Below are 72,089 nucleotides of genomic sequence, written 5' to 3' on the forward strand. Positions count from 1 at the left end.
CGAATGGTTCTCCATGGTCTGATTGTTTAAAGAAAACATTCTGAATCACAGAAATAATGAGAGCTTGTCATACACTTAATAGGACCTTATTTATAAATCAGATGAAAAATACCATGTCTTTTGACCACATGAAATTTACCCCTAACCTTTTGTGTCTGCCCCTGTAAATGCAAAGATATTCACCTGCTTTTCAATGGCATGCTGGTTGGTGCAGTTAGCCCCTTCTTTGTAAGGGACTAGTGATGGGCGAATTTGCTGTGTTTCGCCGAAAAATTCGCAAAACGGTGCCAGCGTCTTGTTTTTGACACCGGTGTCTGTTTTTGATGCCACATCTGTTTTTTTTACATCGGTGCCCGTTTTTGACGCCGGAGTCCATTTTTTTTGACGCAGGCAAATTTTCGCCAGCCAATTTTCATGCAATTTTCGCGCAAATTCGCCGCAAATTCGAGCCTGGCGAATGAATTCGCCCATCACTATAAGGGACATTTCTGCACTCCTTGGGGCAAATTCACTAAAGATTAGAATGACCTAACATGTCTAAGGGTAGGAGTACATCTGTAATGGATGCCTGTTTGTTGTTTTCATCACCCCAATAAAGCTGTATATTTGATTTTACTCCATACGTGTGGAATTGTTTTCTCAACCACTATATCCCCTACAAATTCACCAAAGGGCAAATTTTCGCTTGTGAAGGCTCCACTACACTTTATCCCACTTTGTCAGAGGTTAATTCGCATTGCATACGCTAATTCACTAAAATGAGAAGTTCCGTCTCTGCAGCCGAATGCTGGCGAAGTTTCGCTAGTGTTAATTCGTCAACGCGAGCATTTCATATCAAACTTTCGCTAATTTTTATTTCTGCCTTGTTTCGTTAGTACAATAATAATACGTTTTGGTCAATTTCAATAGGGCGGGTACATATAGGTCATATATATGTCTTTATTAGTGATGTTGGTGAAATAGCTTGAAGGGGCCACTTATTATTAAAAATGTTCAAGGAAGCAAAATAAAGACAAAAGCGATCCTATAATACTCTAGACATGAGCCCACCCTAAAACAAATGCATCATGCCCCTCAAATGGTAAAAAAAAAAGGTTAAAACAAACATTTTTAATAGTTACAACTTTTAAAGGCAATCCCGCTTTAAATATTTTAAAAAACGCCAGGGTTTTATATAACTTTTATGACTTTCCGGCATACAGGATTTGATGTCACTGACATACGATTGAGGAGGATGTAGCTTCATTTTATCAGTTGCCAAGTCTAAGATGGTGTAGGAAACTCTGGCGAAAGAGGTAACATTCTGTAAAATTCGCACTTGCTGGCGAAAGGGCTCTGTTAGTAAATAGGAGATGTCCCTGCAGATGGTATTTCTGGCAAATTTTTGCTAACAATGTCCACTTTGCCCTTTAGTAAATCTGTCCCCTTGCCTTATATAGACATTATAGACAGTGGCTCTTGTTGCATAAAGAGAGAAAAGAGAGTTGACCATAAGGGTCCTATTTACAAAGCTGTGTCAAATCTTTTAGAAAATCTTTTTATAAATTGGGCAGCCTGATTTAGAAATTGATTTAAGTCATGCCATTTGAACCACTGATTGCAAGAGCTGTGCAATAACTGCAGTATGCGTCTGTTTTTTGTTGTTGCCAGGTACAGATCTGGAATAATTTCTCCAAAAACCACAACTGTGAGACAAGCCATGGATGCGTACATATTCATTTTGAGTTTACTCATAGCAACATTAGCATGTCTGTTAGAAACCTGTTGTGCACAACGACAGGCAGGGACACCACAAATCCAGTTACGATTGGTTGGGTCGTCAAGAGTTCCGAATGAAGGTCGTCTGGAGGTGTTCTACAATGGCATCTGGGGAACAGTGTGTGATGATGACTTCAACATAGAAGTGGCACATGTTGTCTGTAAACAACTTGGTTTTGAGATTGCAATGAATTGGGCTCACAGTGCCAAGTATGGACAAGGCAAAGGTAAAAAAAAAAAAAAAAAAAAAAGTTAAATCACTTAAAAAACACTCTAGGATGGTCATTATCCTGGCTTATTGTGGGATATTATACCTGCACACACACAGACAGGCAGTTATAGGACTATCGATGCTGCTCTGAGCTCTACAATAACTACTTCTAGATTTATACCAATACAGTATGTAAGCTGAATTAAGCTGATTCTGTTTTTTGGTCCTTACAACCACAATAAAAAAACTAAAACAAAAATTCAGCATTTCACTAAGAAGCATCTGTAAAAACTAGGGATGCACCGAATCCAGGATTCGGTTCGGGATTCGGCCAGGATTTGGCCTTTTTCAGCAGGATTCGTATTTGGCCGAATCCTTCTGCCCAGCCGAACCAAATCCGAATCTTAATTTGCATATGCAAATTAGGGTTCGGATTCAGTTCGGTATTCGTCCGAATCTTTCGCAAAGGATTCGGGGGTACGGCCGAATCCAAAATAGTGGATTCGGAGCATCCCTAGTAAAAAGAACCCCCATCCCTTACCCAAGCAGCAGCCTGATGGGCTGTGAGCTAAAGAGCAGCACATTATACAGAAGACTTCTCAGTGGACTGCTGAGTGATTTCATGTGATTGTGAAATCACATGAAATCACTCAGCAGTGATTTCATGTGATTGTGTTCATATAAAACCAAAACAGACAATAGCTTTACTTTCAACCTCAGTTATGTTACCAAAAGGCATAACAATATGATGTCCATTCAACTTATGGGGCCATCCAGCTTATACATATCTTTGCAGCAGATATTTGAGATCAGGGTCTTCATCTACTTTTAAAGCTGTATGCAGGTATAGATGATATTATTGACGGTGTTCTTGGTATGATGTCATGCCCTGTACAGTCCTTTATTACTTTCATCTTATTTATTTGTAGATCCAGAACAACTTATTTTTTTGCCATTTCCTTTTTGTCTGGTGCTTTTACTAAATGTATGTACCCAGCCTTGCTTGGAATTCTAATCCTATGATGTTAAATTACTGTAATAGAGTGCCTTACATCCCTTCCTTCATTAATCCATCCATTGCAATTAGCTTTTTACTCTTTCAGAGCAGAACCTAGGGTTATAAAGCAGAAAGGTTTCCTGTATAAAAGGGGAACACAAACAATACTGGCCACAATACATTGTCCCTACAGAAGCAGAATTCCTTCCCTGTTGTTGTTGATCTTCCATTATCTCACAAACAAACACGTTTTATTTCTTTTTGTACTTTTATAGTAAGCAATTCATCAGGCTGCCCTTGGCACCCACTTGAAAATGTGTTTATTGCACTGCATTATTGTTTAAATCTCCCCCTCATGTTATTTATCTGAAGGTTATTTATTGTATTTAGCAGATTGTGGTTAAAATGACATTTATATATGACATACACATAAAAAACATAAGGGGAACTTCAGACCATGATATATGTGTCAACAGTTCAAATGTTTTTTTTTTTTTTCATTACTAATGTGTCTCACTGTTTGATTTCTCTATGGTACGTTCTGCTGTATTCCATCAATCCATTCCCTTTTCTTAAAGGGGATTGTTCCTTCTTTAGAAATAATTATTCTGTTTATCCCAAACATATACACAGATAGAAGAGTATTCTGCGATGAGAATCGTCCTTACCAATGCTACATAAGTCATCTTCTAGTTCTTTGTTCATTCATCTAATTTCAGTCTCACTTCTGATTTACTTCATTACATATCACTTCCACTTTTTAGTAGTAGTTTACTCTGTATTGTGCTTCTTTCTGATATACCCTTCACTTCTGCTCCTCTCATAATTATGTCTCTTGGACAAAAGTTACCAGCATCATGCAATACACATGATGGGAGCTCTAGTCCAGCAACCAGAGATAGATAATGAAAAAAGCAACAGCAACACTTCACAATTAAAACTGTTAAAAGTCCTTCTGGTTCAGCATCTCAAATGTTACAAAAGTATTCTCCAATGAGCCTGGCTGTTTACCAGAGGCGTAACTACAGAGGACTGCAGGGGGGCCCAGGAGATATAGGGGCCTCATGAGACCCATTTCAACATATATTGGAAATAAAAGAACAACCTTTGGTTATGTTGGGGGCCCCAAAATTAATTTGCTGTGGGGCCCAGTAATATCTAGTTATGCCACTGCTGTGTACATTTGATGCTCTTTTTTTTATTTGTTTTATATGATCATTGCTGGATCAGATTTTCTTCTAGCTTTGGAACTCAACTCTATTGGCAAATTACAATGCAATAAGCAAAAGTGTCAGTCTCAATTTGTTAGACAACAAAGAGACAACATAAAACTCACTGGAAAATCCTCTTGCATCTGTAATTTAAGTTTAGGATGTCAATTGGCAATCTATGGAACTCCAAAAAGTCCACATTAATGCTCTCTCTAATATGTTCTATACACTACTCCACTGCTTTCATAATACCCCCTTCTTCCACTTCCTCCCTTTCCCTCCTTTTATTCCCTCATCTCTCCATTTTTCTTCCATTCCATCACTCCATTCTAAACCATATTATTATACTCAGTTATTTTCATTCTTTATGCTGTAATTACTTACCCTCTTCCTCTTCCAGATTTTCCAGATTAGTCGGTTCTCTTTGCACATCACAATGTAGCTATTACATATAAATAGCTCTGTGACACCATCTTTACCCCACAATCCATAATTGTCACTGTAACTACATCAACTTCCTTATATTCCACAATATTCCTTCATCCCTTGTGAGAAAAGTGTGAGAATTTCAAAGGTGGAATCACACAATACCATTTCACTGTTTTATCAAATTAAGAAGGATAAATTGTTTAAACACACATAAGCTACAAATTTGCCCTTTTTAAACCAAGTGAAATTTTCAGACACAAGTTCCTATAATTTTACCACAATGCAGTGTTTTTTTTCTCAGAATTACACTGCAGTTGTGCGGCACCTTCTAAGTGGCACAGTGTTTTAGAATACTTCAGGTCTGCCAAACTGCCCAGCATTAAAAAATGCAGAAGCACATCATAAGTGTGCCATTGCTTCTAGATGGCTCTAGTGTCCATGTAATTTTGCATCTATTCTAGTTCTTTCACTTGTGATTGGGTTCATAATAGGGATGCACCAAATCGAGGATTCGGTTCGGGATTCGGCCTTTTTTATCAGGATTCGGATTCGGCCGAATCCTTGTGTCTGGCCGAACTGAATCCGAATACTTATTTCCATATGTAAATTAGGGGTGGGGAGGGAAATCACTTGACTTTTCATCACAAAACAAGGAAGTGAAAAAAAAGTTCACATTTTTTCCTTTTCCGCCCCTAATTTGCAAATGCAAATTTGGATTGGCATTCGGTTCGGTATTCGGCTGAATCTTTCACAAAGGATTCAGGAATTCGGCAGAATCCCAAATAGTGGATTTGGTGCTTACCTAGTTCATTAATGAGCCCTATCTAAAACAAACCTTGCATAACTGATCCAGTCCATGGTTGTTTTGTTTCAGCTTCTCACACACCTTAATCCCACCCATCTGGTCTTCCTACCCTGTCTGTTCCCCATCCTTGACAGCATATTATTTACTGCCATCCTATTTACTTGTGCCTACATCATACCCCTATACCTGTGTTAGCACCCTTCTTTCAGGGGCGCCGCTGCCATGAGGCGAGTTAAGAAACTTCTCTCAGGTGGCAGTAGCCCGAGGGTTACCAGAGGCGGCAATTGCACTCTCTGCACTAGCAATGCGGTCCCCCCTTGACCCACTTCGGTGCTTAGAAAGGTAAGCGCCGGATGAAAGGCCGCCTCAGGCTACAAAAAGCCCAGAAATGCCCCTGCCTCTCTTTATTAGCCATTAACAGAATTGTAGAGCAATAAAGATAGGGGTAGTTCGGCGCTTGTTTGGATAAAAAGTTCCAAGTGGAAACAAACACATTACCACTCACATCGATCTAAGATCTCTAATGCTGGAATTCTATTCACCTGCCTTGTACATGATTTATTTTCCAGGCACCATCTGGCTAGATAATGTTCGCTGCTCGGGTACAGAGAGTTCAATAGCTGAATGTGAATCCAATGGATGGGGTATCAGTGATTGCAAGCACTCAGAGGATGTTGGCATACTTTGTTCTGCAAGTCGTGCATCAGAGCAGACACAATCAATCACTGAGCAGGTAATAGTCTGACTGTATCCAAGATGCACACAAATAAGCTTAGCATGTCAGTTAGTGATGGGCGAATTGGTGGAGTTTCGTTTTCCCACGAAATGGCAAAAAATTCGCAAAATGGTGCCGGCGTCTCGTTTTTGACGAAGGCGTCCATTTTTTTTTTAGATGCCGGCGAATTTTTGCGGTGGTTTCGCGAATTTATTCGACGGCGGTGAATCGCAGGAATTCGCCGCAAATACGCGCCTGCCGAATAAATTCGCCCATCACTAATGTCTATGTAACCATATTGAAAAGTATATCTTTAAGTATAATTCTACTAAATACAGGTTACGTTTAATGGCAGGGCTTGTCAGATGTAAAATGAGTACATCCCTCTACAGCCGTGATTTTCAGATTGAATCTGTGCAGCAGTTAGTGAACTACAATTAACAGCATGCACTAACAGCCTTAATCTGTACTACTGGTGGTGGTCAGCTATACATTTAACTACTTAGACCAGTCACAGTCCAGCATTTTATTAGTGTTAAAGCATTTAGAGAGCAGTAAACCAGAACATTCCCAATGAGTTCTTAAAAGGGACTGAAACTACATGAAGGCAACTGAAATATAGCTAAAAATAAAGAGTATTCTGTAATAAGAATCATGCCTTACTTTTTAGGTAACTACACAAAATGGTGCGAAAACTTCAGTTTTTCTGCTGTTCAGGTCCTGCCAAAAGTGCACTTTAAAATCATAACACAAATGCATTTAAGGGGGTTATTCCAACCTTAGCCTGCCTCCAACAAAGACACAATTATTATTTCTGGTGAAGTGATAAAATTTTTATTTCACCTGATAAACATATTGCCATCATTAATTCATTCATGTGCCAACTGCATTCCTTTAAAATTATTGACAGTCCTCTTATTAGCTAGCAAACTGAAATTACCATGAAATTATTGGAAACCAGTATTATACTATGTTCTTCAGAAGAGAAGCTATAGTGTAGTTTGGGCTAGACAATAATCGTGTATTACCTTTTAGTGATGATCTTCTTAATGGTTCATCTCTATGTTTTAACTATTTATTATAGACCAAAATGGGGATGGGAGCCAAACTGCAGTGGGAATTTATGTCCCCTTTCATCGCAGATACAAAAGAAAAATCCAGTAAGAATCACGCCAAACAAATTACTCCAGATAAAGTAAGAGCTCACAGAGGTCCAAAGTGTAGAGGCAACTGCCCTGAACCCTCAGCATAGGGAGCAGCGAATCATAAACACTAGCAGCATGGGCAATCGGGCACTCCAAAGGATTCCACAAAAGTTTAGAAAAACATCAGACCAGATTAGTCACCTGAGAGCAGGCCAGGATTTGTGGAAAGGCCACCTAGGCCCGGGCCTAGGGCGGCAGGATTTTAGGGGGGGGCATGCTGCTCAACCACACCCACATTGGTTCAAAAACACTGGGGATGCACAGGAGATACAATCTCCATGAAGATTTGCACGAATAAAGGGAATGGGACAGGGGCGACTAACGCCAGGGGGCCTAGGGGCGCCCGCTTTGTAAATCCGGCCCTGCCTGAGAGAGACTTACTGTACAGTTTTGGCTTGTTGATGTTACTGTCTGTGACCAAATGGTGCTATACATTGTGGTGGCCTACATTTAGGGCCTACAATCTAACATACTTAATGCTGATAAGCATCTAACATTTGTGTTAAACGGCAACGGCAGCGAAAATTCGCCGGCGTAAAAAAAAAAAAAAAAGTAAAAATGTCAAAAACGAGATGCTGGCACCGTTTCATGGAGTTTTCGCAGTTTTGCAAATTTCGCTGGAAATTCGCAAATTTTTCGGCGAAGTGAAACGGCGCAAATTCGCCCATCGCTATTTGTGTTTTCATTCTGTCTCATATTTTATTTCTTTGTTATATTTTGAGATCTGTTTTAGCAAACAGTACTCTCATTTACTAATGAGAAATAAGTACCAGCACTGTAACCCATACCAACCAATACGTTGATTTATTTGTAGCTAATTACTCTTTGTTCAGGTTCTCCCCACATAGCTCGTAATAAGGTTACAGATATAGGAAAGCATGATATCAGTCATTCAGCCCTAGTTCCATTCTTTTATAGGTTTTCAGTATGATTCATTTTACAAGAGACTGGCACTGTTACACACTCTTTCTGCCCTAATTCTCATAAGTGCCTTTGTTATCAGGGGGGCTACTACTAAAAATAATATAAAGTTTGTAAATATATGCTCAAGGAACTTCTAGATGGCAATATGTTGTTGTGTTTTGTGTTTCTAAGCACCAATTATGACTAATGACATCACCAAGCACTGCTTATAACAATATAATTTACAGGATATTTTATGTGTTATATGGCAATTAAGGGGCAGATTTACCTAGGGTCGAATATCGAGGGTTAATTAACCCTCGATATTCGACTGCCGAATTGAAATCCTTCGACTTCGAATATCGAAGTCGAAAAGATTTAGCACTATTCCTACGATCGTTCGATTCGAAGGATTTAATCGTTTGATCGAACGATTATTCCTTCGATCGTTCGATTTTAATCCATCAATCGAAGGATATTCCTTCGATCAGAAAATTGTTAGGAAGCCTATGGGGACCTTCCCCATAGGCTAACATTGGTCTCGGTAGGTTTTAGGGGACGAACTAGGGGGTCGAAGAATTTTTTAAAGAGACAGTACTTCGACTATCGAATGGTCGAATAGTCAAATGATTTTTAGTTCGAATCGTTCGAATCGAAGTCGAAGGTCGAAGTCGAAGTAGCCCATTCGATGGTCGAAGTAGCCAAAAAAAACATTCGAAATTCGAACTATTTTTCCTCTATTCCTTCACTCGAGCTAAGTAAATGGGCCCCCACTAGTCAGCAGAGAATGGAGTTCCACTGGGTGCAGATAATTCTGGTTTTGTAGCCACTGGGGCTTGATTGAGGCTGTAGGACAGTAAAGCTGTAAATCAATAACTGCACATTACAGAGACTAGTGTGACCCACATGCCCACTCATTTGAGTTTCTAAAATCCAGGATGTTTGTGTCATAAATAATATCTACCCTGGGTCTATATGAAACGTATCTCGGCAAGTACTTGGCACTGGTATTTTTAGTTAGAGATCTTTAAGCCTTTTCCAACAATACTCTAAATGAATGACATGAATTCATAGTGGTTAAATGTAACCTCAAAATGTCTTATTATATATTGCAAATCACTGTAAACTGAACTTGGCTCAGAAGTCGGTATGATGTGTTTTATATCATTTGTTATGTATTCTAGCTTGTGGCAGTCTTTAGTGATTCCTGTAATTCCTGCCATCTGTTCTGCGGGTTTCTACCTACTGCAATAAACTCTCCGCCGCTCCGCAGTAGTATCACCCTCGGTTCTTCTTCATGTTCAAAACTAAGTCCTTATTATTCATCTTGTGTGAGGCTCAGCATTACCTCAATTAGATGGGGACAGAGCAACAACTCAGCAAGATATAGAATTCACAGAAATCTAGAGTTTAGGAATTTACAAATCCCTTTGCAAATGCAGAGTTGAAAATTATTTCAATTTGACAGTTTCAGTTCCTTTCACACTATTTCCTTGCTAATTCTTTTCCTGTATTTTGTTCTGTGGGGATATCCTATAAAACCATGGTGCAGCAACACTTAGAGGCATATTTATCAAGGGTTGAATTTCGAATTTGAAAAACTTTGAAATTCGAATTCAAAAAGACCAACTGAAATTAACTCAAACTTTTTTTTTTGGCCGAATAGGTCCGTTTTTGATAAAATAGGTCCATATTCGGCTAAATTCGAATTGTACAAATCGGAGTAATAGTGCACTCGATCAAATTCGAATCAAAGCTTTTCCCAAAAAAAAATTCGATTTTTCAAAGTCCACTAATTGACTCCAGTTCTAGGAGGTCCCCCATAGGCTAAAACAGCAATTCCGAAGGTTTTAGCTGGCGAATGGTCGAAGTTGAATTTTTAAATATACATTACATGATAAATTTCAATATTCACATTTTTTCAATTTTGGAAAAAATTTGGACTATTCCCTAGTCGAAGTACACAAAAAATAGCTCGAAATTCGAATTTTTTTAATTTGAAAATTCACCTTGACCTTTAAGGTCAATACTGAACTGCCATGTTTTTCAGGAATGTGCCTGATGTGCTTAAAGAGGTACTGCCACCAGAAATTAAAACTTCATTTACATCTATCTTAACATTGTCTTTGCATGCTATTTACAATTTTGCCATAAAAGTATTTGCCTACTACTTTTACATTACTTATCTGTTTCCCCATGTTCCTCTATGAGGGGCAGCGATATTTGTAACTGTTATTTGTTACATACAGTATGTTGTTACTTTGTGACCACTGCTCCAAACATTTGGGTAATGAGGGAAGAATGCTGCTGTGCTCTTGGTTCTCCACCTGCTCGAAACCAACTGACAGGTAGCTTTCAGGCTTACCCTTAAGCCCCTCACTTGGGGTTTCTAACAGCCAATCACTACCCAGGAAAAGGTGGACAAGCTCATATAAGTCATAGCCTACTTCTCTACTCAACTCTCTTGGTCACTGGGCTCCATGATTGGGTCCTGTGGAATCCTGGGGCATTAGTACAGGACATGTCACGCCCCTGGCAAGATAAATTGAATTGGCGTGCAGCTCACAGTATTGCACTGCACCCTGCTATTCAGCATATAACCCATTAATTCCACTAGCACAGAGGGGCTTGAACACCACCATATGTACAACACTATGGAATATTGATAGAATGTATATATAATTACAGTATATCATTAGTGATGGGCGGATATATTCGCCAGGCGCGAATTCGCAGCGAATTTGCGTGATTTGCCGCCAGCGAATAAATTCGTTAAAGCCCGCAAATTTTTTTTGGACATTTTGCGAATTTTTCGCCGTTTTGCGAATTTTGCGCGAAATTCGGGAATTTTTCAGCGAAGCGAAACGGCGCAAATTCGCCCATCACTATATATCATAAAAGGGGCAATTAGACTGTTATATAATGTAAGCTTCTTGTAAATATATTATAAGCACCTCACTGCAAGTGTTCCTGCAAGTTCCTACCTGAAGGTTGTATAACTAGGAAACACATTTCTATTGCTGCATAAAGATGTTTTAGTTTAATTGCAGTTTTATGTTATTTTTATTAATATATCCAAACCCAAAACAGAAACTTCTCATTTCAGTCACTACGGTCATAGGGGGAAATATAATAAAATTCACAAAGAGAACAAATTTGTGGAAAAAAAATTGCATGTCGCAATGTAATATTCTTCATTCGGCATTGTGAACCTTTAACACCTGCTTGAAGGTGGCGTAAGCGTTTGGAGCAAATGTAACAACATTTTCATTAAGAAGTTTTATCACGTACACTGCAGCCTATTGCAAACTATAAAATTCTCAATCGCTATCCTCTTGTCGTGTAGGGGCAAAGTGTTCACAAAGGAAAAATGTTTCACTTTGTGAACATTTATTTGCATTGTGAATAAATTGGGAATGGTTTTGCATTAACGGACAATATTACATTCCCCCATTAGGGGGAAATGTAAGAAAATTCACATAGAGTGAAACTTTGCAAATACAAATATGCCTGTGACAATGTAATACTATTTGTTAGACTTTTATGGTATTGCAAATCTTGTGAAAACTATACCCCCAAACAATGTAGGTCTCTATAAAAACAGCTCAAATGTAAAATCCTGCTTCATGTAAATAAACCATTTTCATAATAATATACTTTGTAGTATGTAGTATGTGCCATTGGGTAATCATAAATAGAAAATTGCCATTTTAAAAAATAAGGGCCGTCCCCTGGGATCGTACAATTCACTGTGCACACAAACATACCAACCAAACTATACTTCTTAGGTCACATGAGTAGGCTTGGGCGAATTTGATTCGTTTCGCTTTGCCCAAAATTAGCCGCCAGCAAAATGTCGCCGACGCTAATTAAAGTCTACGCACATTGAAATTTTTTTGGCGCACGTCATTTTTTTTTTGACGCGCGATGCCATACATGTCTATGGGCGTAATTTTTGCAGCAAAACAAGGTGAAAAAATTCACCCCGCCCTACACATGAGCCAATTAACAGACAGAGTTCTGTCTTTTGCTTCCTCACTTCTTCCTGTTACAGTTAGAGTTGCAGTATTTCTGGTCAGGTGATCTCTGAGGCAGTACAGATAGAGTCACGAAATGGGGGCTCAAGGCAAGAGATGCTCAAGAAGTGAGGAAGTGTAAAAGGGCAAGATTTACTTAAATATATTGACCAGTTTGGTAAGATTCCTTAATATGCCACTTAATATGATATAAACTATCTGTTGCTTAAGTGTTTTTTGGGGGTATAGTTTTCCTTTAATTGTGAACCTTTAACACCTGCTCTGCAGTTTCATGAAATATTTTGTTGCAAAAATGGTTTGCGATAGTGAAATTTTATTACATACACTGCAAACATTCGCAATAGCAATTTGGTCACAAACTTTGCAAGGAAGTTGTTGTGGGCTTTAATCAGACAAAAAATGGAGCAGCGTTTCTTTATAAGGAGCCGTTTGAGGTGACTCTTGCAATGCCGTCCCCCACCACTTACTTCGGAGGGGCTTATCATGTCCTGCTCCCTAAATCCAGAACAAGTGCTAGGCTCCCGGTCACAGCTCTGCCTCCACCTGCAGCAGCCACTTTTGGCCTCGGGAGGAGACCTCAGCTACTCAGATGCTTAAAAAGAGAGGGGCCAAGCAAGTGTTCTGGACAGGCAAAGGGGCACGGCCGTAATTGAGGTTTTGGACGGAAGGCAGCAGTTCAAGGAGGAGACAGAAAGTGTAGTCAGGCAGGCTGGGGTCGGTACAGGCAGAGTTCAAGCAAGGTCAGACAGGCAGTGGTTGATTCAGGCAGAGTTCAAGCAAGTTCAGGCCGGGGTCGGTACAGGCAGCATTCAGAGAATAGTCAGGCAGGCAAGGGTAAATACCGGTAGAATGCAGAATCGTCAGGCAGGAAAGTGTCAGAATTGGCAGAATTCAGAATAGTCAGGCAGGCATGGATCAAAACTGGAATCAAAACAGACAGGAATAGTACCCAGATACTAAACAAGTTGGACTTACAACAGGCAATGAGTTTGAAAGCCCCTTTAAATATTCAACATTTTGGGCCGGAGGCACGGCTGGCAACCCTGCCGACCCACTAGACCACCAGGGTAGAGTCCTGTAGTGGGTCGGTACCCACAAAAACCTGCGGTACCTTGCGGGTTGAAGTTCTGGGTGCGGGTAAAGACACAGGTCGGCGGTTCTGCGGGTCGGGCCGCGGGTCTAATCAATAGCGATGTTTACTTCTTTTCTCTGGTCACGGCTACTTCCGATGATGTCACTTCCGGTTTACAATAAAAGCACTTCCTGTTTTACTCCTTTTTTTCTGATTGTGGCTACTTCCGATGATGTCACTTCCGGTTTACAATGACAGCACTTCCTGATTCTTGATGTGCAGCGGGTCCAGGTTATGGATAAGGTACTTGCGGGTGGTTCCAAGCGGGTAAGAATGCGTGTTGATGGTCCGGGTTGCAGATTGCAGGTTGCGGGTATGGGTCCCAAAAAATGGACCCGCGCAGGACTCTACACCAGGGTGAGCATTCGTTACAGGGCTCATCACCAGTGCAGAGAGTGCAATTGCCAAACCTTACTCCCCCCTTAAATCAGGAAACCTAACTCCAAATCATTTTTGCATTAAAGTGCAATTTTGTTCTTTCTGCATCCAATACTTTTATAATATTCTCAAACCTTCATCGGTATATTTGTCTAGAGATGATGACTATACAGTATGTATTTTTAATAGACATGTATTATACTTATGCAATTGCAATACATAAAAAGCAATGCATATGCTGCAAACTATGTATGTATAAATAGTGCTAAATGATATCCATTTAGATTTTTATCATAAGAAATAGTATTCTCACTTCTATAGAATAGAAAATTCGAAGTCAACTAGTATAAAAGAACTTGGCATGTGCTTTTATATAATCATTGAATTTCAAGGGAAAAAAAATATTCTCTTACATTTAAATTTTTCTGATGATTTTTGTTATTCCTTACTTATCCTTTGGAGCCCTATTCTGCAGGCTTGAGTAGAAACAACTACAATCCTAAGCGTTGCCAAACTTGCCATTGTATATGTAGATGCAGATTATTCTTTTGGGATAAGTTAAATTACTTTGACATACTTGGTTATCATTTGTGCATGGGCATTTATTTATACAAGGTCTCCAGCCTCAGAGTAGACCCGTTGGCCACCAAATATAGTCCACGAAAGTAAATCAGATATTATCATGTGCCAATACATGTTAATCCTCTTAGAAATTTACAATTAGGGAACCCATGACTTACTAATTATTTTTCAGCATGTTTTGAGCTTTCCCTCATTCAAATAATAACAGGGCCAAATTTTGCTCCAGTTCTAGTAACCTATAGCAACCAGTTGATCTGAGACTGCAGACCAGTAAATGATAGGTGCTCATTGATTGCATACACCAATAATTATATTTCCCATTTTACACTCATTTTCACCACTCTGGTTATAAAATTATACATCAGTAGTACAGGTATGGGACCTGTTATCCAGAATGTTAAGGACCTGGGGTTTTCCAGATAATGGATCTTTCCATAATTTGAATCTTCATACCTTAAGCCTGCTATAAAATAATTTAAACATGAAATAAATCCAATGGGCTGGTTTTGCTTCCAATAAGGATAAATGATATCTTAAATTGGATCAAGTACAAGCTACTGTTTTATTAAAACAGAGAAAAAGGAAATAATCCAAATTTAAAAATGTTTAGGATAAAACGGAGTCTATGGGAGATGGCCATCCCGCAATTCGGAACTTTCTATATAATGGGTTTCCGGATAACGGATTGCATACCTGTACAATGCAATGCATGATTTTGTGCCTGGCTACAGAACCACAATGTGGATGAAGTAATTTTAAAATTATTTTCCAGTACACAAAGATAATTGAGGAAGTGCGAATAAAACCCATTTCAGCCCGTGCCAAAGCAAGCATTCCCGTCACAGAAGGTATAGTTGAAGTCAAACATAAAGGCAGATGGAGGCAGGTGTGTGACCATGGCTGGACTCTCCAAAACAGCCGAGTCCTGTGTGGCATGCTGGGATTTCCTGGAGAGACAAAACCCAATGAACAGTTTTACAGGTAACATTACATTTATAATGTATTAATTCAAAACCTTTAAAAGTTATTGTTTGGTAAATAAAAAACAAGGCCACTGCTTTAGTATTTCACAAAGTTGAACCTGCCACAGTTCTGTCTGAAGTGTCAAAATGTACATAATTGTTTATGCAAATATGGCTAACATTTTCGGATTTGGGATTAGGGCTGCCATCACTAGTTTTAGCAGGACCCTCCCCCAGGGGCCCCATTTAATACTGCTGGGATTTACTTATAAGATGTATTTGTATTGCTCTTAGAATATTGCCATCAAAGGTGTTTGCACATGTGTATTCAATATGTATAAACAGGTATGGGACCTGTTATTCAGAATGCTCTGGACCTGGGGTTTTCCGGATAATGGATCTTTCCGCAATTTGGATCTTCATACCTCAAGTCTACTAAAAAATCATGTAAACATTTAAAAAACCCAATAGGCTGGTTTTGCTTCCAATGAGGATTAATAATATCTTAGTTGGGATAGAGTACAGGCTACTGTTTTATTATTATAAAGAAAAAGAAGAATTTTTAAAAATTTGGATTATTTGATTAAGAGATAGTCTATGGGAGACAACCTTTTAATAATTCGGAGCTTTCTGGATAATTGGTTTCCGGATAACGGATCCCATAGATATGTGTCTATTTACTTCTGTTAACCTAAAAGGTAAATTATTGATTATTAGTGAAGATGGCATGGAACTAGATGGAGTTCAGCTTGCACTTTAAAAGTCTCAATGGGCTTTGCTATATCACACAGAATTACACAGGGTGAGAGAGACAGGACATTTAGGGCCATTCAGTAATTTTGTGTGTGTGTGACTGGAAATCACATGCTTATTACTAGTTTAAAATAACACACAGAATAGCATAGTTCAGACTTCAAGCCACGTTTGTTGTCCACAGTTGTGGAAACCCATTATCAGAGGCTAGGCCTAATTACATGTAGTGAATACACAAGAAAATGATGTGGTCTGGAAGATGTTATAGTTCTTCTATAGTATAGTTTAAAGAAACCACATTTTTTTAGCACTAAGGGGGAAATGTAATAAAATTTGCAAAGAGAACAAATTTGCAAAAAAAAAAAAAAAATTGCATGTCGCAATGTAATATTCTTCTGTAGGCTATTATTGCATTGCGAATCCTTATTAAGCAGTGGGAACCTTTAATACCTGCTTGAAGGTGACAAACGTTAAGCAAACATCATTTTTTCATTAAAGGGCACCTGTTGGGCAAAAATGTTATCCCCAACCAAAGGTTCAGGCTAATCGAGCCTGCACTCCGGTTAGGGGTAACAGTAGTTTTTGTTTTAAAAAAAAATTGTCCCTCACCAGTGCTACGACACTCACACCAGGAGGAAGCTCTATGTTGGGGCGCACGCATTCGCATAATGAGCAAGTAATAATAATGAGCATTATGTGCATGTGCGTGACATCAGAAGTGCATTTGCACGTGACATCAGAAGCACATTTGCGTGTCATGTCAGAATTGCATGGACTTTGACTGGGCTCCCTCCCAGTTCGGGTGTCCTACCACTAGCGGGGGGGCAATTTTTTTAATAAAAACTACTGTTGCCCCCAACCAGAGTGCAGGCTCTTATTAGCCCACACCTTTGGTTGGGGATAACATTTTAGCCCAACAGGTGCCCTTTAAGAAGTTTTATTACATACAATGTGCACTATCGCAAATGATAAACATTGTTTTTTACTTTACACGTATGGTCCTGTGGATTTCCTGGAGGCTGCCTCTGAGAATATTGTAGAAGAAGTACAGTTTGCACTCAATGCTTCCCTTCCATTGCAACCTAGGTACATGATTCTTCTACCCACCCCTAGTTTAACCCTGGTCTAGGCTATAACATGTGTAATAAAAACCAGTAGTATTTATTTGTAGACAAAAACACAGGAAACAATTGTCTTGTATAGTACAATGCAAGATGTACATAAACAGGTTGATTATATGACAAAAAAAAAAAAAAAAAAAATATATATATATATATATATATATATATATATATATATTTTTTTTTTTTTTTTTTTTCTGTCCATGGATCACAGTGTGATCCATGGACAGAAAATACCCCTGTACATTAAAGTTTCAAAATGGATTCAGGTTTTTGTGACACAAACCGAGTCATTTCAAGGTAAAGTCTGTTTTGTGTCTGAAAATAGCCATATTTTTTTTTCTAAGAAAAACATATTGATGTGATTTCCCTTTGCTACTGACACCAGCATTCTGCCAAAATGTAAATTGTCAGTCATTAGCCTTTCATAAGGAAACCTTATGGCAGCTCTTGTCAGTGATCTGCCCCCTTTTGCCACCTTACAATCATTTTATCTTCCTGTTGTGCACATTATTTTTTCATTCACAGGTATTAGATTTACCGTGCACAATAACCGGTGAGACAAAAGATAATATGATATCAGAGGGTAAGCTGATGGGATAGCAAGGAAAGTGAGCAAGTGTGCAATTTATACTATTTTCTTCCGTGAAGGTGAAGCAGGTAATGGCCAGCAGGGGGCATGCCCTAGAGAAAATTACAATTGCCAGGAAAAGACTGAATTGACTAGGGAGTAGTCACTTCAGTTAAAGAGGTTTAAGTCCTATCAGTATTGCAATTCATTGGGGAGCAAAACTACATGTTGTCAAATATACTATACTATATGCTCAAGCAGAATCCAAGCTGTCTTGCCTCCATGGAGGATCAGTACAGGGTGTCCTTACATTTATAGCACTGGCTGTCACATGGAAAAAAAAGAAGAGCATAGCTAAGGCAAACAAATCAACAGGCCTGTATTTCAGCCTTGGGTGACCCAAGACCTGCAGGAGTATGCATTCCAAGTACTCCTTAGATTACGGCTGGGTGGCATGCCTCCCCTAAATCTTGCTGCCCTATGTCTGGGCCTTTGTGGCCTTACCACAAATCCAGGCCTGCGAATGAACTGAAATTTTAAAATTAGGGTTGCCACTTTACCTCCCAACTAATTCAGGATGGGGAGGCGGGGCCATGATGTAGCTGGGGTGGGACATGACAGTGTATCAATCACAGGGAATGCATCCGGGTTTTCCTAATACGGAAAACCGGGCAGGCAGCTTTGACCCGAACAGCCAAGGGTGTCCACTGAGGCAAGTAGCTAAAAGCATCACAAGCAAAATTTCTACAAATATTTTCATGGCAAAGACACAAATCTAGGTGCAGAGGAAATAATATGTGTCATAACTCTGAGCCAATGTGGCCATCTTTATCCACTTTACAAGCAAATCATGTCTTGAGCACACACATATTAGCAGGTGAGTCAGTGCATCAGATGCAATGGTCAGTAACCATAGTTTTTCCTACTTACACACTTGCATTGACTCACACACTTGTACTTACAGTCTCAGACTAGTGAGAAACAACTGATCTGCTGGAACCCACTCACTTTTGCCTCTTCATTGACCGCACAGTGTTGGCCTGGGTGCATACACACACACACAGCAGATGTTGGAAACATGGATTTGTGCTGAAAACCATTCTGTGTATATTTATCCAGGCTAAAACAGTGCCCTCTCATTGCAGAGACATAAGTAAGTGGGTTGAAGCCAATAAACATCACGTGTGGCACTAGCCTGAGATGGAGACACATGTGAAAGAAAAAACCTGCATTATTCAGAGAAGACATTCATTTGATCCTTTACACACTAGTGGTGCTGGGAGCTCCAGTAGTGGTTCAGACACAGGCAGAGGGGGATGTTTTGGTTTGGGAAGTTTAATTACAGCTATAAACTCAATTAGTTGTTTCATAGTCAAATGGCACTTCATGTAGCACATACAGTGCAGTGACAATCGGATATGTGATGCTCCAGAATAGAGTTTCAGTGCCAATGTCATGTACATTGTCTCCATGTTGTAATAGGGCCAGCTCTGTTTATAAAAGACCTAAATACCTCAGTGTAAAAACAGGGTCTCAATTCAATAAAGAATCCCCCAGAACACAGTGCAGAATAATTTTTATAACAAATCCTAAAACACACCAGAATTAATAAAGTGCCAATAACAATGGTACCAGTTCCATTAATAATGCCCCTAGAAGACAAGGCTGGATAGATACACAGTGGCAGTTGTAAAGCTGATACATGTGATCAAATCACATGGGAGAATAAATAGGGTGTGGGTCCTGCCAGCAATGTACATGGGCTTTACTCAATCAGGGACTCAGGCAAATGCACAAACACACTCATATACACACACACACATATACACACTCATACACATACACGCATATACACACACACATAAAGGCTTATAATACACAAGAGCCATGAATATCTTGTAAATTATATCCTTATACATGGTGAATATGTACTATTGTAAAATATATATGTACTATTGTAAAATATTGTGTTTATAACTGTCATCAGTTATAAACACAATATTTTACAATAGGGGGTACTTTATTCACTATATAAAGGCACTGCAACAAAAGCACATGTAACAGGCACAGTTGTAGAGTAGAGAGATTGTGACAATACTTGGCAAACACACTCAATAATACACAATTCATTAGGCAGCAGCACAAATATATCTGGGTCAGGTCCAAACACACAAATGTATAATCAGATACACTAAAACACACACATGTACATGGCAGACCAAATCCAGGATTCGGTTTGGGATTCGGCCTTTTTCAGCAGGATTTGGATTCAGCCAAATCCTTCTGTCCGGCCGAACTGAATTTGCATTTGCAAATTAGGGGCGGGGAGGGAAATCGCGTGACTTATAGTAACAAAACAAGGAGGTTCAGATTCTGTATTTGGCCAAATCTTTCGCAAAGGATTCCAGGGTTCAGCTGAATCCAAAATGGTGGATTCAGTGCTTACCTGGTGCTATTACCTTATTCCAAGCCTACTGCTGCCTGCTCAAACTGCTTATCTTTCCCTCAGTCTAAGTCCTGATACAGCTGCACAGGGATTGGCTAGGATGCAGAGTGAATCCTTCCAGTCTATCCAATCGTGTACAGCTGTAAAGTGATTGGCTATACTGCTGGGTCAATCCCTCTAGCCTACCCAATCGGTGTACACTTGTACCAGGACTTAAACACTGAGATCGTATCTACAGGCAGTGGCTTGAAACAGCTTCAGTTCAGGTCAGAGACTCCAAGGGGGGCAAGTAACCTCCCTTGCCCCTATTTGTGGACGCCCATGCGAACAGCCTTTCAAAAAACCGGGCTGTCCAGGTGAAAACCAGACAGGTGGCAACCTATGTGATTTAAATCACATTCACCCATGAGAATCATCAGTGCTAGTGCAACACCTACAGTAGTTGCTTCCCAAAAGCAGGTTTAAATATGGACAGCTGGGAAAAAAAAGTAATTTGATATAATTGTCTTATTTTTTCCCTAATTAACATGACCTTAATAAATTCCCCCAGAATAATTTTTTCTCAGTTGGTAGTACTATTTTAGGGCATGGAATATACACTTCCAGCACCAATTATTTTCATTGCTATTGTCGTACAATGCACCATGCCAGGCAAAATAATACATTTAATAAGAGAAGGCCCTGGCATATAAAGCAGTCTGGATCTTGTAAGGTTCTATATAATTACTGTAGTCCATCAAGGGCTGATAACATGCTATTGATTGGGTCATTGACCTTCTAACATCTATTAATAACATAACTCTTACTGCACACTCTAGTGCTGTATAGGATTATTATATCAACATTCATTTTCTGCCATTTAGGTTGATTTTTCTGCTATAATGTAAAAAGAGAGAGGTAATGAGAACATTTTTACTTTCAGTACACAACATGGTATTGTATTGCAATACAATAAGGTATCATTCAGTTTGATGACAGCTCTGTACCAGCCCGTTGCTTTCAGTCGATACTTGACCTTTTTTGTTGAGTGGCATTTAATAAATATGAAATATATCAGTTCTGGATTAGAAATCTATGATTAAAAGGAAAGCAGCAGCAAGCCTGTCATTTACAGGAGGTAGTTACATGCACCCTATATGTTTTCCTATAATCACATGTATTTCTTTGCACTTAAACTGTAGGCTAGCATTTCCTGGCTTAAAGGAATTGTTCAGTATAAAAATAAAAACTGGGTAAATAGATAGGCCAGGGGTCAGCAACCTTTACTATCAAAAGAACCATTTTGCCCGCTCTTCCACTAAAGAAAAATATTCTGGAGCCGCAAAACATAACACAGCTTATAAACTTTTAAAGGTTTCAACCTTTTTTTAATTTTAACTGTTACAACAACAGAATACAAGAAACAAAAATGCAGTGTGTATGTGTAGGCCTACATTGAAATAAATGAAACACTGAATAGCCCTATTAAATGCTAGTGTTCTCATCTGTTTAATGTGACTTCTGTTTCTGAAGCTCCATGCTGATTTTCCCTATGTCAGATTTGACTTTGATCTTCACACAGGACTGTAGGCTCTCATTTCTTAAGTGGGACTGATATTTGGATTTTATGAAGTTCATGTTCGAGAAAACTTGCTCGCATATGTTGAGCCAAAGATGGACAGCTTAGCTTACAGCGATCGCACACTCAAGAAGCCGCTAGCAGATGTGAGGGCTTTATAGATGACAAAGCCATAAGACGGCAAAGCCACAAGACCGAGCCGCAGCAAGGAGGATAAAGAGCCACATGAGGCTCCGGAGCCGCAGGTTGCAGACCCCTGAGATAGGCTGTACAAAATAAAAAATGTTTCTAATATAGTTAGTTAGACAAAAATGTAATGTATAAAGGCTGAAGTGTTCTTCAAATGTGCCACATAAACTAAAATGGTCATCACTGCAAAAGTTTAATCATAATCATAGTTCCTAAGGCTTCATAGGATAAAGCACAATTTAAGTAGAAAAATAAAGTGCCTGCTGTGTTTTAATAGGTGCAAGGTGTTTACAGCACGAGAAATGATGCAATTTGCATCTACACTGTTGCAAAAAACTATGCTCCTGCAAGGCCGCAACTTATGTATGATTCACCAATGCAGAAGCAAATTTGCATCTGCATTGGTAACTTACAAGAAATTTGTTTTGCATACTACTTATTAGTGATGAGCAGATCTGTCCTGTTCTCACTTCGCAGAAAAATTAGCGAAACTGCTAAAAAATTCCGAAATTCATTGAAGTCAATAGGCAACAAAATTGTTTTACTCTGGCAACTTTTTTTTCTCACTCCAAAATCTGCAGATGGCAAAATGCGGAATTTCGCAGTGAATCCATGCCTGTCAAAAAATTCGCTCATCACTAAAAAAAAAAAAGAGTGCTACCCATTCTCGTTATTCTCTCTACATAATGCACGTCTTTCTATTCTCCTACCCATTCAGCATTCTGTAGTTTAAGTTTTGGACACTAGACCACCAGACTTTGTGGTGTAAGCTCTGCTGTGTATGGAGCTTGCCAAATGTAAAATGCCAACAAAGGAATAAACAATAATAAATACAAAGGCCTTTTGACAGTCAGCAATACAGTAGGAGATATATAATAGCATTTCCCTTTCTATTTGCCTTAGGCTTCAGATATTACTGCGTCAGCCAAAGTTGTGATCATATGTGTTGCTAAGAAGGTAAACTGTTTTAGTACCATTGATTGTTATTCATATCGTCTATATGATATACAGTTAAACAATGATCCTTTGTGCATTTGTAAGAGGTTCCTGGAATTATCATTATGCAATTATGTCTGTCTAATATTATTAATATCCTTTATTTATAAAGCTCTGACATATTTTGCAGCGCATTATAAACTTTATACATTATTCACAGAAGTCCTGCCCCAGTGGAGCTTACAATTTAAGATCCCTGTGACATTTACAGGTGCAATTTCACAGGTGCAAATTATCTTGCCTATGTGTTCTACATGTATCTATTTATTTTTAATAGCTGACTGTGCCAATATCCTTTATTATATAAGAACAACATGCTTTTAAAGAGTTAAAGGGATACTGTCATGGGAAAAATCATTTTTTTCAAAATGAATCAGTTAATAGTGCTGCTCCAGCAGAATTCTGCACTGAAATCCATTTCTCAAATGAGCAAACAGATTTTTTTATATTCAATTTTGAAATCTGACATGGGGCTAGACATATTGTCAATTTCCCAGCTGCCCCAAGTCATGTGACTTGTGCTCTGATAAACTTCAATCACTCTTTACTGCTGTACTGCAAGTTGGAGTGATATCACCCCCTCCCTTTCCCCCCCCCCCAGCAGCCAAACAAAATAACAATGGGAAGGTAACCAGATAACAGCTCCGTAACACAAGATGACAGCTGCCTGGTAGATCTAAGAACAACACTCAATAATAAAAACCCATGTCCCACTGAGACACATTCAGTTACATTGAGAAGGAAAAACAGCAGCCTGCCAGAAAGCATTTCTCTCCTAAAGTGCAGGCACAAGTCACATGACCAGGGGCAGCTGGGAAATTGACAAAATGTCTAGCCCCATGTCAGATTTCAAAATTGAATATAAAAAAATCTGTTTGCTCTTTTGAGAAATTAATTTCAGTGCACAATTCTGCTGGAGTAGCACTATTAACAGATTAATTTTGAAAAAAATTTTTTTTCCCATGACAGTATCCCTTTAATCCCCTTTAGCTCATCTGTGGATTTACAAAAGCAATGTTACTTTAATCCATGACTTCAGTGCCTGTCAAGAAACTGCCACCCAAAAACAATTAACATCTTGCATGCCCATCAATGCAAACATTTAAATATCAAGAGTATTAACTATTAATACATATTTGATTAAAAATGTTAAGGCCAACAAATGCTTATTGATGATTTTAATTAACTAAAGGCTTCCTTGCCCCATCTAATATTCCTTAATTATAAAGAAACTGGTTTTGGCACACGAATGATGTATTTCTGCTCTGCCTGTGTCTAAACAGTTTTCAAGTCTTGATGTTGTGTGACAGCAAATGAGGCACTTATGGTTTCAAGAACACGGTGCTTGACTTTGTAATAAGTCAAGTCAACGTAAGGAACAGGGGAACCAGAAAGATTACTGTAGAAGGGATTAAAAACAAAAATGCTGTCATTTTCTTATTGTGCTTTTGTGAAAAATGTGTTGAGAAAGCTTTCTCAAGGTTCTAAGCAACTCTATGAACACGTGCAAATTATCAAATCCCCCCCTTAGAGATTGACTAAAGTCAGCTGAATTTCCTCACCGGTAGTAACCCTGCAAATGAAATATTTGCCCTCCCCAGTGATTATCCCAGTTTTAATGCCGAATTCAACAGCTCAACATTCAGATTAAACACAATAAACTGGGCCTCATTTATAAACATTGGGCAAATTTGCTCCTTGGCAGCAACCTATAGCAACCAATCAGTGAATAACATTTTTCAGCCAGCTACAGGTACAACCATGAAAGAAACATCTGATTGGTTAGTTGCCAAAGGTTACTGCCCGTGAGCAAATGTGCCCAGTGATTATAAATACTCCCTTGAAATGTGTACAAATCCTGAATTTCCTCTGGCTCTGTGTTATATATAAGTGAGTGGGTTCGGGCCATATATATATATATATATATATATATATATATATATATATATATATATATATATATATATATATATATATATATATATATATATATATATATATATATATTTAATTTCCAGGATAATGGATTACATACAGGTATGGGACCTGTTCAGAATTCTCTTCATACCTTAAATCTACTAGAAAATAATGTAAACATTAAATACACCCAAAAGGCTGGCTTTGCTTCCAATAAGGATTGATTATATCTTAGTTTGGATCAAGTACAAGGTTCTGTTTTATTATTACAGAGAAAAAGGAAAACGTTTTTAAAGATTTGGATTATTTATAATGGAGTCTATGGGAGACAGCCGTTCCGTAATTTGGAACTTTCTGGATAATGGGTTTCTGGATAACGGATCCCATACCTGTATTTATACTTAATTATTTATATGGTAATGCTCAGACAAAATCAATAGGTTGAAATATCATATTAGTTTGGGCATGTGTGTCTTTAATTGACTTCCCTTACAAGTATTCCTTTGTTTGTTAAAGACATGATTGGTATGATCTGGTCTGATTTACTTCATTCTAATGGTAATGTTTGCTCTTTTATTTATAGGAAACTTTGGAATCTGAAACTGAAAGTTCCCAAATCTAGGTAAACAAATATAATAATATTTCTGTTGTACTAATACATATGTAAAGGCTCATTTATCAACACTGGGCAAATTTGCCCATGGGCAGTTACCTATAGCAACCAATCAGTGAGTAGCTTTTTGAAGCCAGCTGCAAGTAGAATAATGAATGCAGCAATTTGATTGGTTGCCATGGGTTACTGCCCATGGGCAAATTTGCCCAGTGTTGATAAATGACCTCCAGTAACGTGTCTTACTAACTAACCTGGAATCAGAATACTGGGCATTATTTTATAAGTTACTACGAGGTTTCTATAGACCTATATTGTTGTGTTTCTTTGTTTCCTAGGCTAAAAGCCCTAAGCACAAGGAACATATTCTGGATCCACAAAGTCAGTTGTACAGGAAATGAGCCCCACCTATCCAACTGCAAAGTACAAATCTCCCCCCAAAATCGAAAGCCCGCCTGCAAGAATGGAATGCACTCCATAATAAAGTGTGTTGCATCACCTTCCGTTGGCAATGGCCAGGGAAATAATTACAAAAAGGCATTTAGAACGATGGTATGATGGCTGTACAGAACTCTACTATTATATTTTATAGTATTTATACATTTAAATGTTTTCTTGGATGGAAAGTAAACAGTAAGAAGCACATTTATTACATTTTGAGATCACTTTTTTGCATTTTGAGAACATCGCAGCAACAAAACAATGTCTTTGGGATTTAACAAAAGTCATAAAATTTGAATGATAAACTTTGGCAACTAATAAGTTTGGTAACTATACTAAAGTATAAATTCTTATATAAAATTAAAATATAATAATAATATTATTCAACATTCAAGCTAATTTGATTCTTTTTTATTTTGTCTTGTGAAATTGTAAAAACAGATGGAACACAGTGACTGGATTTTATACAAGGTTTTTGTAAATATGCTATCATTCAGATAGAAAAATAGAGTCATAAACACTGATAGGCGATGGTTTGCAGTAGTATTCTTAGGTCTCAAAGTAAAGACTCAACAATTTAGAGAAGGGGTCCAGGTGAACCGCCCTGAACCTTCAGCTGAGGGAGTGGATAACCGTATAGAAAAAATGAGCAGGCACTTCCAAAGACTAATCTTCCAGGCAGACTTGTCAGTTAAAAAGTGTTTTTATTTCAGTGCACTAGACTACAGCCTTACGCGTTTCGTATCAATAGGATACTTAATCATAACCCTATAAGTGCCTGCTCATTTTTTCTATACGGTTATCATTGAGATAGAGTTTTGAAAATTATAAGAATCAGCCCCTTACTGTGGTGTGTTTTTTGTATTTAGTCATCTATAAATTGAGCTGCAGGTTTTACTATTTCACACACAGCTGAATAGAGCTTTGTTATTAGAGTTATTGTGGAACCCCTTCATAAAAAATGGATTAAGGTGCTCTTTAGAGTTGTTGTGAGGTGCATTTGTGCTTAACAAGGACTTCACAATGAAGATTAATCTAAACATTACATAGTTTTTTCTATAAGAAAGGGGAAATGCAGATCAAGACAGGATACCAAATGGTATGGACTTAGTACTAGTTAAGCAAATCAGTCCTATTTCACTTCAGCAAAAAATTCACGAAACAGTGAAAAATATTGTGAAATGCATTGAAGTCAATAAGCTACAAAACTTTTTTATGTGCAACAATTTTTTTTCTCACTCCAAATGCTTTAAAGTCAGTGGGTGTTTTCTCTTGTGACAACTTTTTTTGTCTCTGAGCCTTTTTGTCCAAATGAATTAAAGTCAATTGGTGTTTTTTCTTATGGTGACTCTGCGACAAAATTGTCTTGACAACTTTTTTTGTAGCACTCATCACTACTTAGTACCCTGTTCAAAGAAAATGGGGATACGGCTGGACAGTTTGGCAGATTTACAGACAATGGTTTTTACTTGTATCAGTCTTTGTACTTATATGTAAAGCCAAAAAAAATTACGTTAGTCAAATGGTTTTAAAATATTACAGTTTTCCCCATTGATTTACCCATTTTACTAACACTATCCTTAAAGGGACACTGTCATGGGAAAAAAATTTTTTTTCAAAATGAATCAGTTAAAAGTGATGCTCCAGCAGAATTCTGCACTGAAATCCGTTTCTTAAAAGACCAAACAGATTTTTTTATATTCAATTTTGAAATCTGACATGGGGCTAGACATTTTGTCATTTTCCCAGCTGCCCCAAGTCATGTGTCTGCTGGAGTAGCACTATTAACTGATGCGTTTTGAAAAAAACATGTTTTCCAATGACAGGATCCCTTTAATAACTAAATATATGTATTGTTCAGCAGCTACACTAGACAAAGGAACTTTGGTACCAGAGATTGGTGAAATGGATAGCTACCCTAAAGATGCAAGTTGTTTACCAAGTCTGGTTCAGTTTTATATAGTATTATGAATGTATCTTGTGTGAATATTTTGCCAGACTGATTCTGTCTTTAAGCATATACAATAGCAAAAATACAGTCAGAAACAGCTGTTGCCCCGTGTGCTATTAAAGGCAATTGTTTTGGTCCTCTTAGAACTTTTCTAACAGAAGTTTATCATCTTTATTCTTATGATCTATGTCACCTGTAGCTTCTTCCAGTTTCTATTAGCCTGAAATTTCTGCCATGTGATTAGGAATGAGGGTGCCATGTTTTGATATCTACACTTCTGTGTTCCTAGGAACCTTCGGTGAGACTAAGATCAGGTCGTCATCCAGGAGAGGGTAGGGTAGAAGTGCTAAAGAATGGCAAATGGGGGACAGTTTGTGATGACAAGTGGAACCTTATTTCAGCCAGTGTCGTATGCCGGGAGCTGGGATATGGATCTGCCAAGGAAGCCATTACTGGAGGCCAGCTTGGACAAGGTAGGTCTTTTTTTGTATTGAATTTTCATTTCCATTTTACATGCAGATATAATCGCTGTGTATTAAATGAACATACTATTGTGCAATGCATTGCCAATTAGTAATTTGGGATATAGGGTAAAACATTAACAATGAACAATATAAATATGAAATCATACAGCTTTTGGCAAACATTAAAAAAGCTGCTAGTAATATTAATACTTGAAGAGGTATTGTTTATTCCTTTATAACTAGAACAAGCCCAATGAATGAATATCACTTGCATGCACTTTAAAATTATCATCATGCATAAAAGTTTCATTTTATTAATTAATAGATACTTTATAATAGATGCTGCTGTATTAGTCATTCTCTTAATAGCGACATCACTTAGATTCTAGGGGTTTTTAAACCTGCCCAATCAACATTTGGCCTTTTTATCGGCCAGATATTAATCAGGGAAACCCCATACACTGGCCAATAAGCTGCTGACTTGGTCTGCTGACGGCTTTTGTCTGCCCTATATGGCCACCTTGATTTCTCCAAAGTGGTTCTCTCAAGTACTGTGTACTGTTTTTTTGTTTTATTGCTGTGGAGCCCTATATGTATGCAACCCCCCCCCCCCCGGTACCTCCCAGTAAGTTCCCAAGGCTCTGCTTGTGCTCCTCCAGTCCCTCTTTTCTCCCTTTTTGCATAGATTTGGGATGATGTGCTTGTGTAAAAGGGTATAAGAAAAACTGCCAAACCATTTGTTCTGCATTCACACTCCTGAGAGTACATAATCCATTAAGCTCATGTCAATTAACTTAAATTTGCTACCTCAAGTAATCTCCGGTTCCTAAATTTCCACAATAGTAGGATATGTGGAAATGTTCTACATGGGGACTGAGTCACAAGGGACCTAGTTTTATTTGGCCCAAAAGATGCAACTTATGCTGTGTTAATAATGTCTCTTTGTCATTCGGCTCATTGTGCTATCCCCATATGTGATCTACAAAATAGAATACAACTGGATGGGCAGGTGTGCACTTTGGTTACAGCACATGAAACAAATATTTTGACATCACAGACTACTGTCTATTTCAGGTCTTGGCCCTATACACATGAATGAAGTTCTGTGCACAGGGCAAGAAGAGTCTATCACTGAATGCAAGTTTAAAGAAGCCCGTCTGGCAGGTTGTCAGCATGAAGAAGATGCAGCTGTGAGGTGTAACATGCCTAATATGGGGTATCGAGAGCAGGTAAGTGAAGTGTGATTAAAGAAAAAAGCCTATAGTAAATCATATTTTAGTTTTTGTCCAACCTGTAGTTTAACATGGCTAGACTTCCCTACCTAACTCAGTTTGACGTATATGGAGCACAAGCTAATTCAGATGGTCTCTGTAAAGATACGAATATGACATGCAGTATCTGGTACTTCATACAGTACTTGCAATGTTCATGTTTTTTCATATGAAAAAGGTAGAGATAATGAATAAATGCATGCATAAGACATTTCAAAAGGGTAATGACTTAGGATAGTGACATTTACAGTAAAATAATAAAATGTTGAGGTAGACTAAACTGCCTTTAGTTGTGAACTAGATACATACATTATATATATATATATATATATATATAGATATATATATATATATATATATATATATATATAGATATAGATATAGATATAGATATATATATATATATATATAGATATATATATATAGATATATATATATATATATATATATATATATATACATAAACTTCGAAAAGAAAATAGACGGCACTCCGAATGTACTGGAATATACTTTTATTCCAGGTTAAAACAAGGATCCAACGCCCTACGTGTTTCGGGAATCACTCCCTTAATCATAGGCTATATATATATACAGTATAGTGAGCTTCCGGTACTGAAACCCGATGCCGCGGCACAGATTTCAGAAATTGAGCCTTTCACATTTAAACTTTAAGTTTGCTGGCTTTTATTTGGCACAAACACGAATCTTCAGCCCACTGGCTTCACATAGGCAATAACAGTTACAACTCACACCCTCACTGGTGTTCACTTTACTCATACTTTTAGCCCTCACTGGCTTCCAGTGGACATAGATCCCAGAATCCTCTCTGGGGCACACTCAAGACATTCTTGTCTCCTAGTAGGGGTTTCTGTTTTCCTCTCCAGTCCTTTGGAGCTCTCTCCACACACTCTCTTCCCAGCTGCACACAGGCATCTTCCTTCTCTCCACTCAAGGAGGTTTACACATGGTCCCTCACTAGGGGGAAGCTCTGAGGTGTAGCTCCACACCTCCTTTTAACTACAAATTAATTAGCTAACTACTTCTAATTAGGCAGCTGCAAACCCTTACATGGAGCAAGGAATGGAAGCTCACCCTGCTCTCTTCCATTCACCCCAGGGACCCGTAATCCAGTTTTTACTGAGCCGGAACAGAATTTGCACAGCTTTACTAGCTGCAGCAACACACTTTTCCCTGGAGTTTTGATTTCAACAGCTTAATGCTGGTGAAATATACACATATAATACACAATATTGGGCCCTTTATACACCCATATCTTAATATATATATATATATATATATATATATATATATATATATATATATATATATATATATATATATATATATATATATATATATATATATATATATATATATTGTGATATGGTAAAAGGAAAATGCATGTTAGTTCAGGGGTTAAGGGCCCTGGATGAAGGATATGGCAGTTAAGAAACTGCATTGTTATTCTTCTTTAGGGTATCCAGGGCTGGAATGGAGGGAAGGATCTGGGCGGGCCTTCCATTCCACTCCAGACTGACCTGGGTGTGGTGTTAGCTACCTGCTCATAAATTAATCAGGTGTCTAATTTCAGTGTGTGTGAGGGGCTGAGGAGCCTGCTGTGAACTCAAACTGAGAGTGACACAGAGAGATCATTACAGATTTGCCTGTTTAAAACTACAAGCCTGGAGCAATTGCTTTGCACACCAGACACTGAGGAAACTGAGCTGAATCAGTAAGTGCTGGACTGTGATACGTTTTATTTGTTTTATTTCAATCTGCTGAAAGCTTTTCTTTATGCTGTCTGTGTGAACGGCTTCAAATAAAGCAGCCCAGGCTGAATTGGACTGAACTAAGGCTCTGTGTGCTGATTCTGTGCTACAAAAGTGCCGTGGTCAAGATTCCTGCTACCTGAAATCTCACAATTGGTGGAGTTTGCGCTGGCACAAAAAAACAGTTAAGCACAGAATCTTAAAGGGCCAGTAATATTGGACTGTGTTTTGAAAGGTTTCTCGCTACAACATGGAGAAAGTTTTGGAGCAGCTTATTGTTGCTAATGCAGCACAGCAGCAAGCCAATGCTGCCCAGCGAGAAACAAATTCTTATTTGCAACAAGCTGTTGTGCAGATCTGTGAGGATCAGAAGCGTGCAAACAAGTTGCTGGCTGAACAGCTACAAGCAGAGAGGGAGTCTACTGTTACACAGGTGTCGGCCTTGAGAGATTCCCTGATGGCCCAGCAGGAGTTGGTGCAACAGCTCACACTGAGGGCCCAAGCTGTTCCGGTAGTATCCCAGCATAATTTGAGTGGTACTATCAGAGCCAGTCATTTTCTACAAAAATTGACACCGCAAGATGATGTGGAAGCGTTCTTACACACATTTGAACGTACAGCTGCGAGAGAAGCTTGGCCCAAGGAGCAGTGGGCGGGGCTGTTGGCTCCATTCCTCTCAGGGGAACCCCAAAAAGCATATTTTGATCTGGCCAGCCGAGGATGCCGAGGACTATGAGAAGTTGAAGCTGGAAATTGTTACAAGGCTGGGGGTTACCACGTCTGTACGGGCTCAGCGGGTACAGAGTTGGATTTACGTTGCTGACAAGTCGCCCCGGTCTCAAATGCATGACTTAATATACCTGGCGAAAAAGTGGCTGCAGCCGGACACCCTGACTAGTCCCCAAATCGTGGAAAGGGTTGTCATGGATCGTTTCCTGAGGTCCCTCCCGGTGAAAGTGCAAAAGTGGGTAAGTCATGCAGACCCCAGGTCAGCTGACCACCTAGTGGAAATGGTGGAGAGGTACCTGGCAGCTCAGGATTTGGCTGACCCTAAATCTTCGCAGCAACATTCACCCATTAAACCGAGATCTCCCATGGCACTCGGTAGGAACATTCCAAGAGAGAAGGTCGGTACTGGGGTCAAAGATTGGCAGGCCAAGTCAGGAGGGCCTCTCCCTAATAAAAGACTTGGTCAAGAGGCAATTAAGTGCTTTCGCTGCCATAAAATGGGACATATGGTTGCAGACTGTCCTCTTATAGATGAACCAATGCAGTGTGATTTTTCTGTCATGAATAAGAACCAATCATTATTTGCTTATGTTGCATGTTCGGATAAGCCTGTGGTTTATAAGGAAAAGCAAATGTGTGTGGTAACTGTGGGAGGTAAACAAGTACATGCCTTGCTGGACTCTGGTAGTTCAGTTACTTTGATAAAGTCAGGTCTAATACCTCCGGTAATTTGTCAAGGGAAAAAGCTTGCTGTAGTCTGCATACATGGAGACATTAGGGAGTATCCCATAGCAACTATTCAGGTTGATACCTCATTTGGGTCTGTGGCCTGTTCAGCTGGAATAGTTCCACAACTCTTACATGATTTCATAATTGGGAGAGATTTTCCTTATTTCTGGGAACTTTGGGAAAACCAAACTCAGAATAAACCCCAGTCTGTAGATAGTGAGGATAAATCCTCAGAGAACATTACTACCCAGGACCCCTTGTTTTTCCCTTTTCTGTGTTAGCGGGAGATCAGGAGAGTGACTCTGAGGACAATTCTGCTCCTATGCAGGATAACCTGAGCCCCACAGACACAGAGGGTCCTCTAGGACTACCTAACCTAGAGGTTCATAAAGGAAATTTTGGTACTGAGCAGTTAAAAGATTCCACACTGGCCAAGGCTAGAGAGAATGTAAAAATGGTGGATGGAAAGCCTACAGAACCTGAGATGAGGCTGTCCTATCCTTATATGGCTATGAATGGAGGGTTGTTATACCAGATGTACAAAAAAGGGGAGGAGGTTATTGAACAGTTGGTAGTTCCCCAACCCTATAGGAGGATGGTAATGGACCTGGCACATGGGCATGTCATGGGTGGTCACTTGGGGGTGGAAAAAACTATTGAGAGGGTTCTACAAAGATTTTTTTGGCCAGGAGTGTACAGAATATTCGAGATTATTGTGCTTCCTGTCCTGAATGCCAAATTTCTTCACCCCTGCCCCACTTTCGTAGTCCCCTGGTGCCCTTACCAATAATTGAAACTCCCTTTGAAAGAATTGCTATGGATCTGGTGGGTCCCTTAGTAAAATCTGCTCGGGGACATCAACATATCCTAGTGATTATGGACTATGCTACCCGCTATCCTGAAGCAGTTCCATTGCGCAATACATGTGCTAAAACGATTGCAAAAGAGCTAGTTCAGGTATTTAGCCGGGTAGGTATTCCCAAGGAGATCCTGACAGACCAGGGGACGCCATTCATGTCTAGAGTGACTAAGGAGTTATGTAAATTGTTCCAAATCTCACACCTCAGGACCTCAGTATATCATCCACAGACAGATGGGCTTGTGGAACGGTTTAATAAAACCCTTAAAGGCATGTTAAAGAAGGTAATAGATAAGGATGGGAGAAACTGGGATCAACTCTTGCCTTATCTGATGTTTGCCATTAGGGAGGTTCCCCAGTCATCTACAGGATACTCGCCTTTTCACTTACTTTACGGGAGACATCCAGAGGGCTTTTAGATATAGCCAAAGAGACATGGGAGGGAGAAGTGACACCTTATAAAAGTGTGATTGAACACATCTCCCAAATGCAGGATCGAATTGCAGCAGTAATGCCAATTGTTAAAGAACACATGGTGCGTGCTCAGGCCATGCAGCAACAGGTATATAACAGGGGTTCTCGGGTACGTACTTTTGCCCCTGGTGATAGGGTCCTGGTGTTAGTCCCCACGGCAGAAAGCAAATTCCTTGCGAAGTGGCAAGGTCCTTTTGAAGTAATGGAAAAAAGTGGGGAAGTGAATTATAAAATTCATCAGCCAGGAAAAAGGAAGCCTGTGCAAATCTACCATGTTAATTTGTTGAAACCATGGAAAGACAGAGAGTCCCTAACTGCTGAATCTGCTATACTATATGCAAAAACATTCAGTAAACAACCTTTAATTCCAGAGGTGAAGATTGCAGAGACCCTTTCGGGTGTTCAGAAACAAGAGGTAAAAGAATTTCTCATGAGAAATAGAGAAGTTTTTTCAGAACATCCAGGTCATACCTCTATTGTTGAACATGACATTGTTACTAACCCTGGGGATCATGTAAAGCTAAAACCCTATAGAATACCAGAAGCTAGACGACAGGTAGTAGCAGAAGAAGTAAAAAAAAATGCTAGATCTGGGTGTTATTGAAGAGTCATGTAGTGATTGGTCTTCTCCTATTGTACTGGTTCCAAAACCAGATGGAAGTTGGAGGTTCTGCAATGATTTTCGTAAGCTCAATGCAATATCCAAATTTGATACATACCCTATGCCACGTGTGGATGAGCTTATTGACAGGTTAGGTACTGCCCGTTACCTAACAACCCTAGATCTTACAAAAGGTTATTGGCAGATCCCTCTTTCCCAAACGGCTAAAGAGAAAACAGCTTTTGTAACACCAGAGGGAGCATTCCAGTATAGAATGATGCCTTTTGGATTACAAAACGCGCCTGCAACATTTCAAAGGGCAATGGACAAAATTTTAAAACCCCATAGACAGTGGGCGGCTGCATACCTAGATGATGTTATCATACACAGCCCTGATTGGGATTCACATTTGCCGAGGGTCCAGGCTGTGTTAGATGCTCTCCAGATGGCAGGTTTTACAGCCAACCCAAAAAAATGTGCTATTGGGTTAGAAGAGGCTAAGTATCTGGGGTACATCATTGGTAGGGGGGTTATAAAACCCAAGTTAATAAAACTGAGGCCATTCATGCCTGGCCACGCCCTCTAAATAAAAAGCAGGTCCGAGCTTTTTTGGGGATTACAGGATACTATAGGAGGTTTATCCCAAACTTTGCTACCCTTGCAGCGCCTTTAACAGATTTGACAAAAGGGAAAGAATCTGTAATGGTAAAGTGGACACCGGAGACAGAGAAGTCTTTTCAGGCTTTAAAGGATGCATTATGTTCCAAGCCAGTATTGTTTTCACCAGACTTCTCTAAAACTTTTATTGTGCAAACAGATGCATCCGATGTAGGGCTAGGGGCAATTTTGTCTCAGGTTCATAATGGAGAGGAACATCCAGTAGTCTACATTAGCCGAAAATTAAATGAACACGAGAGGAAGTACGCAGTAGTTGAAAAAGAGTGTCTGGCCATAAAGTGGGCACTGGAGGCACTACGGTATTACCTCTTAGGAAGGGAATTTGAGTTAGTGACAGATCACGCACCGCTGAGATGGATGTGTGATAAGAAGGAGACTAATAGGAGAGTTACCCGCTGGTTCCTGGCTATGCAAGAGTTTAAGTTTACGGTAACACATAGGCCAGGAGTTCAGATGAGCAATGTTGATGGCCTCTCCAGAATCCATTCCCTCTTTGGTGCATCTATCCCAACAGTGGGGATGGTACAAGAAAGTAATGTACATAGTAAAGAGTTAAACAGGATATCTGGGAAAGTGCTTGATGGAATATATGTTTCTCCCAGGTTTTTGTCTGAAAAATGTTGGTCATTAGCATAAGGTGGCTTTAAAGTATGGGACTTCACCAGTGTCTCGTCCTCTTGTAGATCACTCTACTAGTGATCTAGGGGGGGGGATATGTGATATGGTAAAAGGAAAATGCATGTTAGTTCAGGGGTTAAGGGCCCTGGATGAAGGATATGGCAGTTAAGAAACTGCATTGTTATTCTTCTTTAGGGTATCCAGGGCTGGAATGGAGGGAAGGATCTGGGCGGGCCTTCCATTCCACTCCAGACTGACCTGGGTGTGGTGTTAGCTACCTGCTCATAAATTAATCAGGTGTCTAATTTCAGTGTGTGTGAGGGGCTGAGGAGCCTGCTGTGAACTCAAACTGAGAGTGACACAGAGAGATCATTACAGATTTGCCTGTTTAAAACTACAAGCCTGGAGCCATTGCTTTGCACACCAGACACTGAGGAAACTGAGCTGAATCAGTAAGTGCTGGACTGTGATACGTTTTATTTGTTTTATTTCAATCTGCTGAAACCTTTTCTTTATGCTGTCTGTGTGAACGGCTTCAAATAAAGCAGCCCAGGCTGAATTGGACTGAACTAAGGCTCTGTGTGCTGATTCTGTGCTACAAAAGTGCCGTGGTCAAGATTCCTGCTACCTGAAATCTCACAATATATATATATATAATATATATATATATATATATATATATATATATATTATATATATATATATATATATATATATATATATATATATCCTAGATGTTATAATCTATTCAAACATAGATATAATAAGTAACATATTTTGCATCAACTGTTACAATAGCTTGTTTTTCCTTTTAGGTGCACCTCAGTGGTGGCAGGTCAAATGAAGAGGGCATTGTGGAGGTACTGATTGAAAATAAAGGAGTTAAAAAGTGGGGAACCATATGTGGAGACAAGTGGGGTATGAATGAAGCCATTGTGGTGTGCAGACAACTGGGACTGGGATTTGCCAGTCATGCTATACAGGTATGTGCCTCACAAGTCTTTGGAATGTACATGGTATGATTCTGTACAACTGTTGTTCTTCGTGTTGAAGAATAGGAGACATCAGTGAAGTGGAAACCTGTTTCACACTATTAAAAGTGAGCTGGATTCCTCTGATGTATAAAAAGAAGATGCCATGTTAAAGGAACAGTTCAGTGTAAAAATAAAACCTGGATGAATAGATAGTCTGTGCAAAAAAAAATATTTCTAATATAGTTAGTTAGCCAAAAATGTCATCTATAAAGACTGGAGTGACTGGATGTCTGACATAATAACCACAACACAACTTTTCAGCTCTCTAACTCTGAGTTAGTCAGCGACTTTAAGGGGGCCCACATGGGACATAACTGTTCAGTGAGTTTGCAATTGATCCTTAGCATTCAGCTCAGATTCAAAAGCAACAGTTTTGACCCATGTGACCCCCTCACGTCACTAATTGGTTACTGACTGGTAACCAATCAATGGAAACAGAGAGAGCTGCAAAGCAGGACGTAGTGTTCTGGCTATTATGTTATACATCCAGTCACTCCAGCCTTACTTTACATTTTTGGCTAACTAATTATATTAGAAACATTTTTTATTCTGCACAGCCTACCTATTTTTATTTTTATACTGAACAGCTCCTTTAAAGCTACAGAAATTACGCCTTGTGATGTAAAAATTGATCTAGCTAGACTTTTATATCAGCCTTACATGTTGCTCCATAATGACAAATGTGGATGTTTATCTTGGTCTGACTTACTGTGCTCTATTCTCACTAGATGGACACATCCCCAAAAACAAGGACATTTACAGAAGGCTTAGATCTGTACATTAAAGGGTGTTACAATAGTTAGTAGCTAAATAAGTCAATAGAGGGTTGGCAGCAGAAATGGGAATATTGTGCATAACTTCATCTGATGATGACACAAGACAGAGGACACATGAGGGCAATATGCAAGTGGGGAGAACTAAACAGCAATAAGGACAATATTTGGAGCAAAAGTCCAAATATGATTACAACTTATAAATTGTCAAGAAGGAAATCAACACTCTAGGCAGAGACAAAGGATGGGATTGTATGTGAAATTAAAAATTAAATTGTACAGGTATGGGACCTGTTATTCAGAATGCTCGGGACCTGGGTTTTCCCTTTAAGGGATCTTTCCGTAACTTGGATCTTCATACCTTAACTCTAACATGATATCAATTAAAACATTCATTAAACCCAATTGGATTGTTTTGCCTCGGATAAGGATTAGCTACTTTTTGGTTTGGATCAAGTACAAGGTATTGCTTTATTATTACAGAGAAAAAGGGAATCATTTTTAAACGTTTTAAATTATTTGGATAACATTTCTGGGTTTCGGGATAATGGATCCCATGCCTATACTATTGTTTGCAATAGAACCGGTAATAGTTAATAACAGAAATAGAAGTGTCCTTGTCAAGAATGTCAAAAATAGGGCCACATAGCACCATTGCATTAATTGGAAACGCTGGAACTGACAGTAGCTGGAGGGCCACCAGTATGGCATCCCTGTGTTAGGTAGTCCATTGTTATCCAGCTGAATTCCCCTCCCTCACCCGCCAATAAATAAATGCTATTATTTGTTGCTTCATGTAGTTGCCACAATTCTTGTGTAGCTAGTGAAGCTAATGGATTTTAAGGCCACATTACTAACCGAACATGTTCTAATGTTAGCTGGGCACAATATATTCTGATGGAAAAACAATAGACCGCTGTTTCCCTAATTGAACATGACTTCTTCCCATGAAAAAAGGAAAAAAAACGGTTTACAAAAACAGCATCTTATAGAGGCGGTTGTTTTTCTTCTTTATTGATTAGGTCAGCACATTTTAAGAGACAAAAAGAGATCAATATAAAGTCTTATTCTTGTTGTGTTATCATTTTGTTGTTGCAGGAGACATGGTACTGGCAAGGGACACAGGGAGCTGGGGAGGTGGTAATGAGTGGTGTGCGCTGCTCTGGCACAGAGATGTCTATTCATCAGTGCCAACATCACAGTGTCATTCATTGTCCTAGAGGAGGAGGGCGCTTTTCTGCCGGCGTCACCTGTACAGAGAGTAAGTTTGACCACTGCAATTACAATGTATTAGTACAAGATATATACTCTCATATATAAGTATATATTGGGGGGCAAATTTACTTAAGGTCGAATATCGAGGGTTAATTAACCCTCGATATTCGACTGTCGAAGTTAAATCCTTCGACTTCGAATATCGAAGTCGAAGGATTTAGCGCTATTCGTTCGATCGTTCGATCGGACGAAAAATCGTTCGATCGAACGGTTAAATCCTTCCAATCGTTCTATTCGAAGGATTTTAATCAATCAATCGAACGGCTTTTCTTCAACCAAAAAAAGCTAGCTAAGCCTATGGGTACCTTCCCCATAGGCTAACATTGACTTCGGTAGCTTTTAGGTGGCGAACTAGGGGGTTAAAGTTTTTTCTTAAAGAGACAGTACTTTGACTGGTCGAATAGTCGAACGATTTTTAGATTGAATCGTTCGATTCGAAGTTGTAGTCGAAGGTCGAAGTAGCCAAAAAAAACATTCGAAATTCGAAGTTTTTTTTATTCATTCCTTCACTTGAGCTAAGTAAATGGGCCCCTAAGTGTGTTTCATGTTATAGCTGACTTGCACCAGTCATTCTTGCATGGAGACTCTGCCAGTAGCAGTGCAGTCTAGGACAAAGATACACAGATTATTGATTGTCTATTTTAATACTGTAGCTGTTGATTTGTAAGGGTTTTCTTCCTATTACTAGCAATGGGAAGTGGCCCACAGTGATCCACATCATTTGGATCTCTTTTAGAACAGGGGTCTTGTAGGGACACAAAGCAAATAACCATAAAAGGCAGCATTTTGTACTTACAGACAATCATTTTCCATGAAAAAGTGGCATTGTGCCCTGCAAGTACGTCTTTTAAATTGCTCACTTTAAAAAAGGCTGTACAGTAACAAAACTGTCCTTAAACACAGGCTCATAATAGTGGCTTTTCTTACAAAGGGAATTGGGTATTGATGTACTTTTAAAAATAAAATCATTCTCCTCATTTTGCGTAACTATTTCATTTCCCACTAGATGCGCCAGATCTTATATTGAATGCGCAACTGGTTCAGGAATCAGCATATCTTGAAGACAGACCACTTAGCATGCTTAAGTGCGCTCATGAAGAGGAATGCCTTTCCAGCTCAGCAGATGACATGGATTGGCCTTATGGGCACCGTAGGTTACTTCGCTTCACCTCTCAAATCCAAAACAACGGGAGGGCAGATTTTACCCCGAGGAATGGGCGACACACCTGGGTCTGGCATGAGTGCCACAGGTAGGGATGTAGCGAACGTCGGAAAAAAAGTTCGCGAACATATTCGCGAACTTGCGCAAAAATGCGAGCGGTTCGCGAACGGTTCGCGAACCCCATAGACTTCAATGGGAAGGCGAACTTTAACATCTAGAAAAGACATTTCTGGCCAGAAAAATGATTTTAAAGTTGTTTAAAGGGTGCAACGACCTGGACAGTGGCATGCCAGAGGGGGATCAAGGGCAAAAATGTATCTGAAAAATCTGCCTGTGTGTGCTTGGAAGAGATAGTGTAGGGGGAGAGCTGTTAGTGATTTCAGGGACAGATGATAGTAAGCTTGCTGGCTAGTAATCTGCTTGATACTGCTCTGTATTGGAGGGACAGAAGTCTGCAGGGATTTGAGGGACATTTTAGCTTAGGTAGCTTTGCTGGCTAGTAATCTACTGTTCTCTTTAAACAACTGCCATACGTTGACCTTGTAGGCATTGTTTGCCCAGTTTTTTTGGACGCAGCCACTGAAGCACAGTTGCCAGAAAAAATATGCCATATAAATGCTGAAAATAGTAATTTTTCGCCATACGTTGACCTTGTAGACATTGTTTGCCCAGTTTTTTTGGACGCAGCCACTGAAGCACAGTTGCCAGAAAAATTATGCCATATAAATGCTGAAAATATAAATTTTTTTGGTTGCAGCCACTGAAGCACAGAGGCCAGAAAAATTATGCCATATAAATGCAGAAAATATGCATTTTTTTGGTCGCAGCCACTGAAGCACAGTTGCCAGAAAAAATATGCCATATAAATGCTGAAAATAGTCATTTTTTGCCATATACGTTGAGTCAACGTATGGCAAAAAATTACTATTTTCAGCATTTATATGGCATATTTTTTCTGGCCTCTGTGCTTCAGTGGCTGCGGCCAAAAAAACTGGGCAAACAATGCCTACAAGGTCAACGTCGTTGACCTTGTAGGCATTGTTTGCCCAGTTTTTTTGGCCGCAGCCACTGAAGCACAGAGGCCAGAAAAAATATGCCATATAAATGCTGAAAATAGTAATTTTTTGGTCGCAGCCACTGAAGCACAGTTGCCAGAAAAATTATGCCATATAAATGCTGAAAATATAAATTTTTTTGGTTGCAGCCACTGAAGCACAGAGGCCAGAAAAATTATGCCATATAAATGCTGAAAATATAAATTTTTTTGGTTGCAGCCACTGAAGCACAGAGGCCAGAAAAATTATGCCATATAAATGCAGAAAATATGCATTTTTTTGGTCGCAGCCACTGAAGCACAGTTGCCAGAAAAATTATGCCATATAAATGCAGAAAATATGCATTTTTTGGACGCAGCCACTGAAGCACAGTTGCCAGAAAAAATATGCCATATAAATGCTGAAAATAGTCATTTTTTGCCATACGTTGACCTTGTAGACATTGTTTGCCCAGTTTTTTTGGTTGCAGCCACTGAAGCACAGAGGCCAGAAAAAATTAAACCAGTAGGGTTTGCACCCTAGTTTGTAACGGTGGCGGAGGGAGGAGGAGGACGCTAAAGGACAGCTGTGTGTGGAGTCATGAGGCTTGAAGAGAAGGACAGCTGCATAGAAGTCAGAACAAGTCTTCCGGCGTGCAGTAACCCTCCGAGATCCACCCCTCATTCATTTTAATAAAGGTCAGGTAATCGACACTTTTGTGACCTAGGCGAGTTCTCTTCTCAGTTACAATCCCTCCTGCTGCACTGAAGGTCCTTTCTGAGAGCACACTTGAGGCTGGGCAAGACAAGAGGTTCATGGCAAATTGTGACAGCTCTGGCCACAGATCAAGCCTGCGCACCCAGTAGTCCAGGGGTTCATCGCTCCTCAGAGTGTCGATATCTGCAGTTAATGCCAGGTAGTCCGCTACCTGCCGGTCGAGGCGTTCTTTGAGGGTGGATCCAGAAGGGTTGTGGCGCTGCCTTGGACAGAAAAACATTTGCATGTCTGACGTTACAGACTGGCCAAAGGGCTTTGTCCTTGCAGGTGTGCTCGTGGCAGGATTACTGGCACCTCTGCCCCTGGAATGTTGATGAGTTCCTGAAGTGACATCACCCTTAAAAGCATTGTACAACATGTTTTGCAGGCTGGTTTGTAAATGCCGCATCTTTTCGGACTTGTGGTATGTTGGTAACATTTCTGACACTTTATGCTTGTACCGAGGGTCTAGTAGCGTTGCGACCCAGTACAGGTCCTTCTCCTTAAGCCTCTTGATACGGGGGTCCTTCAACAGGCATGACAGCATGAAAGACCCCATTCTCACAAGGTTGGATGCAGAGCTATCCATCTCCGCTTCCTCATTATCAAGGACTGCATCATCCACGGTCTCCTCCCCCCAGCCACGTACAAGACCAGGGGTCCCCAAAAGGTCACCACTAGCCCCCTGGAAGCCTGCTCCTGTTGGTCCTCCTCCTCCTCCTCCACAAAGCCACCTTCCTCCTCTGACTCCACTTCTGGCACCTCTCCCTGCGTTGCAGCAGGTGCCTGGGTTCGTTCTGGTGATTCCGACCAGAAATCGTGCGCTTCCAGCTCCTCGTCACGCTGGTCTACAGCCTCATCTGTCACTCGTCGCACGGCACGCTCCAGGAAGAAAGCGAAGGGTATTAGGTCGCTGATGGTGCCTTCGGTGCGACTGACCATATTTGTCACCTCTTCAAAAGGTCGCATGAGCCTGCAGGCATCGCGCATAAGCACCCAGTAACGGGGGAAAAAAATCCCCAGCTGTGCAGATCCAGTCCTACCACCCAGTTCAAAAAGGTACTCGTTGACGGCCCTTTGTTGTTGCAGCAGACGTTCCAACATAAGGAGCGTTGAATTCCAGCGAGTCTGGCTGTCAGAAATCAAACGCCTGACTGGCATGTTGTAGCGCTGCTGAATGTCAGCAAGGCGTGCCATGGCTGTGTAGGAACGTCTGAAATGGGCCGACACCTTTCTGGACTGGGTGAGAACGTCCTGGAATCCTGGGTACTTGGAGACAAAACGTTGGACTATTAAATTTAACACATGTGCCATGCAGGGCACATGTGTTAAATTGCCTAGTCTCAACGCTGCCAACAGATTGCTTCCATTGTCACACACCACCCTTTTCCGATCTGCAGTTGGTGTGGGGTCAGCCACCGATCGGCCTGTGACTGCAGAGATGACAGGAGTACAGATCCGGTATGGTTTTTGCTTTCCAGGCACGTCATCCCCAAGACAGCGTGACAACGGCGTACCTGGCACGTCGAATAGCCTAGGGGGAGCTGGGGTGCACAGGTGTGGAGGAGGAGAAGGAGGACCCAGCAGCAGAGTAAGAAGAAGAAGAAGACGAGGTAGAGAGCGATGGAGGAGTAGAGGTGGTGGCAGAACCGCGTGCAATCCGTGGCGGTGACACCAACTCCACTGTTGTTGTTGAGCTACCCATTCCCTGCTTCCCAGCCATTACCAAGTTCACCCAGTGGGCAGTGTAGGTGACATACCTGCCCTGACCATGCTTGGAGGACCATGCGTCAGTAGTCATATGGACCTTTGGCCCAACACTAAGTGACAGAGATGCGGTAACTTGGCTCTGCACATGTTGGTACAGGTGTGGTATTCCCTTTTTAGAAAAAAAATTGCGGCTGGGTACCTTCCACTGCGGTGTCCCAATTGCTACAAATTTGCGGAAGGCCTCAGAGTCCACCAGCTGGTATGGTAAAAGCTGGCGGGCTAAGAGTGCAGACAAGCCAGCTGTCAGACGCCGGGCAAGGGGGTGACAGTCAGACATTGGCTTCTTACGCTCAAACATGGCCTTCACAGAAACTTGGCTGGTGGCAGATGACTGGGAATGGGAACAGGTGGTCAAGGTGGAAGGCGGAGTGGAGGGTGGTTCAGACGGGTCAAGGAGAGCAGAGGTAGAGCAGTAAGATGCTGGACCAGAAGGAGTGTGGCTTTTAGTTTGCCTGTTGCCTTTGAGGTGTTGCTCCCAAAGTGCTTTGTGCTTGCCGCTCATGTGCCTTCGCATAGAAGTTGTACCTATGTGGCTGTTGGGCTTACCAAGGCTCAGTTTCTGACTGCACTCATTGCAAATTACAATGCTTTTGTCAGAGGCACACACATTAAAAAAATCCCACACTGCTGACTTTTTGGAAGTGTGCGATCTGGCGGTAACAGTAGAAGTTGGCGGAGTTGGCGGTATTGGCGGCAATGGCGGGTGCGTTGGCCGGCTGAACACAGGTGCCGATACATGTTGTTGCCCTGCTGATCCCTGCGGGCTGTCCTCCCTGCTTCTTCTAAGTCTTATTCTCCTACTGCCTCTCTGACTCTCCGTCTCTCCATCTGAACTACCCTCCTCTTGCTCTCTTCTACTAGGCACCCACAAAACATCAATCTCCTCATCATCATTCTCCTCAGATGCATCAATTTCTTCTGACACATCACAGAAGGAAGCAGCAGCGGGGACCTCCTCCTCATCACTCATTATGTCCATCTCTATCGTGTTCTCTGCCAGAATTAAATCTGGTGTAAGGTCCTCATCTCCTTCATCTTCTTCTGGCAATAATGGTTGCGCATTACTCAGTTCAAGAAACTCATTGGAAAATAACTCCTCTGACCCCAGTGAAGAAGGGGCACCGGTGGTGGAGGAAGTGTTACGTGGGGTGGCCATAGCAGTGGAGGATGAGGAGGATGTTGTGGTAAAGTTAGAAACGGTAGAGGATGGGGTGTGCTGTGTAAGCCAGTCAACTACCTCTTCAGCATTTTGGGAGTTCAGGGTCATTGGCTTTTTAAAACTGGGAAATTTGCTAGGGCCACAGGATTGCATAGCAGCACGGCCCCTAGCACGGCCTCTGCGTGGCGGCCTGCCTTTGCCTGGCATTATTTTTAAAAAAAACAACAACAACAAAAAAACTCAGTTGGTTTTTCTGGAAACGATAATACACACAGCTAGATGGCGGGTTGAAGAAAACACTGTGCAAATAATGCCTACAAAGTCAACGTATACACTACTACAGCGGTGGATACGGATTACGTAAAATATATGAATGCTGCTTGAAAAAAAGTAACTCAAGTGGTTTTTCTAGAGACGATAATATTATCAATATTTAGACAAAATGTGAACAAGCTCACACAGCTCGATGGCGGGTTGAAGAAAACACTGTGCAAATAATGCCTACAAGGTCAACGTATACACTACTACAGCGGTGGATACGGATTACGTAAAATATATGAATGCTGCTTGAAAAAAAGTAACTCAAGTGGTTTTTCTAGAGACGATAATATTATCAATATTTAGACAAAATGTGAACAAGCTCACACAGCTCGATGGCGGGTTGAAGAAAACAGTGTGTAAATAATGCCTACAAGGTCAACGTATACACTACTACAGCGGTGGATACGGATTACGTAAAATATATGAATGCTGCTTGAAAAAAAGTAACTCAAGTGGTTTTCTAGAGACGATAATATTATCAATATTTAGACAAAATGTGAACAAGCTCACACAGCTCGATGGCGGGTTGAAGAAAACACTGTGCAAATAATGCCTACAAGGTCAACGTATACACTACTACAGCGGTGGATACGGATTACGTAAAATATATGAATGCTGCTTGAAAAAAAGTAACTCAAGTGGTTTTTCTAGAGACGATAATATTATCAATATTTAGACAAAATGTGAACAAGCTCACACAGCTCGATGGCGGGTTGAAGAAAACAGTGTGCAAATAATGCCTACAAGGTCAACGTATACACTACTACAGCGGTGGATACGGATTACGTAAAATATATGAATGCTGCTTGAAAAAAAGTAACTCAAGTGGTTTTTCTAGAGACGATAATATTATCAATATTTAGACAAAATGTGAACAAGCTCACACAGCTCGATGGCGGGTTGAAGAAAACAGTGTGCAAATAATGCCTACAAGGTCAACGTATACACTACTACAGCGGTGGATACGGATTACGTAAAATATATGAATGCTGCTTGAAAAAAAGTAACTCAAGTGGTTTTTCTAGAGACGATAATATTATCAATATTTAGACAAAATGTGAACAAGCTCACACAGCTCGATGGCGGGTTGAAGAAAACAGTGTGCAAATAATGCCTACAAGGTCAACGTATACACTACTACAGCGGTGGATACGGATTACGTAAAATATATGAATGCTGCTTGAAAAAAAGTAACTCAAGTGGTTTTTCTAGAGACGATAATATTATCAATATTTAGACAAAATGTGAACAAGCTCACACAGCTCGATGGCGGGTTGAAGAAAACACTGTGCAAATAATGCCTACAAGGCCAACGTATACACTACTACAGCGGTGGATACGGATTACGTAAAATATATGAATGCTGCTTGAAAAAAGTGACTCCGGTGTTTTTTCTGGAGACGGTAATATTATGGATATTTAGACAGAATGGGAACAAGGTCACACAGCTCGATGGCGGGTTGAAGAAAACAGTGTGCAAATAATGCCTACAAGGCCAACGTATACACTACTACAGCGGTGGATACGGATTACGTAAAATATATGAATGCTGCTTGAAAAAAGTGACTCCGGTGTTTTTCTGGAGACGGTAATATTATGGATATTTAGACAGAATGGGAACAAGGTCACACAGCTCGATGGCGGGTTGAAGAAAACAGTGTGCAAATAATGCCTACAAGGCCAACGTATACACTACTACAGCGGTGGATACGGATTACGTAAAATATATGAATGCTGCTTGAAAAAAGTGACTCCGGTGTTTTTTCTGGAGACGGTAATATTATGGATATTTAGACAGAATGGGAACAAGGTCACACAGCTCGATGGCGGGTTGAAGAAAACAGTGTGCAAATAATGCCTACAAGGCCAACGTATACACTACTACAGCGGTGGATACGGATTACGTAAAATATATTATGGCTGCTTGAAAAAAGTGACTCCGGTGTTTTTTCTGGAGACGGTAATATTATGGATATTTAGACAGAATGTGAACAAGGTCACACAGCTCGATGGCGGGTTGAAGAAAACAGTGTGCAAATAATGCCTACAGGGCAAATAATGCCTAAAAGGTCAACTTATACACTACTACAGCGGTAGTAAAATAAAAAAAAGTAAAATAAAAAAAAAATGAATATTAAAAAAAAAAAATTAAAGTTGGTGCTGCTGAACTACTAGGAGCAGCAGATTAGCACACCAGTCCCACTCCCCAACACTGCTAGACTAATAGCACTGGGCTCTTATAGTAGTAGTAGTAGTAGTAGTAGTAAAACAACAAAAAAATAAATAAAAGCAGTCCTTACAAGGACTACTGTTATTGCAGCAGTCAGCAGATGAGATCAGAAGCAGGACAGCTGCCCACTGCAGCTACATACAGAGCACTGCAGTAGAAGGTAGATTACTAGCCAGCAAAGCTACCTAAGCTTAAATGTCCCTCAAACCCCTGCAGACTTCTGTCCCTCCAATAACAGAGCAGTATCAAAACGATTACTAGCCAGCAAACTTTCAACTGTCCCTGAAATCACTAACAGGCAGCAGCTCTCTCCCTACACTATCTCTTCAGCACACACAGGCAGAGTGAAAAAACGCTGCAGGGCTTCGGTTTTTATAGGGAAGGGGAGTGGTCCAGGGGAGAGCTTCCTGATTGGCTGCCATGTACCTGCTGGTCTGGGGTGAGAGGGCAAAAAAAAGCGCCAACAATGGCGAACCCAAAATGGCGAACGTCGCGCGACGTTCGCGAACTTCCGGCGAGCGCGAACACCCGATGTTCGCGCGAACAAGTTCGCCGGCGAACAGTTCGCGACATCTCTAGCCACAGGTATGAAGGCTCTAATGAACAAGACTAACTATGAACAAGCATTTATGAAATTTCCTTTCCAGCTTAGTATTCAGTGTCTTTTACTGAGCATTGTGGTTGTGTTTAGTATGGGAAACATGACACTGTCTAAGAGCACATTGCATTTTGCTATAAAAGGAAAGTGGGGAATCAAGTTTGAGTTGAAGAACTTACAATGAAGAGAGAATTCAACAATATAAAGGTAACACACCAAGTAATAGAAGAGGCCCAGGTGCACTGAACCTTCAGCAAAGGGGAGCGGTTACAACCAAGATTAAATAGAGCAGGCACTCAAATGAAGGCAATCTTCTCCAGGCAGTAGAATTCAGTAAAAATGTTTATTTATTATTTCATTGTTAGCCTTACGCGTTTCTTGTTATACACACGAAACGCGTAAGGCTAATGATGACATAGTAAATACAATTTTTACTGAATTCTACTGCCTGGAGAAGATTGCCTTCATTGTAGTGCCTGCTCTTCTTATTCTTGGTTGAGTTTAAGAACTGCTTATTTTACAGAACACCTTATGGCTCTCATACATGGGCAAATAATGGGGTCACATTTTATCACTACTAGTATATATTTCCATATACTTGCATTTATTTGTAAAGTAAAACATCTAAAAACACAGATTTGTAACATAGTTGCCACCAAAATCCAGGACTTTAAATGGTTTATTCACCTTTAAGGTAACGTTTATTATGATGTAGATACTGATATTCTTCGACAATTTGCATTATTGTGGTTTTTGAGTTATTTAGCTCTCTATTCAGTAGCTCTCCAGTTTACAGTTTCAGCAACTGTGAAAGATTCGATATTTGGTCAAATTTGGTGCATCCATAGTTGTTTCGTGTCTATCTATAAAGTTTTCCCATACATAAAAACATTTATTTTTTTTAGTAAAAAAAAGTTAGCAAGTTAGATTAAAAATCATTTTTAATATAGAAATTTTAACTTTTTGCCCTGAGTTCTTTCTTTTACTCCAATGAGAAATTTGTCAGTAAGTCTATTTCATGGCCATTTCAGCAGAAAGTGACAGCTGGAAGCATGTTTATAATGAGCGTAAAAATATATATCCCCATGAATCCTAATGAGCCCTTTGAACCATGCCTTGTGTGAGTAACATGTATGTGCACGCAGAGAAAAATCTTCCACTGCTTTCAATGCAATGCACAAGATTAAATTGTTGAAAGTCGCTCTGAGATCAAATTAGGTTTCTTTTTTAAAATTGGATATGGAGACGAAAGAGCTCATGCTGAAACGAAGAATAACGAGTTGTGATAATGTCAGATGAGCTTCTTTCCCTAACGAGCCTTTTTTCACAGCAGTAGCTTGTCAGTAGCAGCAGGTAACATGTAAGCACTTTTAAAGTGATTTCCATAAGCAAAAAGGAATGCCACTAATTTACATGCCCTCCCAGCAAGCACTGGCAGAGCTGGAAAGCACAATCTGCTACATCAGCCTCATGGACTGTAAAATACCAGCACAGGGACTGACTTTGTACGACAAACATTCTAAGCAAGACCTGTTGAGTAGTGATGGGCGAATTTGCGCCGTTTCGCTTCGCCGAAAAATTCGCGAATTTCGTGCGAAATTCGCGAAACGGAGAAAAATTCGCGAAACGGCGCCGGTGTCTCGTGTTTGACGCCGGCGCCCGTTTTTGACGCCGGCAACCGTTTTTTCGACGCCGGCGCCCGTTATTGACGCCGGCGGCCGTTTTTGACGCCGGCGAATTTTTGCAGCGAATTTTCGCGGGCGTTTCGCGAATTTATTCGCTGGCGGCGAAACGCGCAAATTCGCCGCGAATTCGCGCCTGGCGAATAAATTCGCCCATCACTACTGTTGAGTATCAAATGGGTAGGGCTAGATGTTCTTTGTACAGGGATCTGTATAAATATTATGGGAACATAAACAGTACAGGCATGAGATCCGTTATCCACAAACCTGTTTGCAGAATAAAAAAAAGAAGAAAACCACTGAGGAAAGACAGTGACAGTCTCCAACATCCCAATTCCCTGTGGTCCTAAAGGGATGATAAAGAAAGAACCCTAACAATAATAGTTGGAAAAGACACATCTCAGTAAACCCAATAAGAAATATAACTGTATAAAAAGAAAATCACACAACAGGATTGTCACTGGGCACATGTACATTCAGTAGCCAGGCAGATCTTCAGTGGAAAAATGTGTGCTTTATTTTTTAAGCAAAAATCAATGTACGGTATGTGCAAAGATGCAGTATACAATTCACTAGCAGGGGGGTCAATAGTAGCCCAAGCACACAACTGAGCTCCAGCACCTCTTACAAAGGCTTAACACAGACTCCCAATGATTTCAGTCTGCAGTTTTTTATAGCTTCCAGACTGGTCTATGCTGACACCATGAGATCAGCATCTACCCTATAAATATTCATTAAGAGAGGCTGCCCACCCCTTTAGGAAGTGGCTTCTCTGGGAGCTCTAGGTAAGTGTGTCATGAAACTTTGTACAACCAATTGCACTATTATATATAAAAGTAAAGCTTTCCCTGCACACTCTTGTGTCCTAACATCTAACAAACATAGCTTTCAATATACATTTGTTTTAGCACCATTTAGGGTCAGGCCACACTGGGCGTTTTGGGGAGATTTGGTCGCCTGGCGACTAATAGCCTCGTTTTTGCGGCGACCATTCTCCCCAAATGCCTTCCCTCACTCTACGCCGGCTAAAATAAAAAAATGCCGGCGATTCGTTTTCCGAAGTCGCAAAGTTTCCTCTTGAGGCAACTTCGGGTGGATTCGGAAAATGAACCGCCGCGTGTGATTAGTGACGGCGTTTTTTTTTAAGCCGACACAGAGTCAGGAAAGGCGTTTTGGGGATATTGGTTGTGCAAAGACGAGACGATTAGTCGCCAGGCGACCAAATCTCCCCAAAACGCCCAGTGTGGCCTGACCCTTACATATACTGTCAGCAGAGCTGAGCCACATGCTTCAAACAAAGTAGACCTGTTTGTTATCCAAAACTAGTTTACACCTAAACAAAGAATTTACATAACTTATACACATAGCTATTTACACAGTTTACTGGCCAGCAAAGTTAAACCATAATACACAAAAAAAAACTAAATTCACCCCATCACAAGGATACACATATAAAATCTTAATCTTCCACTTTTCTTTGCATAATAATCTCTGCATTATCTGAGGGAAAATGTAACGGATACTAGAAGTCATTTAAGAACAAAAGCATTGGAACATTGAGCTCCTGACTTTGACTTTTAGCTTAAATAAACAGATAAAAGTACATGTATTTTTGGCAGTTTTCATTTGGGCACCACACAGTAATTGATATGCATTTCTGTATGTCTGTTATAGGAGCTGCAATTATGCTCTTCTCTTTCACAAGCCATACTTTTACTGTCTATTGCAAAGGCTTTATTTTTATTCATGGGAATCCACAGGGAAAGGTCTCCTTATTATACAGTATATACTGCACTTCATTATTCACCAAATTGACTCCAACCTATGTATTTATGTATATGAAAAGTTTTTCAGTTTCAGGTGGAATACCGTGGGTGCAGAACATACCATCATTACATATATAGCATGAGGTGTATACACCACAGTTCATGTTAAGCTATAAGAGTGCTTATTACACCAAGGGGCAGATTTATTAAAGGCGAAGTGGTTAACACTTGCGACAATTCCCTAGCACTACTGCCCACAGGGACATAGCCGATTTACTAATGGGCGCAGGTGCCAATTCGCTAGCGAAAGAGACTGATGCTACCGGTCATTCGCACTCTATCGGCAGGCGACTTTTTTTGTCTGATGAACGGTCACTAAAGTGCGGATTTTACTGAACGTTACCTCTTTCGCCAGAGTTGCCTTCTCCACCTCAGACCAAACGAAGTGCATTAAAGTCGCTAGAACTTCCTCAATTTTCTGTCACTTACCGTATATATTCGAATATAAGCCATCCCGAGTATAAGCCGAGGTGCCTAATTTTACCTACGAAAGCTGGGAAAACTAATTGACTCAAGTATAAGCCTAGGGTGAGAAATACAGTAGCTACTAGTAAGTTCAATAATCAAAAAACCCTTCTTAAAAAAAATCTCTGCATGCTGTAGCATTTGCTAAAGTCTGTTTGACGGAATTGGCTCATATTATTATTTATTTTAGTCAGCAGACAGATTATTATTAATATAATTTAATAAACAAAGTTGCGGGGCACGGGACACCGGTCAGTAGCTCAGACATTCGTGAAGCAGTAGGGGGCTGTTGCTAGCTGACTCGAGTATAAGCCGAGTAAGACTTTTTCAGCACATTTTTGGTGCTGAAAAACTCGGCTTATACTCGAGTATATACGGTACATTATATTCTGTGAAGTTGAAAAAATGCATTAAAGTCCAAAAAACACTGGCGTCTTTGCCTTTCGTCAGCCTGATTGCCTGAAAAAGAACCAACCTAAACTTTTTTGGGAAACTGGTTTTCCCTATACTTTTGCAAACATATGGAACATTCATTTTACTGTGGCCACATGTGTAGTTCATTAGAATAACTCTATTGTCTTTATTAAGGTTCCCTGGACATGTGTTTTAAAAAGTGTAATTTGTAAGTATATGCACCAACATTTAACATAAAGACGTCCATACAACTTTAAATTTCCCACCCTATGCAAATTGACCTATGCAAGATCCTTAGTGAAGTTTTGCTAGGCAGAAATGAAGGCTAGCACATCTTCACTATCAAATGTTTGCATTGCCGAAGTAACGGTAGCGAAAAGTTGCCAGCGTTCACCGCCCATAACGAAACTCCATTTTAGTGAATTAGCGTAGTCTGAGCGCATTTGTGCCTGGTGAAGTGTAGCGATGGGTGCAAAGTGGTTGCTGGCAACAATTCGCCCTTTCGTTAATCTGCTGTTTGGCAGACACCTTTATCTTTATACCTCCAAAACTTGAAGCCAGGCATTAAAAAAAAAAAAATGGGCACTTACTTTGAGGCCATTGTGAGCAACATCAATGGGGGGAGGGGAGCAAAATGTTGCTCATGAGCCACTGGTTGGGGATCACTGCTGTAGTGTGCACAGTTCTTGATAAATAGATAAGAATTGCACTTGATACTGTCAATCACTATGAATGTTCTTAGAATTTTCTTGTCTTTTTGTTCGTGCCATAGACATTACCACAGTATTGAAGTTTTCACCCACTATGACCTGCTCACACTGAATGGATCTAAGGTTGCTGAAGGACACAAAGCGAGTTTTTGCCTGGAAGACTCAAACTGTGGCAAAGGTATTATATGTATATATAGAATAGGGGTTACAATGTCTCTGTGCAAGAGCACCATGATATTATGCTGATTTTCATGCAGGAATACAAAGGCGTTATGAATGTGCCAATTTTGGAGAACAAGGAATTGCTGTTGGTTGCTGGGACACATATAGACATGACATTGACTGCCAGTGGGTAGATATTACAGATGTCCTTCCAGGTGACTATATATTCCAGGTAAGAACAGTTAGCTACTCTCCCTACTCTTCCCCTGTGTCAATAGTAGTATAATTAATGTTATTTAATGGTCATTTTCTTCTTTGAAAAATACATAATTGTATAAATATAAAACAAGGATTATCGTCTGTAGTTGCAGGTTTATAAGATTTTTTAAAATGAATCCATTAAGATGTGGAATATGTCTACTTTAGCATGGTCACACTTATGTTGTAAATGAGTTTTATTGTTTATTGACTTTGTCAAGAAAAACAAAGTTGCTTACAATTGGTCCACCTTGTCTGCTCATGAAGTGCTTAGTATTAGTTTTGTTTTAAGTCTTTGTAATTATTCTTTACTGAGAACATTTCCAGATATTATTTCTTATTTAGACTATAAATCAGATGGGCTGCCCTTCTCTGACCATTTTTCATTTTTATTAATATATAATATAGTGAATAAAGTACCCCCTCTTGTAAAATATAAGGATATTATAAGTTACCGAGGAGTTCCACGACCATATAAAAACACGAGGCCGAAGGTCGAGTGTTTTTATACAGGTCATGGGTAACTTCTAATATCCTCATATTTTGCAACTTGGGGTACTTTATTTATTATAATACACACGTTTCAGTGAGTAATGTGACAGAAATGACATCAGAACTCTCCGTTTATAACTGATGACATCAGAACTCACCGTTTATAACTGATGACTCACCGTTTATAAGGATATAATTTACAAGATATTCTTGGCTTTTGTGTATTATATATTTATTAATATAGTTTTGTAGAAAAGTCCATATAGGGCATCCATGACCTATAGTGTGACAGTAGCTACCTCACCCTTTGAAGGATACCTCTTTTAATACAACCTAGAATATAATTTGCCTTTAATGCAGTGGTTGCTGAAATAGAAACACAGCCATGTATTCTATTGTTTAAGATTACCAACCCTTTTAGATTTCTTTCATTTCGATAAATCATTGTGTATTTGGCGTCCCCTTCCTGAAGAATCAACTCTGTAGAAGATCTTTGTGCCAATGCAAATAGACACACTTCTTTTCTTCTTTTGAGCTTACCCCTCTAACCACAACACTTGTCTACAAAGAGGCAGAACAGTTGAGATTGCTTCTTTACATTTCAGCAAAGCTGTTGATACTGTTCTACCCAATAAACTGAGGTTTAGTCCTGAACTTAAAGATTTTGGGTTACATGACAAGAATCAGAGTATTAAGGTTAATAGAGCCTGTTAAGAGAACTGTTTATAAAACAAATCATTGCAGAATACTGCTGCTACTGGCAAGGTTTAGTTGAAGATAATTCACTGTGATTCCATCTAGTCCATAATAGATGTTCAGTTGCTCAGGATTTCATGATCTGTCACTGCTAACAGGTCAAGCAATATTAATACAAAGATTCCCCTGACCCAGTCCATGTAAAGGTCATTAACCAGGAATCTTGCCTGTTTCTGTACACCATCATTTTCCCAAGCTGTATTGATAAGGGTCATAAATGTCAACTTTGATAGGTGGTTTTCCAGTTGGATTGTTTCCACTTTCTAAATACCCTTTCCAAGAAATGCAAGGATTTACATTAGCCTGTGATTCCCTCTACAGCGAAAGTCAAGTAAAGGATATTTTTGAGAGGAGGCTGAACTGCTTCTTTTAGCAGCTCTTGATTCTTAAAGAGCAACTGAAGGTATTTCATAGACTTTAAAAACCTTTTAGAAAGTTTGTGCAATGAGATGGACCTGTGTTCTGTCTGGCATGGATCATGTATTGTGTTTGTTTGCTTTGTACATTTTATATTCAGAAAGTCAAGCTGAAACGAGAAGCTTGCATGGGCCCACAAACAGATACAACTTCCCTAGTGGCCTGTTGGAAGTGTAAGATTATACAGGATTATATACAGTATGCCGGTGTTATTACAGTATGCCGGTGCATTGCCACAAAAAGGTATTGCATAGACCAGCTCATATGTAAAAGCCAGCATCATGTAAATAAACCATTTTCATAATAATATACTTTTCTAGTAGTATGTGCCATTGGGTAATCATAAATAGAAAAGGGCCGTCCCCTGGGATCGTAGGATTCACTGTACTCACAAACATACCAACAAACCATACATGTTAGATCACATGAGCCAATTAACAGACAGAGTTGTGTCTTTTGCTTCCACACTTCTTCCTGTTACAGTTAGAGTTGAAGTATTTCTGGTCAGGTGATCTCTGAGACAGCACAGACACCATCACGAAATGGTGGCTCAAGGCAAGAGATGTAAAAGGGCAATATTTACTTAAATATATATTCCAGTTTGGTAAGATTCTTTAATATGCCACTTAATATGATATGAACTATCTGTTGCTTAAGTGTTCATTTTGGGGGTATAGTTTTCCTTTAAGTGCTGCCCTCTTTTGCAGGGACACCCATTTGCTGGTTTTAGGTAAAAAGACCATATTGTATTTTACATATTGTAAAAGATTGCATACCTGTCAGGATGAAGGACCTGTGACGTTGTTGCTGTTTTAATACAGATTTTGCTATGAATAAAAATAACTCAAGGCTAAAGAGTTAATATGTCAGTATCTGTGTATCCCAAGGTGATCTTAAACCCAAAGTTTGAGGTGGCAGAGTCAGATTTCAGGAACAATGTGATGAGATGTCGATGTAAGTACGATGGCCATCGCATCTGGATGCACAATTGTCACACAGGTGAGACCCATTATTTTTATGCAGAAACGGAACTGAGAAAATTGCCGCCATTCTACAAGTCAGGCACAATATCAAAGGTGATTTCAATTTCATTGATTTAGATCCCATAGGCTGGTCCTTGAACTATAAAGTGCTTAATTGCCTTGCACTAGTTCTATTATTTTTCTAGTGTATAAACCTGATACTCAAAGAAAATACTGACTGTAGCCTGGTACTTCTGGGTGCAGGACATCATTGGACATGATCCTTTATTCCATTGGATATGTATGGATCCCCAAGTTTAAACCCTTTGGCTATCAACCACTGGTCAACAGCTCCATTGTCTTTCTTTTGGGAAGGAGTAATTTTATTGGACTGATTGGCTGATTTGATGTTAAGTCTCTGTCTGTCCTATCGATACAATAAGTGGGGGTGATTTATGGGTGAATGGTGAATAGATGCAGGGGAAGATAAAACAGAACCTCCAAGGCAAGACCCAAAGAACCACTGCTTTTTAGAGATCTGTTGAACTATTCCTTCTCTCCGTTTTGTCTCTTTAACAGGTGATGCATACAGCACAGACCTGGAAGAAAGTTTTGAGCACCAGCTGAGACTCTCTAACAACCTTATCTAATACTGTTTACAAAGAAGAACAATATCAACTAAGTGGAAAATTATCTAAATATTTAAACACATTGTCTAAAGATTGCTAAAAGGGAGGACCACATTTTGTTTATTTAGAATATTACAATGCCCTTTTTGGTACACATCCCTAAAGGTGGCGACCAGTCATCACCCAGTAGCATGAATTATAGTTGCTTTAAATTTGCACAATATCTAGAACTTTTTCAGACCAGAAAAAAAATCTAACATTTTTGTAATAGTTTAATCATTCCTGAGGAGACTACAAGAACAAGGACAGACATCTGCTGATAAGGGACACACTGATGAAGAATTTATTTTTGTTTACGCCTATTTATTATTAGGCCTGTATAACTGCATTGCATGTATTGATTTCAGAAGGGGCTAAAGTGAGAACTGCTTTACCCCAGAACAAAATAGCTTGTGATTTTTAATGTTGTTACAATGGACTGTATGCCTCAGCGGCGGAGAGAAAAAAATGCAGAACACTTTATTTGTTTTATAAAATGTGTATCATATTATATAACATTGAAAGTCCCCAACCGGTGGCATTCAATCACAGGGCAGTGAAAGAGAGGTGTATCATTTACACCACTCAACAGTAGTTACCCCACTGACATAGCCCACAGAAACCCAACCCATATCTGTTAACTGGCTCTCTAATATCTACACCCAGCTCAGATGTTCCTTTTGCCATGTCAGACCTCATAAGTAGGGCTGCCACCAAAATTAATGGGACACCAGATATTTATTATATTGATAATAACCAGGGGCTCCCTGTTGAAGGTGGGTTTACAAACTGAGTGTAATAGGGCACCAGTTTTTAAAAATGGTGTATAAATAGGTCATGTCCTGTTACTACCAGACATGTCCCAGATCTTCCCCAAACACAAACTACTAACTAAAAAGCTCTGCCAACAAACTTAGGGGCCACAGCAATGTAACACTCCTCATCATGATACTGTCAGGACCCCTATCTTCCCCGATGGCATCTCATGATCTGCACTTCAAATGTCAACTGCAATTGACAGAACTCACATGATGAAACTATGGCTAATTTTTACTTAATTAGGGCCATAAAATGGGGTTTTCATTAAAATACCCTTGATAGGACTAATACTGATCTTTGTTTCAGAACTACAAGCACCAAGTCTTGTACCAGCTTACAGAGAATGCTGGGGATTGCACCTTTAGAGAACAACTGGCTGAAGAATTTTTTCTTATGCCGTTTGGAACCAACATTTATTTAAAACTAATTTGCTGTTAGGATGACAAACAAGTGGAGGGAAACACTAAAGTAAGAAGATAAATACAGATTTAAGTAGTCTTTATAGCCAGTGTTTTTGTTCTGTTTTAATTTGTACAGTAAATTTATATTAAAATATAAACTTTTATTCAGGGAAACATATCCTCATATCTAGTGATGTTTTTGGTTAAAGGCACAGCATACACCCAAGTTTTGTATTGTGAAAGCAGCAAAGAAAGAGTTCTCTAATGTTTGATAGTGGTGAAGCGAACATTCCATCTTTTTCAAGATGATTAGCCCATTGAGGGTACTAATTCACTGGAGTCTCTAGAAGGGATTGGTCTTCGTAAGAGACTGATTCACAGCAATTTTTGGATATAGATTCTAAAGGCTTCATACTTAATCTGCTGGAGACAATACTAAATACCGTACCAATAGATTTCTTTTATTCATGTGGTGAACTTGTTTGAAGCTATGTACCATGTACTTAGCCAAAAGGTTTCCCCTGGAATTCCATGGCTCTGCACTATTTGTGCATTAAGGTGTAAGCACTGGAACTGTGGGCTGAATGAATCCATTTCTACTATTCTATAAGACCCAATGGTGTAACTACCATAGAGCAGACCCCACAGCTGATGTTGATGTCCCAGTATGGTATAGAGTTCAGTGCAAACGAGGGTGTGAGCCATCCCCGCTACCTCGAGTGGTAAGGTCCCAGATGGAGAGCCACTAAAAAAACATTAGAAAAAAAAGCTATTTTGGTGGTACACCTTTGTGAGTGTCCTTTAAAACTCCAGTAAGACCAAAAATGAAAATATTTAAATTACTTTTTGTTTCTTCTGTATAGTATATAAATCTTATCTCTGAAGCCCTGATTTTTCCACCAGTGAGTTTGTTCTCTGTATTGATTCCACTTCTCCATTGTGTGCAGTGGAGCTTTAAGTACTGCATATTCATCAACTGCTCCCAAAAGCCCTGCTAGGCACACTTCAGGTATTTCCAAATGCAAATATCGTGCTTCCTACAAATGGTAGCAAATATTCGAAAATGTAGGTCAAGTGAATATTATATTTAACATTTTTTAGGACTTATTTCTTGTTGATACAGGTAAGGAATCCCTTATCTGGAGACCTGTTATCTAAAGGCAAATAATACAAATTTCTTAAAATGTTTAGTAATAAAACAGTAGCTTGTAGTTGATGGTAACTAAGCTGCATGGATCAATATTGGTGGCAAAACAGTCCTATTGGATTTATTTAGGGGCAGATTCATCAAGGTTCGAAGTGATTTAGAGGGAATTTTTGAAGTAAAAAAATTTGAAATTCAAAGTAATTTTTTGGATACTTCGACCATTGAATAGGATACTATGACTTCGAATTTACTTTGAATTCGATTCGAAGTAAAATAGTTTGACTATTCAACCATTCGATAATGGAAGTACTGTCTCTTTCAAAAAACTTCGACTTCAATACTTCGGCAAATTAAACCTGCCGAAGTGCTATGTTAGTCTATGGGGACCTTCTACAGCATTTTTTGAAGTCGAAGTAAAATCATTCGATCATACATTAAAATCGTCCGATTCAAAGTATTTAATCGTTGGATCGAACAATTTTACTTCGACATCAGAATACACAAATTCGATGAAAAAAGTTCGATATTCGATGGTCGAATTTCAAAGTATTTTTTACTTCGAAATTCGAACCTTGATAAATCTGCCCAGGAAAATCCAAAATCCAAATTTTCCTTATCCAGAAAAGCCCAGTAAAATAATACAGGAATATAGAGAGATGGAAAGAGACATACTGTATGTGATAGGATCAGTGGAAAGATAGATTAAATGATAATTTATTATCCATTTATTTTAACTTTAAACACCTAAATATTCCTGCCCTTCCTTATGTTTTATTAGAATGTATTCCCATCTGATCCTGTTTCGGCCACTTAAACTGGAGTTTGTAAACGCAGAACAACTAAGCAGGCAGTATGTATTGCCTTCTGAAGTCTATCATCCCTGACATAGTGCTGGTAAGCAGCCTTTTTAATGGTGAATATTTCTGCATCTACAGTTAATCGAGTTTTGGTTTACCTACTTTAGAGAACTAGGGAGTGAAGTTGGATAAAAACAAGCATTTTCTTCATTTTAATGCATCTCTCATCTATAGGCAACTTAAACTAATTACAATTTTTCTGTATTATTACAAATCAATATATCAAAGCTGCTCATTATTTGTTTAATAATAAATCAATCCTCAAGGGTTTGATTGGCCAGGAAATGTACTGAATATGGTACAGTTGTGTTCAGAATAATAAATAAAAGTTTAAGTGAATAAAGCTCAACATCCTTATAATAGCTTTTATTTCCACACAAGCAAATGCATTGAGAACACTGCACATTCTATTCCAAATTAAAACATGAAGAAAGCATTTATAAAATTTGTGTTATTCCTTTACAGAAAGTAAAGAAAAGGGAATAGTAGGCTGTTCCAAAAAATAGCAGTGTCTTTATTCTTCTTTACAAACTCAAACATTTACTGTATAAACTAAAATGTTTCAAGATTTTGCTTTCCTTTCAATCACTGAACTAATATTTAGTTGTATAATCAGTGTTTCTGAGAACTGCTGCACATCTATGTTGCATGCAGGGTCGGACTGGGCCGCAAAAACCTTGTGGGCCCTGGCTCTTTTGGGCCCCACCAGCCCAGACACACTCGCTCCACTGCCACTGCTTCCCTGACCGCAGCTGCGGCGTGCTGGAAAAGGTATGTGCACGGGGGGAGATGCGGGTTGCGGCTGGGATGGGGGAGAGGGGGTTCTGCGGCTCGGGGACCTGGGATGGTGTGGGGGCCCCTGAGGATGCAGGCCCGGTGGACCCATGGCCCCTCAGTCTGACTGAGAGGCCACAATTCTTCTGCATTTCACTGTCTTGCCAGCATTTTTGATTTTTGAAGTTTTATTTTGGATTAAGGTCCGGGATTGGGCTGGTACACCACACCATCAATCTTGTTGGTCTGGAACCAAGATGTTGCTCATTTACTGTTGTATCTGGGGTCTGCCATGTATGAAGGTAGTACAGAGGAGGTAATTGGTGTGTGGGTTGGTGGGGCCTAGTTTGGATGCTGGCTGCTTGGAAAAGAGGTTTTTGGTAGCAGTCTATAAGCCCTGGATGGCCCAGTCCAACCCTAGTTTGTTTGATAAGGCTGTTTGAAGAACAAATATATGTACATTCACCAATGTAGCTTTTCAGCCTCCAGTCGAAAATTGGAATTGGAGGCCCCCAATCTACTTGGTACACTTTAAAATGCAGTAGGATGGCAAGATTTTGACCACCTTGCTTGTCATAGCCTTAAATGACAAGGAAAGTGAAAATGACAAGGGGTATCAATTTTTCAGGCACCCCCAGTGATTACAATTACTGACTTTATTCCCCAGGAATTGGAGATGTTTACTATATTGTGCATGTACACAACCGTGGACAGCTGTACTGCGAATGCATGCAGTCCCCAGACAGTCCCATATTCAGCAATTTGGAAGTGGCTGAATAAGGTGATGAAATGTTTTTAGGGGTACCCCTGGACCATTGCATTTTTCAACAAAGAAGAGCATCACGCCGGGGAACAGGTCTGCAGTTTTAGTCAGTGGGGGTGTGATAACCCAGTGCATGGTGTTGCAGAACTAGAAGAATCCACACAGAGATGTCAGACTGCAGGAAAGAACTCATTATTCCACACTCTGTTCCTCCCGTCCCACTTCCCCTTCCTGTGTCAGGACACATATTCTCCACCAGTGATTTTCACCTGAGAATGGCATTCAACTACTTTAAATCTTAAAAATACCTAATAATATACCTTTATTGGACACTAAAAGGATATTAGTTTGCTTGAATTGAACCTTTTACCATAGTTTTAGTTGAGAATAAAATACAGTCACAAATAATGATCAGAAATATCAGATTGTCACAGTTACACTTCTTTGACACAAACAGAGTGGGAGTATCAGTCCTTTTAAGAGCATTGGTTTTGCTATTTTTCTACATTAGGCCATTGCCCAGGCCGTAGATAATGAAGGAAAAAAATCCACTGGTAGGATAGTTAAAACATAAGCGAGACAATTATTTCTGAATAACCACATCACATACTGACCTCCTGAGCTGCTCCAACAGCCAAGCCCTACAATTACGTTTAATACACTCAAATGTTTGTATTATCTGTGATTTAGCCTTTATTGGGCAAATTATGCATGGGAATGGGAGGATGTTAATGCATCTAAGAGGCAAAGATAAAGTTGAGGTGCAATTATTGTCTAGCACATACTTTTTTACATTGAAGAACCAATTTTAAGGCCTGAAAGCTGAGAAATGTAATACACCTTATTCAAAGGGACTGCAGACCCAGTTGACAGATAAAGCATAGCTTGTATGCATTTTTTTTATTATGCAGTAAGCAAAGTATCAGCAGCTTGAACATATTTTTATTATCCTTTATTTTGCTTTTACAGTCATCTAACATAGATTATTTTGTGTCAGGTCAAGACTAGAGGGATCAATTATGACTGAAAGTGAAGTTATGGGGCCGCTAAATTGGCTTCAGTCAGTTGCACAAAAAAACAGATTTATTTAAGTTACTCATATCAACATATGTTCCTTGAACTACTGTATAGTTGTGCTGCCTTTCTCCTGCCCCCCGTTCCAAATTTCATGCAGTTGTGCCCATTGATGCAGGAGAACCCTGCAGTTACAGCCACCAGCTAACCAAACGGCAGCACCAGGGTTCCCACCAGGCCCAGAATGACGGACTGTTTTAAGGATGCCATAGGCAGTCACTATTTAGTAGGCTGGTGGGGGAAGCTGGCCGGGGAGTCTAGGGCATTAGCTCTCAGTCCCCACATCTTGGCCACTTGTGGGCTGCAGACCTACACTTCTCATGCAGATGCGGGCATGGTGAGCATGCACACTTAAGACCCTGACTGACGACACAGAACAGTGCAGAGAATAACCAGCAATCGATCAGGGGACAAGCCCCCGAAAAAGGAGTAGGCTGCCTAAAGAATTGTGAGCTTAGTGCCCTCCTACCACTGTGTCCTAGGCATGTGCCTCTTCTGCCTAACCATAGGTCTGGCCCTGGGTGGGGGCTGTTTGAGCCTCTTTGTGCTTGACATGCCAGGGCATATTGTGACTCCCATTCCAGGGCTGGTTCCCACAGCACCCCGTGAAAAATAGATAGGGTGCTTTCACACAACTAACACCAGAAATTATACCAGTGGGACTTTTTAGTACAATTGCTTTGATTGGCATTGAAGTAAAAGCACAACTGCATCAATATTGACACATAGCCAGCAATTATGGAACTAGAATTATGGAAAAAGTGTTGCATTGTTTGTGGGTAAAAAAAACATGATGATTGTGCCCAAAATCGCACTTTTACATTTATATCAAAAATGGCAATTGTTCTCTGAATATCTTTATATATAAAAACCTGCAACCAAATTTGTCTTTAAATACAAGTACAAGTATGAGATCCGTCATCTGGAAACCCATTATCCAGAAAGCTCTGAATTACGGAAAGGATGTCTTCCATAGACTCCATTATACTCAAATAAAAGATTTCCCTTTTCTCTGTAATAATAAAATAGTACCCTGTAGTGGATCCAAACTAACATATAAATAATCTTTATTGGAAGCAAAACCAGCCTATTTTAATGTTTACATGATTTTCTAGTAGACTTAAGGTATGAAGATCCAAATTACGGAAAGATCCATTATCCGGAAACCCCAGGTCCCGAGCATTCTCGATAACAAGTCCCATATCTGTATTAGCATTTATTTAAGCTCTACCTTAGAATGAATTGCATCAGTTACCAGCTGGCAATTATAAATCCTCTGATCTACACTATTATTAAAGCTATTCTGTTATAAAGAGAAACCGGCTTGATAACGAGTGATTGCATGCATACTCAGCCAGCTGAAACATCTCTTATATATTGAGGACATTACAAGGAAAACTTCAGTTAACGGCCAAACAGAACCATCAGTTTCAGCTACTGAGCAATTTTTATGTTAATTATGCTGAAAGAAGTATTGCAGACGGCAGCGGAGGCAGCACAAGAGGTTTATAATGCAATTCATTTGATTATACCTAGAACCAAATTGCATGTGAAAACTTCAGAAGAAAGATTACAGATACAACCCCATCAACCTCAGGCATAAACTGTCTTTTTTGGCAAACAAGGGATGCGCTGTTTTGGGCAGCTGTTTAGTTGTGATTTATTTACAGGGAGGATTAACTGAAAAGCAAATTAATTTATTGGCAGAATTTCCAGTTTGCAAAAAGGAAGCAAACCACATGTCTTAGACAGAAAAATGAACATTTCAGATTCCATCCCAAAATATTTCAAATGATCAACATTCCTCAGGGAGCCCAACCATTCCATAAGCCAATGCAAAACAGAAACCCTTTGACATTCAAGAATTCCAGCAAGATTCCTCCTGGAACCCTGGGATTTAGATTTACTCATCATCTAAAAATAAGGCTTTTGGGAAAAATTCCCTTTTGAAAAAAGGGGTTGCTACATTTTAGAAGAAACCAGAAGACATCTATTTATTATTCTTGTGTGTGTATGTGGCCAATACACATAGGGGAGTGGGTGCTCTATTTGCATTCACTGGAACCCACTCTTCAGAGTTAGACACTCCAATAAACAAAAAAGGGAAATCTTACAATATAAACCAGGTATTATGTCAGTATGATATTCAGGTTGTCCTGCTGACTTCATGCTTTTTATTATCCTTCTTTTTTAAAGGGAACCCATCATGTCCAAATCTATGTGCTGGCTTTACAGGGGAGCCTAATAATTATGAAATACAATGTGCTGTATCTGTTATACAGTATTAAGTATAGAAGGATGTAGACCAAGGATCCCCAACATTTTTCACCCGTGAGCAACAATTAGATGTAAAAAGAGTTGGGGAGCAACACAAGCATGAAAAATGTTCCTGAATGGAGCCAGATAAGGGCTGTGATTGGCTATTGGTAGCCCCTATATAGACTAGCAGCCTACATGAGACTCTGTTTGGCAGTGCACCTGGTTTTTATACAACCAAATCTTGCCTCCAAGCCTGGAAATCAAAAATAAGCAGCTGCTTTGAGGCCACTGGGAGCAACATCCAAGGGGTTACATACATAGTTACATAGTTACATAGTTAAATTGGGTTGAAAAAAGACAAAGTCCACCAAGTTCAACCCCTCCAAATGAAAACCCAGCATACATACATACACCCCTCCCTACTTTTAATTAAATTCTATATACCCATACCTATACTAACTATAGAGTTCAGTATCACAATAGCCTTTGATATTATGTCTGTCCAAAAAATCATCCAAGCCACTCTTAAAGGCATTAACTGAATCAGCCATCACAACATCACCCGGCAGTGCATTCCACAACCTCACTGTCCTGACTGTGAAGAACCCCCTACGTTGCTTCAAATGAAAGTTCTTTTCTTCTAGTCTAAAGGGGTGGCCTCTGGTACGGTGATCCTCTTTATGGGTAAAAAGGTCCCCTGCTATTTGTCTATAATGTCCTCTAATGTACTTGTAAAGTATAATCATGTCCCCTCGTAAGCGCCTTTTTTTTTCCAGAGAAAACAACCCCAACCTTGACAGTCTACCCTCATAATTTAAGTCTTCCATCCCTCTAACCAATTTAGTTGCACTTAGTCTCTGCACTCTCTCCAGCTCATTTATATCCCTCTTAAGGACTGGAGTCCAAAACTGCACTGCATACTCCAGATGAGGCCTTACCAGGGACCTATAAAGAGGCATAATTATGTTTTCATCCCTTGAGTTAATGCCCTTTTTTATGCAAGACAGAACTTTATTTGCTTTAGTAGCCACAGAATGACACTGCCCAGAATTAGACAACTTGTTATCTACAAAAACCCCAAGATCCTTCTCATTTAAGGAAACTCCCAACACACTGCCATTTAGTGTATAACTTGCATTTATATTATTTTTGCCAAAGTGCATAACCTTGCATTTATCAATATTGAACCTCATTTTCCAGTTTGCTGCCCAGTTCTCCAAATCAAAGTGGCAGCATCCTGCAAGGAACCTATAGTTCTGCACAATTTAGTATCATCTGCAAAAATAGAAACAGTACTTTCAATGCCCACCTCCAGGTCATTAATAAAGAAGTTGAAAATCAAGGGACCTAGTACAGAGCCCTGCGGTACTCCACTAACAACACTGGTCCAATTAGAAAATGTTCCATTTACCACCACTCTTTGTAGTCTATCTTTTAGCCAGTTCTCTATCCAGGTACAAATACTATGTTCCAGCCAGGCCAACATTCCTTAATGTAACCAGTTGGAGAGCAATATGTTGCTTCCTAGCTACTGGTTGGGGATCACTGATGTAGACAGTACATCTTTTTCTATAATTTCCTCCAGTCTTCAACCTACCATTATGAGACAGAGATGCAACTGTTTGTCCTCCTATTTTCACTGCTCCTTTTTGTGCAGCGTTGATAACCCTACCTGTGAACTGGACAGTGTCATTTACAATGTGCAGGGTAAGGTACAAAGTACAAAAACAGGGAGAAAAACACAACTTAAAAAAAAAACAAAAAAACACTTGCACTCTACCCGGTATTTTGCTGAATGGCTTCATCTCCAAGATGGAGCACAGAGACCTGCATCTGCTTGATGAATACAGCGGTGCTCTGTTCTGCATTGCTGTATTCATGAGTGTTGGGCAATATCTCGCCCTGTCCTTTTTAAAATCTGGCATTGAGAGAATGGAGAATGAACATTTTGCTGCTCCTTAGTGATCTTGACCACTAAGTAAATGAGCCTTACAATCTCAGCTTTTTTTGGCAGTAGTGATATAATCACATGGATTGGTGTAATGCCTTGTGCGTAAGGAGAGCCTCCATTAGTCTCTAATTACAAATAGGAGTGATTGAATATCTCAGGGTATGCTAGAAGCCTTTGTTCTACATCAAATAATGTTAGACAAATATAAATGGATTTGTCTGTTATTCAGATGTAGCATTACCATGACATGCATTTCAGTTAGCTAAGTGTTCCCATTATCACATATATGACACACCAAAGGGCTTATTTACAATGCTCTTGCAGAGGAGCATAAGAGCGACTATGTACTTCCCCCTTCCCATCCCTCATGAATACAGTGTTGCCAAAAGCAGCCAGTGCTGTATTCACGTAGAGGCCCCAGGCTCTGATATGGAGTGTAGAAATCAATAAAATGAACTGAATTTGGAATGCAGGGTGCAAATGCTAAAACTGGTGGATTGTGCCCATAGTTTGCACTTTGCACCCTGCCTTCCAACTTGTAAATGACCCTATATAGCTGAAGTTTTTAAATTAGTTTTTCCAATATTCAAATTTTAACAGTTCCCGTGTGGCATTTTTCCATACAGGCCAAAAAGTCAACTTCCATATAAAATACACAAAATATTTGCTAAGTGCAATGACTAAAATTCACTTGCCAGTGATGGTGTAAAGTTTTTCTCCAGGTTTGGCAGCAAAAAAAAAGCCTATAGACCCCAAAATATCATGCGTTGAAAAAAAGTCACAATGGAAAAAAACACCTATTGACTGAGAATTTTTTTGGTAAAGCAAAACTGGACAGATTAACTCATCAAGTTGCCCTATTTCCATGCAAGTTATTCTTGTACTTGACACCGAAGAGGTTCACCCCATTTATTTTATATTCCAAAAATTGCAAGACTGCTTATCCGTGCCCTGTTTTTGCCCTGCTGCTGGTCATGTGCCAATGCACTCTCCCTGTGTTGCACTCCAGAATATACAGTAGCTCATGCTTTCCTGACTTCCATCAATTCATTATCACACTTAACCCCATTCATTAGCACAGCTTCAGACTGGATACATGAATTAAAATTCATCAGAAAGCAATTTGAAAGTGCATTACATCTGTGAAGTCAGGTGGCGGCGGCCAATACATTCAGTGAGAACTGGAAGTGGCGGGTATTTGGTATTGCTATTTAAAAGGCTAGGGAAGTGATAAAGGCACATGTAGTTTGGGAATGCTGAGGATAGAAATGTTCTATATACACTGTATAAATGATTACATTAAAAATTAGATTTTTAGCTCATTAATATGGGTACAGGGATCATTTATATGTGGGGTGTTTTGAGCTTTCTCATGCTCAGGAACATGTAGCAAGAGGTTAGTGCAGCACCATTGGAATAGGCACAGTACAAAAAAGCTGACTTTGAATGTATTTATTAGACATGCTCCAGACCTTGATCAGTGATCTGGCAATCTGATTTTAAAATAAAACCTGTACACAGTAAAAGCTTTCTCAGGTCCTCCAGTGCCAGAGAGAGATGCAACATGATCCTTCAATGGGATTCCTGTCTGCTCTCTTTACACTTGTCTCTTTTCTCCGGGTATATGATAAAAGCCCAAGGTTCTTGGTGGATCTGGGACTCTACTAGAATATTTGAATCAATTCTGCTTTGCAACATTCCTTAATGGTGTCAGACTCAAGGCTAAATACCCTGTGTAAATCTCCACTTTTATTGAACAACAACTAAAACATTGGGAATGTGGGCGTTGACACCATGGGTGGATTTAATATAACTCCGCCTGATTGTTGAGAGAGTAATATTTTAGTGCCCCCATTCCCAAATGAAAATTCATTTAGTAAGCTGCTAAACTACAACTTACAACATTCCTCAACATCTTATATATAGTCTATAATATCATATTGTAACACTCATTGTTTACTAGAATTTGAGCTATTGTATTAAGAAGAATTTTCAGCTTCCCCTCATTTACAGGGATTTAATTTAGTAAAAAAGTAGGTCTTGTGTGGATACTCTGAGGGCTAGACATTTTTCAGGTAGTTACCGCTGTGTTTGGACTCCTAAGTGGTCCTCTGATTCACCCAGGCAGCTATGTCCCTTTTCCTGGGTCCATTGTGATTTAAGGTTTTCCCAATAGGTGACAGTGTTTAAAAGTTTAAAAGGGAGAAAACACATGTGCTCGCTCTCTCTCTTGCTGGATCCTACCTTGCGGGGAGTCAGTAACTGGAGGGGTTACTGGAGAGGGCCTGAGCGGTGACAGACCCTGGCTAGGGAAAGTTAATTTAGCAGCAGAAGTTTGTGTAATATTCGCTCTAGGTGCAAAGTTAGAGGCAGGGTATTTAGTGAGCAGCTTTCTAGCTCCAACAAGGAGAGTAGTTGGGGTTAGCACCCTTGCGGTGATCGAGCCGCCAGACAGGGACATGAGTTGTTGGGCTCAGGAGCAGGGAAAGTGCCAAGGCGCAAGATACCCCGAGGGATCCCTAGTGCTGGGGAAAATCATCATGACAGACTGCACTAACCCCTGAGAGGGTTCTACTTGCAATATCTTAAGTTGTGAAGGATTTCCACTATGTGCACTGAATGTCTTTGAAGTTATATAGTTACAATGTTATTGCCTGATTGCTGTAAGACAAATCCATTGCCATTCTTCAATAAAAAAGATTCTTCTCAACCCCATACTTCTCAAGAATAAAATCCAAGATGGTTGTGCATTCCACTGTGGAACACATTCCCATCTTGGAATCAGGCAGGATAGAGAGAAAGACAAGCAGCAAGTTGGTGTTGATATTCTGCTTGTGAAAGTGTAGGTGAGGGAATGCTTCATATCCATTTCTGCATTTATTTCACTGGAATGTCTGGGTTTATTAGAGAGCTCATTTGGCCATTTCTACAGTGATTATTCTGGCACGTGCCAAATAAGGTGATGACCCATTTCCTGTAGTAATTATACTAGCCTGTCTGGGGTTAATATGCTGATTATCCTTTTTCTGTAGCATTTATATTGTCTTATCTCAGGTTAATAAATGGATTATCCATTTTCTGTAGCAATTATACTGGCACATATCAGGTTAATATGCTGATTATCCATTTTCTGTACAACTACTGGCATGTCTTGGGTTAATATGCAGATCCATGTTCCATGTTAATTATATTGGTATGCCTGGGGTTAAAATGGCAGTTATCTATTTTATGTAGTAATTATACTGGCAGGTTTTGGGTTAAAGGACAAGGAAAGGCAAAAAAATAAAATCCCATTTTTACTTTCTTTAATGAAAAAGAAACCTATCTCCAATATACTTTAATTAAAAAATGTGTACCGTTTTTATAAGAAACGTGACTGTATGCAGGGAAATTCTCCCTTCATTTACTGCTGTGGATAGGAATTGTCAGATGGTCCCTAACTGCTGAGCAGGGAAACAATCATACTTATGAACAGCAGGGTGAGCCCCCGCCTTACATACCAGCCATGCAGAACTCAAGCAGCTTTGTTTATGACGATCCCTAAGCAGCCCAGACCACACTGAGCATGTGCAGGGTCAGGCAAAGATGTTTAACAAAGTTACAAGATGACAGCCCCCTGTGGCCAATTTGAAAGCATAAATCATTTGTTTGATTAGGCTTGTGGTGCAGTAAGTTCATGTTTATGTTTAGTATACAAAATACAGCATTTCTAGCCTTATTCTATTTTAGACTTTCCTTGTCCTTTAATATGTGTATTATCCATTTTCTATAGCAATTATACAGGCACATCTAAGGTTAATATGCGGATTATTGATTTTCTGTACAAATGATACTGGCACGTGTGGGTTAAAATGCCCATTATCTGTTTTAGTGATTATACTGGCTCATCTGGGTAAAATGCTCATTATCTATTTTCTGTATAGAAGTAATTATACTGGCATGTACTGGCATAACATTTCGGTGGTATTTAGGAGTGTGTTTACAAAGTGCACGTGGCCAAAAAAGAAGATTTCTATGATTTATATTCTATATTTAAACAGCCCCCCCTAAATATACAATCTAAATATATATACAAGTAAATTGTGACTTTATGGGTTTTGCCAACAAATTGATTTCTTACAAACTTGGCACCTAGTTATTTTATACAGGTTTGTTTTAGAAAAACATGTAGTTTTTGTTTGATATCTTTGCTTGCCTCCCCTGGAAAATTTTCTGCAGGCGGCCATGTCTGTATATGAGGTCCTGATCAAGCAACGATCCTATCAGACCCTACAGCTCTATTAGTTGGTGTCAAGGGCCGTAACCTACTGAATGAGGATAATGTAAATCCATGCTTCACTGTCCAAGGTTATGAAAGAACTAATTATTTTGATGAAATACCCTGCAAAAATCCATTAACTAGTATATTTAGATTGCAAGCTAAAGGACCCTATTTACCTCTAACATTTATGTATGTAGTTTGCATATTTAAAATATATGTTATCTAAAATGCTCGGTACCTGGGTTTTACAGATAACTGATCTTTCTGTAATTTGGATCTTCATACCTTAAGTCTACTAGAAAATTATTTAAACATTAAATAAAACCCAATAGGCTGGTTCTACTTCCAATAGGGATTAATTACATCTTAGTTGGGATCAATATAAGGTACTGTTTTATTATTACAGAGAAAAAGGAAATAATTTTTAAAATTTTGGATTATTTGTTTAAAATGAGGTCTATGGAAGAGAGCCTTTCTGTAGTTCTGAGATTTCTGGATATTGGGGTTCTGGACAGGGCCGGGCCATGCCGCACAGGCGCCCAAGACAAGCCGGCGGATGCGTCTCCGGCTTAGCCTAAGTGCGCATGCGCAAGGTGGCGCTCGCGTGCGCAAGAAAAGTGGTAGTTTTTACTTCTTTTGCGCTTCTGCGCATGCGCTGGAGTGCAAGAAGAAGTAAAGACGACAAAGAGTCGGGTACCGGACTGGGGGTAGGTGACAGAGGAGGTGCGTGCCTGGCGCCCCCCCCAGCTTTGCGCCCTAGGCACGTGCCTACTCTGCCTACCCCTAGTT

General features: G+C 39.7%; 1 protein-coding gene across 1 annotated transcript; it reads left to right on the top strand.

Moving 5' to 3' along the window:
• Window positions 1-1,552: 1,552 nt before the first annotated feature.
• Window positions 1,553-59,069, top strand: loxl4.S (lysyl oxidase like 4 S homeolog). The gene is made up of 14 exons (XM_041571027.1): window positions 1,553-1,985; window positions 5,981-6,144; window positions 15,136-15,344; window positions 25,460-25,498; window positions 25,825-26,038; window positions 28,168-28,351; window positions 29,417-29,571; window positions 36,886-37,053; window positions 38,976-39,138; window positions 40,159-40,402; window positions 53,342-53,457; window positions 53,537-53,673; window positions 56,252-56,363; window positions 56,906-59,069. Exons 1-14 carry the CDS (start codon window positions 1,625-1,627, stop codon window positions 56,974-56,976), a joined length of 2,337 nt encoding a protein of 778 aa, XP_041426961.1. The 5' UTR covers window positions 1,553-1,624; the 3' UTR covers window positions 56,977-59,069.
• Window positions 59,070-72,089: the final 13,020 nt, after the last annotated feature.

The sequence above is a fragment of the Xenopus laevis genome, chromosome 7S, assembly GCF_017654675.1.
Source record: "Xenopus laevis strain J_2021 chromosome 7S, Xenopus_laevis_v10.1, whole genome shotgun sequence".
NCBI lineage: Eukaryota > Metazoa > Chordata > Amphibia > Anura > Pipidae > Xenopus > Xenopus laevis.

Excerpts from the sequence above, each read along its gene's own strand:
- loxl4.S (XM_041571027.1), top strand. The coding sequence starts at position 1,625 with ATGCGTCTGTTTTTTGTTGTTGCCAGGTACAGATCTGGAATAATTTCT. Across the intron at positions 29,572-36,885 it reads ATATGGGGTATCGAGAGCAG|GTGCACCTCAGTGGTGGCAG; the intron begins GTAAGTGAAGTG and ends TTTTCCTTTTAG. Across the intron at positions 53,674-56,251 it reads CAGGTGACTATATATTCCAG|GTGATCTTAAACCCAAAGTT; the intron begins GTAAGAACAGTT and ends GTGTATCCCAAG.